The 72,089-nt window shown below is 39.6% G+C and overlaps 3 protein-coding genes and 2 pseudogenes across 5 annotated transcripts in view; all 5 read left to right on the top strand.

Annotated features, from left to right (window-relative positions):
- LOC101844897 (UDP-glucuronosyltransferase 2B31-like) overlaps positions 1-14,394 on the top strand; it is a 23,424-nt gene extending 9,030 nt beyond the window's left edge. For 2 of the 3 annotated variants that reach the window (XM_040746590.1, XM_040746588.1), the window contains exons 3-6: positions 1,411-1,542; positions 3,924-4,011; positions 4,761-4,980; positions 6,917-7,372. In XM_040746590.1, the coding sequence (XP_040602524.1) occupies positions 1,411-1,542; positions 3,924-4,011; positions 4,761-4,980; positions 6,917-7,193 (717 nt within the window). In that variant the 3' untranslated portion in view covers positions 7,194-7,372. Of the gene's footprint in view, positions 1-1,410; positions 1,543-3,923; positions 4,012-4,760; positions 4,981-6,916; positions 7,373-14,350 lie in introns of those variants that run through there. The other variant, XM_040746589.1, reaches the window with a different exon arrangement.
- Positions 14,395-21,910: 7,516 nt separating this feature from the next.
- Positions 21,911-30,745, top strand: LOC121140862 (annotated as a pseudogene).
- Positions 30,746-36,720: 5,975 nt separating this feature from the next.
- LOC101844182 lies at positions 36,721-45,696 on the top strand (annotated as a pseudogene).
- A 3,298-nt stretch (positions 45,697-48,994) lies between these two features.
- On the top strand, positions 48,995-62,313 carry LOC101822554 (UDP-glucuronosyltransferase 2B31-like). The gene is made up of 6 exons (XM_005068188.4): positions 48,995-49,733; positions 51,462-51,610; positions 53,140-53,271; positions 54,812-54,899; positions 55,675-55,894; positions 57,777-62,313. The coding sequence occupies exons 1-6, from the start codon at positions 49,010-49,012 to the stop codon at positions 58,051-58,053; spliced, it is 1,590 nt and encodes a 529-aa protein (XP_005068245.2). The 5' UTR covers positions 48,995-49,009; the 3' UTR covers positions 58,054-62,313.
- Positions 60,221-71,545, top strand: LOC101844449 (UDP-glucuronosyltransferase 2B31-like). The gene is given in 5 exon segments (XM_013111965.1): positions 60,221-60,235; positions 64,912-65,043; positions 67,024-67,111; positions 67,884-68,103; positions 71,266-71,545. Coding segments are annotated over 5 exon segments (735 nt in total).
- Positions 71,546-72,089: the final 544 nt, after the last annotated feature.

The raw sequence follows: 72,089 nt of genomic DNA, 5'->3' as shown, positions 1-72,089 counted from the left end.
GAATGGCAATGTCAGCAGGAGTGGTAAGAGGGAGGTAGAGTAAGGACTTAAAGGGTGTGCTGACGCTGTGGTTAAATCTTTAAAAGCTAGAGTATAGAGACGTATTGTGTCACCTTTAATGACAGTACACAAAGTAAACTCAGTCATTGAACAAGACAGAAATGAAATAAGAAGAAAATGATATGCAAACTATAAGACTGGTCAAAGTTATGGAAACAGAAAACAGATGCATGGTAAACAAGGTACTGAGAAGGGAGAAAGAGGACTTTGAATTTAATAAAAACAAGTCTTGATTTTCAGCATGAAAATGTTCCAAAACTGTATGACTGTGAATACATGTAACACAGAGAACTGTAACTGTCCAGTTGGCTTATCTTATATGTAGATGTGCAGTTTTTGTTTTGTTTTGTTTTCCTTTTCTTCTTTTTAATTTATTTTTTAATTTAATTTAAACTAGAAACAAGTTTGTTTCACATGTCAATCCTAGCTCCCTCTCGCTCCCCTCCTCTCCTGCCCCTCTTCAACCCTCCCCCAACCCCTTCCCCAATCCCTACTCCACTCTCCAAGGAAGGTGAGGCCCTTGCTGGCAGATCTTGAAAGTCTGTCATGTGTGCAGGTGGAGACAGCATCCCTCCACATGGGGTGGGCTCCCAAAGCTCATCTGGATGACAGAGCTAAATGCTGATTTATTGCCCCAAAGGATGCCACGTTCAGGGGGTCTGAATCAGTCCTTTGCTGGCCTCTCAGCTATCAGACTGGGGTATATGAGCTCCCCCTTATTCAGGTCATCTGATTCTGTGGGTTTCACCAGCCAAGCATAAACCCTGTGCTCATCACTCCTCCCTCTCTGCAACTGTTTTAGGGGTTCAGTTCAGTGTTTAGCTGTGGGTGCCTGCTTCTGCTTCCTTCAGCCACTGGATGAAGAAGACTCTAGGATGGTACACAAGGAAGTCATCAATCACATTACAGGGAAGGGCATTTAAGGTAGCCTCCCCACTATTGGTTGGATTGCCAGTTGGTGTCATCCTTGTAGGCCTCTGGACATCTCACTAGTACCAGATCTCTCTTCAAACCTATAATGGCTCCTTCTATTATGGCATCTCTCATCCTTCTCTCATCTGTTCTTTCCCCTACTCAACTTTCCTGCTCCCCCATCTCCTCCTCTTCACCTTCTCTCTTTCTCCAAGATTCCTCCCACGAACACCCCACCCCCGCCATATTCCCAATCCCCTCAGAAGATTCTGTCCTGTTCCCCTTCTCTGGGTTACTAGGATGTGCATAGTTTTAAAGCACCCACACCTCTAACATTTCTAATGCTGCTCGGTGTCTTCCTGTGGAGGGTGGTATCAGTTTTTATGCAGGAGGTTTGGTGCTGCTGTTCTTTGTGATGGGCTGATATTTAATTACCAGGAAATAGAAGACTTTGTCCAGTCATCTGGAGAACACGGTGTTGTGGTGTTTTCCCTGGGGTCCATGGTGGGTAACCTAACAGAAGAAAGAGCCAATGTGATTGCAGCGGGCCTCTCCCAGATTCCACAGAAGGTGAGATACAGCCTCACTGTTTCATCCTCACTAAGATGGTCACATCCTGTTCAGATGTGACTGAAGAGAACACCTGTATATCTCCAAAGCAGTGGTGATACCTCTAGCTCATCTCTGAAGTTAAATGTGACACAGAAATACAGCAGAAAAATGCCAAATACTAGGTAGTGTTTTTCATTAGTAACTTTGTTATTAATGTTGTGTTCAGAAAGAAAAACACTTAACAAGTGCGTGTGCACTTGGTGTTAGGGAGGCATTATATGCACAGGAATGTGCCTTATTACTTCCTCCATTTTATTGTAGGATATTGGAGGACTCTGTGCACACTACAGTCTAATCCTACAGCTACATTTAAATGATATGCAATAAGTGCACTAGCCCCATAGCAATAAGGAAGCACTCCAAATTTTGCAGTTGTAGTACTGGAAAAGTACCTCATCCTTGAAGAGCATATGTTATTCACCCAGAGGACCTGAACTTACTTCTAAGAACCCATGTTTGTCAGCTCACAAATGCATCCCCATGGGATCCATTGCCCTCATCCAGCCTGTCATGATTCACACACACACGTTCCATACATATTGTATTTGCTAGGGTTTCTATTGCAGTGAAGAGACACTGTGACCATAGCAACTCTTCTAAGGGGAAACATTTAATTGGGGCTGGATTTCCATTTCAGAGGTTTAGTCCATTATCATCATAGGGAGTGGCATACCCATAGAATAGTTCTGCAGAAGGAACAGAATTCTACATATTTATCCATAGGTATCAGATGGAGACTTCGTGCCACACTGGGCATAGCTTGAGCACATGAGACCTCACAGCCTGTCCCCACAGTGACACACTTCCTCCAACAGGACCACATGTCCAAGTAGTATCACTCCCTATAGACCAAGTATTGAAATGAATGAGTTGTTCATGGAGGCCATACCTATTCAAATCACCATACATAGACACTCACACATGAAGAACACTTGCTTACACATAAATGAAAATAAATCCTTATTTTAAAAATGGAATTTGTGCTATTCTGGTTTATTTGTTTATCTTTTTATTATTCTTTATTTTGAAGCAATTTTTCTCATTTTAAATACTAATCTCAGTACCCACTCGCTCTCTTCCTCCTGCTCCCCTTAGCCTATATCCCATCCACTACTCACAGATGGGGGAATTAAGGAAGTCTGACATATTAATTTAAGGTGGGGCCAAACCTATTCCCGCCCCCTATATCTAGGCTGAGCAAGGTTTCCCTCCAAAGAAAATAGGCTCCAAAAAGCCAGCTCAAGCAATAGTCCCAGTGCTAGAGAACTCATTTATTCATCTTTTATCTTAGTTTATTTTATATTATTTATATGTCCTTTGTTTTCTGTGAATGAGAGAAAGGTTGTGGATTTGGGTGGAAGTAGAGAGAATGAAAAAATATAATCATAAAATACTGCATGAAAAAATCTCTTTTGCATAAAAAAGAAAAATTAGAAAATGTAAATTTTTAAATGGGGTTTCCATTATAGTGTAATGTTCCTTTGTAATTTTGGTTAAATGTGAATACCTACATATTAAAAGAAGCTTAGACATGTCTGTGTTTCGTTGCTATTCAAAGAAATAGGTAGGATAGAACTTACCAACTCCAAGTCCACCAGATAGACTGAGTCTCTGGATGCTGAAATAGGAGGTAACATGGAGACTTTCTGTTGAAATAACAGTGTGCTTAGACAGTGGCCATATGTTTAGACAGTGTCATGCTAATCTAATAAAATTCCTATGATAAAAGTGATGATAAGTGAACTAACTCAAATATCATTAACAAAGATTCATAATGAATTTGGAATGTAAAACTACTATAAATATATATTGGAAAAATTAAGGCTATATTACTAACATTGGTGAAGTTTTGAACAGGAATTACAATCACACATTTCTTTGTAAATATGCACTGGTGTTTGGAATGCATGTATGATGCTGTGAGGGTGTCAGATCCCCTGGACCTGGAGTTATAGAAAGGCAATCATGAGCTGCCAGGTAGATGCTGGAAATTGAACCTGGATCCTCAGGAAGAGTAGTTGGTGCATTTAATCACTGAGCCATCTGTCCAGTACTCACACATTTCTTACCTGCTGATTGACATTATTGGACCTAACTTTGCCTAAGTTGCTGTTGACTAAATGTGAATGTGGCATGCTGAAACTTGGACAAGAATAAGAAGAAATGCAGGAGAGTGAAGGGCACTTGTATCCTGGCTGTAGAATCCCATCATCCATCCACACTGCCTGGCTCTTAGACACTGGGCATTTATCTCCATTGTTACTTAATCTATCCAGAATTCTAGTAGGAGTAACTTGATATTTAACCATAGTAATAAGAAGTTAGCTTCACATTAACAGGTTCTTTGGCGATTTGAAGGCAAGAAGCCAGACACCTTGGGCTCCAACACTCGGCTGTACAAATGGATCCCGCAGAATGACCTTCTCGGTAAGCATCAGAGACTCCTGATACATGAGGAATGGCTGCTCAGGAAGGTGAATGTCAATGTTAATGCATTTATGACAACTGTGATCTAGTCCTGGAGAAAATGGATGAAGAAATTAAGTTAATATGCTGTACAGTGACATGTGAGATGAGCAATCCATTTCTATCTCTGCTGTAATTATCTTTCAGATACACTTAAGCCTCTTATCCATGTTTACATTCACACCATGTTTGGATTCTACACCTTTATATCTACATTTCCCTAGGGTAGCCCAATACCAGATGCCAGAGAGAATGGCATTCTCTCATGAATGACTCTTCATTTTCTAATTCTCCCAAAACTTCGCATCATAAAGCAGTCCTATTATTAATGAAGTATTGCTTGTCCTAAGTCTCAATTCCTTCAGTACGAGCAACCAAACCTCTACTAGTGGAGGCAGCCTATCACTAGCAGAGGCTCACAGTTCCTTTAGTAGAGCACATTCTCCAGAACCACTGCCTGTGCTTGCACATGCTGTTTGCTCCACTTCAAAAGAGCTCTTCCCTTTGTGTTCACTGTCCAAAATCATTCTACTTCCCCACTCAACATCCCTATGCGGCCTTCAAGTATCCTCATGGACTTGTGGTACTCCTTCCTCTAAGACATAAGAGGAATTCAGTGCACTCCAATGACTACTACATTGTTATCTAGACATTATTTGCCCTTTCTATGACTTTTCCCCTGCCTCTCATTTTCTTTCTCCCTTTGCTAGGTCATCCTAAAACCAGAGCTTTTATAACTCATGGTGGCACCAATGGCCTGTATGAGGCAATCTACCATGGGGTCCCTGTGGTTGGCATTCCTTTGTTTGGAGACCAGTTTGATAATGTTGTTCACATGAAGACCAAAGGAGCGGGTGTTAGACTGGACTTTCTCACAATGTCCAGTACAGATTTGCTCAATGCAGTGAAGACAGTCACTACTGACCCTTCGTGAGTATGGTGATTTTGTTGATGTTGTTACTAGTCCAGAAAGGTTCTCTCCAAGGGAAAATAGAACACATTTGATCTTTAGTCTAAATTTGAAAACAGCAACATCAATACAAAACCCATTTAATCACTGTGGAAGGAGCTTTTCCTGTCGAACAAGACTGCAAACTAACCCTGTAGACTGATTGTATAAGAAGTTACTTTAGAATAATTTAATGGAGGGAAACATTTTCTATTCGTAAATGATAGGACACAATTCGCACAAATATTATCAAATCAACAAACATGGTAATGAAGCTAAAAACTATAAAATATTTCAAGCTAATGACTTGAATTTCTAAAACTTGTATTCTTTCTTTATATAAGTCTCACTTACTACCCAAGTAAAATAATTCAGGATACATATACATGTGTATATAGATACAAAACTATAATACTTAATGACCAAACAAGAACACTTACCATTTCCATCTTCTTGTGCATTTGCCATTTCATGCTCATAACCCCCTCTTCATTACTTAATCAAACTGTAACTTGTAATTCACAGTCATTGATGCACTGTAGAGCACTATCCTGCTGTCAGTGGCATGCTGTTCATGTTAGCTCACCTTTATCTGTCCCCACTCACTCTCTCCATTCCAAACCCCCAGTTCCCACAGTTCTACACTCTACTTCTATAAAATCAGTTCTGATTCCAACAATGGTAAGAACTTGCAGTGTTTTTCTTTAGGTCTGTAATTCTCAACCTGTAGGTCCTAAGACACTTCTCAGTAGCAAAATTATAGTTGAAGTACCAGAAAAAAAAACAGCTTTATCATTGGGAATTCCTAAGACCAGCAGAAATATGTGTTTTCTAACAGTCATGACCCACAGATTGGGAACCAATTGGGAACAAGCTATCAATGAGCTTTAGGGTCAGTTTATATTGCTTAGTATGATAGCTTCTAATTTTATCCTCGTTATTGTAAAAATAAGATCTCCCTCTTTATAATGGCTGATAATATTCACCTATTTTTCATACCACAATTCTGTTATTCATCATCCCACATTGAGCACCTCAGTCAATTCCACTTCTTAACTATCACAACCACTGCCATGCAAACCATAGACATTAAGCTATGGTTTGATATGTTGTTTACTATTAAATAGATTCCTAATAGTAAGACAGCTGAAACCCAAGGTAATTATTGGGAAAATCCATGTTCCTTATGTAGTTACTGTGCTGAATTAAATCCAGCATTCACTTATAGTAGTAATACCTGCATACCCTGCAGTCACTGATCACTTGTGATTTTGACATCAGTTCCCAGAAGCTACAGTGTAAATGGAAACAAATGACTCCCACAAGTTTCCCTCTGACCTCCATACATGCTGCATGGCCCCCATAAGCACCATACACAGACACAATTAGAATTCCACTTCCTCTACATCCTTGTCATTACTGTGCTTCTTTCTCTGTGAATAGAACTGTGGGCTGAATTCAGATCCTTGAGCATTCTACACAAGCTATCAATGAGCTACGTCCCAACTTTTAGGTCATCTTGTACAAAGTATGTCCCTTTCTCACCAGTTGCCATTTTTAATTACTAATACTATTTTATTAAGTTTTCAAAGAATTTCCACACAATTTCTTCCCAAGAGCATCAATGTCATCATCAAACTGTAAGAAGCACCTCACCACAGTGCTAGAAAGGGCTTATGAACATTGCCTCTGCTGCATAGATTTCCTTCCCCAAATGTTTCTCATTTCAGTGTTGGAAAGAATTTCTCAGCAGTTGCCAGCTTACAGGCAAACCTTCAAACATGTCCCAATGAAAACCACACTGTACCTAGTGTTCCTCTGTAGCATTCATTGATTCTAACAATGCTTTCCCAGAACCTTTCTTAGGCTTCTATCACGTCAGCAAATTAACTGGTTTTTGATGTCAATGTCTTTAAGCTATAAAGAGAATGCCATGCGGCTATCAAGAATTCATCACGATCAGCCAGTGAAGCCCCTGGACAGAGCCGTCTTCTGGGTTGAGTACGTCATGCGCAACAAAGGAGCCAAGCACCTTCGTGTGGCAGCTCACGACCTCACGTGGTTCCAGTACCACTCTCTGGACGTGATTGGATTCCTGCTTGCCTGTGTGGTGACTGTGATCCTCATCATCACAAAGTGCTGTCTCTTTTGTTGTCAGAAGATTGCTAGCGCTGGAAAAAAGAAAAGGGAGTAACTGAAGAGGGGAGGACAGACTCATGGACCTCCTCCAGTGCATCACAGCAAGGGAACTTTCTGTGTTTTCCTTTATCACAACTGGCTTGCACATTAGCAATCTATTTCAACCTTTTGAAGTAGACCTGAGCTGTCAAAAGTTCCTTTTCCTCTCACTTATAAAGTACATATGCAAGACAACACCACAATTATTTAAGTCCCAAAATCACTGACCTCATATTATATTCCAAAACTTTTTTTTTCTTCAGGGTTTTTTCATATATTTTTTATTTAACTTTTTACGCATGTCACTTTCAGTTCCCTCTCCTTCCCCTCCTCCCCCACCCCCAATCCTCTCAACCCATTACCCCCACTCCGCCCCCTCTACTCCTCAGGGAGAGCAAGGGCCTCCATGAGGGATTGTCAGGGTCTGTCACATCATCCCGGGAATGGCCCAGGTTCTTCCTCATGTCTCCAGGCTGAGAGAATATCCCTCCACATGGTATGGGTTCCCAGAGTCTTTCTGTATGCCAGGAATAAATACTGCTCCACTCTCCCAGGTCCCACAGATTGCCAAGGCCTCCTCTCTATCACCCAGGTTCGGTGGGAGGGTGTATGGCTCAGTCCCATGCTGGCCCCTCAGTCATCAGTCTTGATTCTTTTGATCATCATTCTTCTTTGCAACTGGGTTCCAGGAGTTCAATTCGGTTCACAGCTGTGGATGTCTGCCTCTGCCTCCATCAGCCATTGGATGAGAGTTCTAGGATGGCGTATAAGGTAGTCATCATTCTCATTATCAAGGGAGGGTATTTAAGGCAGCCTTAATGCCAGTTGGTGTCATTCTTGTAGATCTGTGAAGATCTCACTAGTGCCAGATCTCTCCTCCAACTTATACTGGCTCCCTCTTTTCTGGTATCTCCCATCCTTTTCTCCTCTATTCTTATCCTGGCTCAACCTTCCTGCTCATATTCCCCCACAGACTCTTAATTTGTTTGCTTATTTTCTTTATCATTCAGAATGTCGTACCTTGATTCAGTGAAATATTACATTCCATCATGATCACATTCCTACTTCCCACTGGGTCTCACCCAATATGTCCCAATTCCAAATTCCTATTCCCTTATTTTATTTCTACCAACCTAGTAAGTCCAATTGGTGCTGTCTATGGATGAATGCATGCATTCATGAGGGGGGCCATTGAAATATCAAGTGCAATTTACCAGTGTCTCCCCAGTCACCAAAATAATGATTCATCCTTTCCTGAATCTAAGACTGCCACTTGCTCTTTATTTATGGTGGGAGCATTAGGAGCTCCTCCCAATTTTTTATGGAATTTTCACTTCCTGCCTTATGCAGTCCTGTGCAGCTGAGAGATCCTTGGAATTTATGGATGCAATGCCAAAGCATGTCAAGAATAAATTGTTTCATAGCACTTAACTCTTCCACCATTCTTCAGTAGTATTCGCTGAGCTTTGACATGGGCCTGATCACTCTCACCCTTTGAGAAGTTGCAAATCTCTCCACTGATTGGTACCCACTACAACAAATGCTTCCCTGACAAAGACTGAGAACAATCCATATCTGTGCCTATTAAAATAAACATTTAGAAGGTAATTTTCCAACATGACTATTTAGCAAAATAGTGATAGTAGGTTCCAAGCTAGGAGTTCCATGACCTTTTTTTTTTTTTACTTTTTTTTTCATTTTTTATTTTAATTTTAAATAGCTTGTTTTACATGTCAATCCCAGTTCCCTCTCCCTCCCCTCTTCCCGCACTCCCCTTCCCCCCCTCCCTCCCACCCTATTGCCAAATCCTTCCACATAGGGGTTATCTAGAGTCTGTCATTTTACTCTTGGTAGGGTCAAGGCACTCCCCTAAGAGTCCAGGCTGAGAGAGCATCTCTCTTTGTGCTATAGGCACATGAAGACAGTTTGTATACCAGGGATAGACACTGATCCACAGCTCAGGGCCCCATAGGTTGCCCAGGCCTTCTCGCTGACACTCACATTTGGGGGGTCCAGATCAGTCCCATGCTGGCCTCCCCACTGTTGGTCTGGGGTCCAAGAGCACTCCCCTGTTCAGATCAGCTGTCTCTGCTGGTTTTGCCAGCCCATTCTTTGCCAATTTGCTCATCACTCCTCTCTGTCACTGGGTTCCTTGGGTTCAGTTCAGTGATTAGTTGTGTGTTTGCCTCTGCTTCCATCAGTCACAGGATGAAGGCTCCCGGATGGTTATAGACATCAAGTTCATTATCAGGAATGGGCATTCGAGGTGGTCCCTCCACTATTGCTTAGCTTGCCAATTGATGTTATACCTTTAGCTCACTCGAGGTCACTCTGGTGCCTGATCTGTCTTCGATCCTATGATTCCCTCTTCCCCCTATTCTACCCCCACCCCCTCAACTTCCTGTTCCCCCATGACCAACTCCCTTCCTCTTTACCCCCTCTATTCTTCCCAGGTCCCACTCCCCCCCTCCCCTCGCTGTGTTCCCCATCCATTCAGAGGATCTTGTCTCCATCCTCTTCTCTTGGGTACTATGCATATATGCATATCTTTTAGGTTCTTTCCTGTTTCCCAGACTCTCTATCTGTGGAAGTGCAGACTGGCACTATCCTGATCCATGTCTAAAATCCATATATAAGTGAGTACATACCATGTTTGTCTTTTTGCGACTGGGTTACCTCACTCAGGATGGTTTCTTCCAGTGCTATCCATTTCCCTGCAAATTTCAAGATTCCATTGTTTTTTTCTGCCAAGTAATACTCCATTGTGTAAATGTACCACATTTTCTCTATCCACTCTTCAGTTGAGGGGCATCTAGGATGCTTCCAGGATCTGGCTATTACAAACAATGCTGCTATGAACATAGTGGAGCAGATGCCCTTGTTGTATGAACCTGCCTCATTTGGATAAATGCCTAAGAGTGGAATTGCTGGGTCTAGTGGTAGATTAATTCCCATTTTCCTGAGGAATCTCCATACTGATTTCCAAAGAGGCTGTATGAGTCGGCACTCCCACCAGCAGTGGAGGAGTGCCCCTCTCTCTCCACATCCTCTCCAGCATAAATTGTCTTCGGTGTTTTTGATTCTAGCCATTCTGACAGGAGTAAGATGGTATCTCAGAGTTGTTTTGATTTGCTTTTCCCTGATGGCTAAGGATGTTGAGCACTTTCTTAAGTGTCTCTTGGCCATTTTAGCCTCCTCTACTGAGAATTCTCTATTTAGCTCTGTACCCCACCTTTCAAGTGGATCCTTTGGTGTTTTGGAGACTTGTTTCTTGAGTTCTTTGTAAATTTTGGAGATTAGCCCTCTGTCAGATGTAGGGTTAGTGAATATCTTTTCCCATTCTGTGGCCTGCCTTTTTGTCTTTTTGACTGTGTCCTTGCCTTACAGAAGCTTTTTAGTTTCAAAAGTTCCCATTTGTTAATTGTCGATCTCAGTGCCTGTGCCACTGGTGTTATGTTTAGGAAGTGGTCTCCTGTACCAACTCGTTGAAGAGTATCTCCCACTTTCTCTTCTAAAAGTTTCAGTGTGGCTGGATGTATGTTGAGATCTTTGATCCATTTGGACTTAAGTTTTGTACAAGGCAATAAACATGGATCTATCTGCAGTCTTCTGCATACCAGTACCCAGTTATCCCAGCACCATTTGTTGAAGATGCTTTCTTTTTTCCACTGTACAGTTTTAGCTTCTTTGTCAAAAATCAGGTGTTCATAGGTGTGTGGGTTAAAATTAGGGCTTTCGATTCGGTTCCATTGGTCTACCTGCCTATTTTTGTGCCAATACCAAGCTGTTTTCAGGACTATAGCTCTATAATAGAGCTTGAAGTCAGGTATGGTGATGCCTCCTGAAGTTCCTCTATTGTATAGGGATGTTTTGGCTATCCTGGGCCTTTTGTTTTTCCATATAAAGTTGATTAATGTTCTTTCCAGGTCCTTGAAGAATTGTGATGGAATTTTGATAGGGATTGCATTGAATCTGTAGACTGCTTTTGGCAAGATTGCCATTTTTATTATGTTGATCCTACCAATCCAAGAGCATGGGAGATCTTTCCATTTTCTGGTATCTTCTTTGATTTCTTTCTTCAAAGACACAAAGTTCTTGATATACAGGTCCTTCACTTCCTTGGTTAACATTATCCCCAGATATTTGATGCTGTTTTTGGCTATTGTAAAAGGTGATGTTTCTCTGATTTCTTTCTCAGTCACTTCATCTTCTGTATATATTAGTATAGTGAGTTCCATGACCTTTAACCAGGCTATAATGTCAGATTGCTCCCAGTAGATTGGGGCTCAAGTCCAACTAGAAAATATGTAGTTACCTATATATAGTCAGCTTTAATTGCTAACTTATCAAGCCTAGAGTCATCTGTGAGGTAAGTCTGACCTACTGGTAAGTCTGTGGGAATGTATTTGATTCTTGATTGATGTAGGAGTGTTCAACCTTTGGTCCATAATATGGTCCTGTCCACAGCATGCTCACTTAAAGATAATCCCTGGTATCCTGTCCTCAGTATACTCTCTGACCTGATACAGAAGGGACCATTCAGGTGTCCTGTCCACAGCACATCGAGCCCTTCTATATCATGATTGCCCTGCATAGAATAAGAAAGGAGGGCCTAGATTGAATAAGAAAGCAAATTAAAGATGAATATAGGGATTACACAATTCCAACTTTATATCATATCAGTTACTGCTCTGATATAGCCATGTGCTGTCATAGCAACATCAGATTTTATTTCTAATGCAATTACTAAAAATCCAGGAATCCTAAACATCAGGAATGAAACAGGAAATGGCACTCAGGTCACAGCATTGTAAAAGTTTGCATCACTCATATGTACTTTCAGAATAGTTTACACCCATCCTATACGAGTTTCATCCTGGACAGACACAGATTCTTCTTCAAATATCCCCACTTCAGAAAACAATGTGATACTCAGTGAATGTTTTTTCAATGAATCTAACAACCTATAATAACACCAATGACAGTCTATGCTGGAAAGGATGTGGAGGAAGAGGAACACGCCTCCATGGCTGATGGGAGTGAAAACTTGTATGACAACTCTGCAAATCAGTATGGAGGTTTCTCAGGAAAATGGGAATGAGTCTACCTCAAGATCCAGCAATTTCACTGGGCATTGGTGGTACATGCCTTTAATCCCAGCACTCAGGAGGCAGATCTCTGTGAATTCAAGGCCAGCCTGGTCTACCAAGCGAGTCCTAGGACAGGCTCCAAAACAATACAGAGAAACCCTGTCTCAAAAAAACAACAAAAAAAAAGATCCAGTAATTCCTCTCCTCGGCATATACTCAAAGAATACACATTCATACAACAAGAACATATGTTCAACTATATTCATAGCAGCATTATTTGTAATAGCCAGAACCTGAAAGCAACCTAGATGTTCTTCAGCTGAAGAATGGATAGAGAAAATGTGGGAAAAATGGAATCTTGAAATTCGAAGGCAAATGGATGGAATTAGAAGATACCATCCTGAGTGAGGTATCCCAGTCACAAAAAGACAAACATATACCCTGATTGAGTACCAACTGTGATGCACAACTTTTCTTGGAGAGATGTATAATGATGATAGTCAATGCAATAGGGAATACAATATATTTATTTGCCAGAGATAGAATCACACAAGCTGGGAATCAGAAGAGTGGCCAGCTTCCAAAAGAGGAGGTCTTTTATCCTTTTGTTTCCTTTTATCTCTACCTGTGCTAATTTACTTGTCCCCACCATCATGGGCGCATAAGTTTGTGGGGTTCACTCCTACAGATGTGGTATTTTGAATGAGAATGACCCCCCATAGGCACATATATTAAATAGTTGGTCTCCAGTTGGTGGAACTGTTTGGGAGGGTTTAGGAGGTGTGGCTTTGTTGGAGAGAGTGTGTCACTGGCAGTGAGCTTTGATGTTCCAAAAGTTTATACCATTCCTAGTTAGCTCTCTCTAATTCCTGGTTGTGTCTAAACTACTGCTCCAGTGTCATGCCATGACTACCTGCCTGTTGCCATGCTTTCTGCCATGGTGTTCACAGACTCTAGCCCTCTAAAACTATGAACCCCAAATTAAATGCTTTCTTTCATAAGTTGCCTTCCTTGATCGCAGTGTCTTATAATAATAATAGAAAAGTAACTAAGAAAAGAGATTTGAACAAATGTTTGTGCACTCTAGTTAGAGCACTGATGGCATGCCAAGAAACAATCCCATCCACATATAGTTTGGTGAAATGAACCTCTTCTTCCCCAAGGTGCTATGCTCATGGTGTTTATTGCCACAAAAGAAATCAAAGCAGAACATGTACATTCCTAAAAAGAAAGCCCTGTACATCACGATAAATTGTAGCAGTTAAAATAAACCCCCTTTTTCTTTTTAAGTTGCTTTTTCTAAAATATGATGGTCACAGATACAAGAGAAGTAATTAGCAAAACTTTTAAGGCCATAGCAAAAACAAATAGCAATATGGGAATCAAACATAGACACAGGCTAATTATAAGTGATTTCACAAATGATAAAGATAGTGTTTTCAATTATCAGGATAAGGAATCAAGAATTCAATATTTTTAACTATACATGGCTAACTATTTTAGAAGAAAATTCAATTATATTCCTGCTGAACTCTGTAAGACTGACATGAAATAAGGAGATTAACATTTTCAGATAAAGTGTGAAGATTCCCCTTCTTACTGTTCTTTGTACCAATTATTGGGTATTCTTTGACTTCTGCCTTACAAACTGTTTCATGGACAGCAGACTTGCTTGCTCCATAAAATTTCCTCTATGATCCTAAGTGATCAGTGGGAAAGCCCTGCCTCTTGGCTCTGGTTCATGAGGTCATCAGTGCACTGACCCTTTAATCAGGTCTGTGTGAGGTCAGCCCCTCAGACTGCAATGTGCACTTGAAATTCGTTCTCTTTCCTTGTTATGCTTCCTCAAGTATACAATAAAATTTAAAATGTGATCTTGGTTCAAAGAAAAAAAGACAAACATTGTATGTACTCATGCATATATGGTTTTTAGGCATAGAGAAAAAGATTACCAGCCTACAATCCACACCACCAGAAGAGTCAGAAAACAAGGAGGTCCCAAAGAGTAAAACTCATGTTCCCCGAAGAAGGGAAGGGGGACAAGAACCCCTGAGTAAATTGGGAGTACAAGGGGAGAGAGGAGGGAGATGGAAAGAGGAAAAGGGGAAAAGGGAGGAGGAGAACTGAGACAGGGGAGGAATAGAAGATGGCAATAAAAGAGATGCCTTGATAAAGGGAGTCAGTACAGGTTTGGAGAGAGGTCTGGCACAGAGAAAATGGTAGGGGTGGGTTGGGGGTCGGTGGGAAGCATGGGAGGATGGGAAGGTGAGGGAATGGGGGCATGGATATGTAAATAAGAGAGTTTCTAAAAAATAAAAATTTTTAAAAAGAATCTATAATCCTGGCATATACTATAAGTTTCTCATGAGTAGGGAAAAATTCTAAATGTAAAAACAAGGCTATCCTAATCTGATATGACTTGCTAGTGGTATTCTAGCAATGGAAAGAATCCATCAAGGCATAGTGTGACTTCTGTGTGCAAATGACACACGTTTATTAAGATAAACCAGGGTACTCTATCTCGTGACCCTGATCCCAAGGAAAGATTACCTTTATGATGTAAAAGAGATCCTATAAGTAGTTCTTCAACTTTTAATAGCAAAGAGTGAAAATAATAGTTATCACTTTATAAAGAAGACAGCAGAGTTAAATATAAGAAACCAAGTCTCCAGATGACAGCAAGACAAAAGAAAAACTGTGTCTAGCAAATGATGTGTCTGCATATATTGTAGGAAAAAATTCTTTGTGCATTTCACATTCACAAAAACATACTGAGAAGGATTCCTGTAGTGTGAGCATTAAATTCCAGAATAGACAAGAAAACTTCTGTTCAAGTGTAAGGTGAACATTACTAGAGTGCCACATAAAATAACAAAAATGTATCAATAAGAAGGTAATACTGTATGAGAAGCACATGCACTGACATTAGAAACAATCTCACTTCCAACACAGAGCTGAGCCCTTCAACCACAAACACTTCAAAGCCTCAGATTTCGAAAACAGCACAACACTTAATTAGTGAAAATGAAGTGAACCCTCTGACAATCTTCCTGTCACACTCATAGACTGACCCCCAAAAGGTTAGGAGTTACTTATGATCACATTACCCAGGAAAACATCAGTAGTGGACATGAACAGGAAAAGAAGAATTAATATACCCAGTACAGAAGATCCTAAAAAAGAGATATGAAAAATCTGCTCCACCAAGTGCCCTAACTCCTTCCAAACTGGGACAATGTGAACAAAATGATATTAGGATGAAATGAAATAAGGAAGACAGATGAAGCTGGCCAAAGAGTTCTGTGGTTTGGAAAAAGATTATGCCAAAGTGCTTAAGTTACAGGTCTACATATAAAGACAACAGTGGACAAAAGAAAACATGCTCACAAGGGTTAAAAGAACACTGATTTTTGAAAGGGAGAAAAACATAGGGTAACAGAAATAGACTCTGAATCCTGTCAATACTTAGATTCAACACAGAACTGAGCAGAAACCAAAGCTCACCTTAGCTAAGATCAAGTGGGTTCTGGTTGGTATTTCCCTTCCAAGGTTCGCTTTACACACCCTCCTTCTTCCTTAGTTAGCACAAAACTCCAGTTTCTGCATATTGAGAATTTCAAGGCATACTGCCTCACTAATTCCATACTGGAGTTTTATTTAATATAAATATTTCTATAGGGAATTCTAATCCCTCTGCAAGTCAACTTGCTTAGAATTGCAACTTAGGACCCTATTTTTAAATCTTATTCATCTATATATGCTATATAACTTTTTTCAATATGCACATTTGTGTGCCTCACACATGCTTGGTGCATTCAGAAGCTAGGAAATTGCATAGGAAACCCTGTGAGTTACAGATGATTGTGACCCTTGTAGGTGATGAAACCTAGTTGAGTCCTCTTGAAAAGCAACCAGTGCTTTAGTTGCTGAGCCAATGCTCCAACACCAGGATCTGAAGTGAAATTTGGTTTTTTTGCCATTTTTTATTTTTTATTATCACTTTTTTATTTTAATTTTAAATAGCTTGTTTTACATGTCAATCCCAGTTCCCTCTCCCTCCACTCCTCCCGCACTCCCCATCCCCCCCAGCCTCCCACCCTATTGCCAATTCCTTCCATATAGGGGATATCTAGAGTCTGACATTTCCCTCAGGGTAGGGTCCAGGCACTCCCCCTAAGAGTTCAGGCTGAGAGAGCATCCCTCTTTGTGCTATGGGCACACGATGACTGTTTGTATTCCAGAGATAGACACTGATCCACTGCTCAGGGCCCCATAGGTTGCCCAGGCCTTCTCGCTGACACTCACATTCGGGGTTCCAGATCAGTCCCATGCTGGCCTCCCTGCTATCAGTCTGGGGACCAAGAGCTCTCCCCTGTTCAGATCAGCTGTCTCTGCTGGTTTTGCCAGCCCATTCTTTGCCAATTTGCTCATCACTTCTCTTCTCTCTGTCACTGGGTTTCTTGGGTTCAGTTCAGTGCTTAATTGTGCGTGTTTGCCTCTGCTTCCATCAGTCACTGGATGAAGGCTCCCGGATGGTTATAGATATCAAGTTCATTATCAGGAATGGGCATTCGAGGTGGTCTTTCCACTATTGCTTAGCTTGCCAATTGGTGTTATCCCTTTAGATCACTAGCGGTCACTCTGGTGCCTGATCTGTCTTCTAACCTATGATTCCCTCTTCCCCCTATTCTACCCCCACCCACTCAGACTTCCTGTTCCATGACCTACTCTCTCTTCCTCTTCTCCCCCTCTCTTCTTCCCAGCTCCCACTACCCCCACCCCTCGTTCCCCATCCATTCAGAGGATCTTGTCTCCATCCTCTTCTCTTGGGTACTATGCATATATGCATATCTTTTAGGTTCTTTCCTGTTTCCCAGACTCTCTATCTGTGGAAGTGCAGACTGGCACTATCCTGATCCATGTCTAAAATCCATATATGAGTGAGTAATACCATGTTTGTCTTTTTGCGACTGGGTTACCTCACTCAGGATGGTTTCTTCCAGTGCTATCCATTTACCTGCAAATTTCAAGATTCCATTGTTTTTTTCCTGCTGAGTAATACTCCATTGTGTAAATGTACCACATTTTCTCTATCCACTGTTCAGTTGAGGGGCAACTAGGTTGCTTCCAGGTTCTGGCTATTACAAATAATGCTGCTATGAACATAGTGGAGCAGATGCCTTTGTTGTATGAATTTGCCTCCTTTGGATATATGCCTAAGAGTGGAATTGCTGGGTCTTATGGTAGATTAATTCCCATTTTCCTGAGGAATCTCCATACTGATTTCCAAAGAGGCTGTACGAGTTGACACTCCCACCAGCAGTGGAGGAATGTTCCCCTCTCTCCACATCCTCTCCAGCATAAATTGTCTTCGGTGTTTTTTGATTTTAGCCATTCTGACAGGAGTAAGATGGTATCTCAAAGTTGTTTTGATTTGCATTTCCCTGAAGGCTAAGGATGTTGAGTGCTTTCCTAAGTGTCTCTTGGCCATTAGAAAACTATAGACCAATTTCCCTCATGAACATCGACACAAAAATACTCAATAAAATACTCGCAAACCGGATTCAAGAACACATCAGAAAAATCATCCACCATGATCAAGTAAGCTTCATCCCAGGAATGCAGGGATGGTTCAACATTAGAAAATGTATCAATGTAATGCACCACATAGACAAACTGCGAAAGCAAAACCACATGATCATCTCACTAGATGCTGAAAAAGCCTTTGACAAAATCCAGCACCCCTTCATGATAAAGGTCCTAGAGAGATCAGGGATAACAGGAACATACCTGAATATAATAAAAGCAATATACAGTAAACCAACAGCTAACATCAAACTAAATGGAGAGAAACTCAAAGCAATTCCTCTAAAATCAGAAACTTGTTTTTTATAAGTTTCTTTTTTGGCCTTCCAGTGCCCTGCTCAGAGCCTCCTGGGGTATGGGAACAGCACACTGGGGAACCCATCCCATCAGTCCAGTCCACGCAGAGTTTGCAAATGCCCCGGTACTAGTCCAGCATTCACTCACAGGAAGAGAAGAACCATCAAAGTATTGGACCTGCTTGAACCCACAGAAGGGAACTTTGCACCCATACACACCAGAAGAGGAAGAGACTATTCCTGTACCCATTTTAAGAAGTGATGGGAAGCCAGGCAGTGGTGGCCCACGCCTTTAATCCCAGCACTCAGGAGGCAGAGGCAGGCGGATCTCTGTGAGTTCGAGGCCAGGCTGGACCTACAGCCTCCAAAACAGTAGAGAAACCCTTTCTCGTAAAACAAAAAAACAAAACAAAACAAAAAAGAATGTAAAAGTGAGACCACCAGTCTAAGGACTCTACACCAGCAATACCTGAACATCCCAACACAGATGAATCAGAAGAGAACAAATTTAAAAACAACTTCAGGAAAATGATAGATGCCCTCAAAATGGATATGAGAAAATCCCTTAAAGAAATGGAAGAAAGGTGTTAGGAGCACTGGCTGCTCTTCCAGAGGTCCTGAGTTCAATCTCCAGAAACCACATGGTATCCACTTCTGGTGCATAGCCATGCACAAAACTTAAGTCCTAATGGAGCAAAGACCTCAACATAAATCCAGCCACACTGAAACTCTTAGAGGAGAAAGTGGGAGGAACCCATGAACAAATTGGTACAGGAGACCACTTCCTGAACATAACACCAGTAGCACAAACACTGAGATCTACAATTAATAAATGGGACCTTCTGAAACTGAGAAGTTTCTGTAAGGCAAAGGACACAGTCAACAAGACAAAAAGGCAGCCCACAGAATGGGAAAAGATATTCACTAACCCCACATCTGACAGAGGGCTGATCTCCAAAATTTACAAGGAACTCAAGAAGCAAGTCTCCAAAACACCAAAGGATCCAATTAAAAAGTGGGGCACAGACCTAAATAGAGAATTCTTAATAGAGAAGTTTAAAAAGTCTGAAAGACACTTGAGAAAATGCTCAACATTCTTAGTCATCAGGGAAATGCAAATCAAAATAACTATGAGATACCATCTTACTCCTGTCAGAATGGCTAAAATGAAAAAACACCAGTGACAATTTATGCTGTAGAGGAAGTGGAGACAGGGGAGCACTCCTCCACTGCTGGTGGGAATGCTGACTCATACAGCCACTTTGGAAATCAGTATGGAGATTCCTCAAAAAAAATGGGAGTCAGTCTACCACAAGATCCAACAATTCCACACTTAGGCGTATACCCAAAAGATGTGCATTCATACTGAGGACATCCATTCAACTATGTTCATAGCAGAATTATTTGCAATAGCTCAAACATGGAAGCAACCAAGATGCCCATCAACTGAAGAGTAGATAGAGAAAATGTGGCACATTCACACAGTGGAATACTATTCAGTAACAAAAAACAATGGAATCTTGAAATTTGCTGGCAAATGGATGACGAAACCATCCTGAGTGATGTAACCCAGTCACAAAAAGACAAGCATAGAATGTACTCACTCATATATGGATTTTAGGCCTGAAACAGGAGAGTACCAGCCTGCACTCTCCATTTAGAAAGTTTGGGAAACAGGGAGGAACCAAAAGAGAGATATGCATGGTAACCCAGAGAAGGGGAACAGGACAGAATCTTCTGAGGTGATTCGGGGCTGGGAGTGAGGTGAGGAAGCTGAGAGAAAAAGAGTGGGTGAAGAGGAGGGGATAGGAAGACATGGGGGACGAATAGAGGAGAGAAGGATGACAGATGCCATAATAGAAGGAGCCACTATAGGTTTGAAGAGGCATCTGGTACTAGTGAGATGTCCAAAGGCCTAAAATGATGACACAAGCTGGCAATCCAACCAATAGTGGAGAGGCTACCTTAAATACCCTTCCCCTATAATGAGATTGATAGCTTCCTTGTATGCCACCCTAGAGCCTTCATCCAGTGGCTGAAGGAAGCAGAGGCAGACACCCACAGCTAAACACTGAACTGAAGTCCTGGAACCCAGTTGCAGAGAGGGAGGAGTGATGAGCAAAGGGGTTGTGACTTGGCAGGGGAAACCCAGAGAAAAAACTGACCTGAATGAGGGGGAGCTAATAGACCCCAGACTGACAGCTGAGAGGCCAGCAAGGGACTGATCCAAACCCCCTGAAGGGAGGTGCCTTTGGGACCTCAGGCAATATGTCAGCATTTAGCCCTGTCATCCAGATGGACTTTGGGAGCCTGTTCCACATGGAGGGATGCAGTCCTAACCTGGACACATGGAGCAGGGCAGATCATGAGACAGACTTTCAAGATCCCAATGAAGGGCCTCACCCACCTTGGATAGTGGAGTGGGGATTGGAGGAGGGGTTGGGGGAGGGTTGAAGGGGGTGGGAGATGGAGCTAGGTTTGACATGTAAAGCAAACTTGTTTCTAATTTAAATTAAATAAAAATAAATTTAAAAAGAGAAGCAAAGGCAAAGATTATAAATATAATATGTTGATAAGGGTGTGAAAATACATTAGTTAATAAACTTGAAATCTTTGTCTCTGTTTATGCTCAAATGCAGAAGCAGGTAAGCTGAATTTCATTAACCAGATTCATAAAATGAAGATTTCTCTGCATCAAAAACCATCTCTGAACGTACTGAAATGACAAGTCACAAACCTTAAGAATACATTTGAAAGTCATACACACAAATACACACACACACACACACACACACAGCCAATCAACGGAGACAAATTAATTGTGAAATGAAGAAAAAAATGACAGATTCATTCATTGCAATCACTTTAGGAAGAGAACCAGAGAGAATAAGTCATCCAAACCCAACTCCATCTTTGGGATTCTGAAAAGTCATGTGCATAGCTAAGCAGTCCTGCCATGGTGTGGTCCCTCGCCACCATTATGTTAGCTCCTAGGCTCTTCAGAAAGCATTGTCTAACCTAGCTTGTAAATAGACCTAGTATAGACAAACTCTTCTTGGGTGTCCTCAAGGCAACAGACATTTCTTCTCCCATGAAAGGGTCACAGGGAAACTTCTAATTTATTGGGATCCATCCTTTCAGTAGTCTGATAGTCAAGGAGGAAATGGAAACAGAACTGTCTCATTAGAATATATTCACTCCTATAGGCTGACTAGTTCAAGAAAGCAGTGTCCTGGTTGAGCAGAGATGGAACCAATGGAAAGGCTACAAGAGCAGGACTTCAGTCTAGGATAAAATAACTCTAAATTGGATTGCAGTGTTTAGAATTCTGAGATTATGCTGTGAACCCATGACTCATATATCTAAAATCATTTAACAGTATGGTAAATGATCTCTGTTGCCAACATTCATATGAAGACACACTGAACTGTGATGTTTTAAAAATGTGAATAAATAGGGATGTCTACATTTCAAGTTCTCTTTCAAGGAAGCTACATTAGAGGAAGAGGAGGAGAGAGAAAGAGATCTTACTTCCTACTGTTCTCTCATTACATTATACATTCAAGGTAACTGAGAATCAGCAATAATTTCACAGGTTCACATCTGCCTTCTGGATTTTGCACTTAGCACCAAGGCTGTGACTATCCCATGTGTGTTTGCTTTTGTGGGTACAAGTTACACTTTAACTAATTATTACACTTTGTATACCTGCAAGAGCAGAGGAATCATCATTTGAAAGGCAGTTCTGAACTTAAACCAAGATGTCTATGAAAGTGACAGCAGCCCTGCTCCTACTACAGCTGAGTGGCTTATTTGGATCAGGGAGTACTGGCATGGTGCTGGTGTGGCCAATGGAGTACAGCCACTGGCTCAACTTAAAGACAATCCTGGATGAGCTCGTGAAGAAGGGTCATGAGGTGACTGTTATGATACCCTCAGCTTCTCTTTCTTATGAAGTTGAGGATACATCTGCCATTGAATTTGAAACATACCCTTCTTCCTTTCCATGGATGATTTGGAGGAACTTTACGTGGAATCAATGAAAAAATATATTTATGAGCTGCCAAATCAATCATATTGGAGATACTTTTTAATGTTGCAAGAATTGGTTTGGGTAGGTTCAGATTATACTGAAAGTCTCTGCAGAGATGTCGTTTTCAACAAAGAACTCATGGCAAAACTACACAATTCAAGCTTTGATGTCATCCTGGCAGATCCATTCATGCCTTGTGGTGACCTGCTGGCCGAGATTCTCCAGATACCACTTGTGTTCAGTCTCCGCTTCTTTCATGGTTCCACGTATGAAAAGTACAGTGGAGGACTCCCCCTACCTCCTTCCTACGTGCCACCTGCTCTATCAGAACTGAGTGACCGGATGACATTCATGGAGAGGGTACAAAATGTAATCTATGTGCTTTGTTTTGACTTTTGGTTCCAAACATTTAATGAGAAGAAGTGGAATCAGCTTTACAGTGAAGTATTAGGTAAGTGATTGTTCAGTTGGGATTGTTGCATTCTCAATTTGCTGTGTCGTTGGAGGATAACTTGAAAGAACAGGATTGGCAGCAGCAGGCTTTATCTCTCCCAAGCAAAATGGTGAAAAGTCTGTCAAATTATCTGCGAAATTTAAAGCATTGTAAAAAAAATCTTGTGTCCCATGGTCAACTGCAGAGCCTTGACTATGAATTTCACAGCAAACTTCAGAAAGGCACACCCACACACAACAAAGCTTTGAGAATTTCCCTAAGAAATAACATATCTACAACCCATGTTACCTCATGTTTTAAAACAGTATTTTCACCTGTGTGATGGCATCATTATCATCACCATCTTCTACTTCATCATCATCATTATATTGTTCTTATTACTATTATTATCATGAGTATGCACATGCACACTTGTGTTTTGGGTGGTCATTTTATGCTGTGTGAATCCTATGTGGATGTCAAATTAGAGATTATTGAGTTTCTATTTCACCTCTCTTTGGATTGTCAAGATACATACAGGTGTTTAGGCATTTTGAGACTGAAACCAAGTCATTAAGATTTCATGGCAAACACTTTTACCACCTAGTCCCTAAAATAATAGCTTCAAACAAACTCAGTAGCATCATGATTTGTACATATAGACTGAGGACTAATAAGTATTTCTACATAGCTATCTACATAGCATTGAAAACTTTTCCCTTTATATAAATTATTTTTTATTTTTAATTTGAACGAATTTCCCATTTCACCTACTAAATTTCTGCACAACTGTGAATACAGTGTCTATGTACCAAGCACAGTAAACATATAAATTCAGGATTTTGAAGAATCTATATGAACTTATTAGGAGGGTTGAAATTGTGTTTAAAATGTGTAATATTGAAGTGTAGATATCGATTAATAGTTACACTGTTTTAAAATATATCTAATGACCAAACATCTCTCACTCCATATTTTATGTTATCCTTAGTATCTGCAAACAAACTTACTCAGGCTTAATGATTACACTGTCAATCATGAATCAAGAGCAGTATGAGGACAAGAACCCAGAAGTAAATGAAAATTCTTTTTGAGCTTAGCTATGTCTGTATAGTGAGACCCTATCTCAAAATGAAGTGCTGAAGCAGTCTACAATCCCCAAAACGTCACATGGGGCACAGCAGCACACACCTGCAATCCCAGAAGTTGAGATATAGAGATAAGCTGGAGTTCAAAGTCAATTTTGGCTACATAGTGACATAGGGGATACCTTGGGTTCTCTCAAATAATCTCAAAACAAAACAAAACAATATTTTCAGTTCCCTTAGAGGAACACATATCAAGTTTCTAACAGCTAAACTGGATTAACTAGATGGAGAGTTTCAATGAAGGAGTTTCCCAAACTATCACAACCATGCTTAATATCTAATGGCATTGATTATACTTAAATGGCATATCTAAATATTTGGTAATCATAAATTTCCAAGATGTGTTACACGTGTAATATTTTCTCCCATGTCACTTGCACAGTAAATTTATGTACTCTAAGCATAAATATGATAAACATATATTATTACCATGTATCAAACATTTCACACACAGATATAGACAGACAGACAGACACACACACACACACACACACACACACACACACACAAACATGATTCATATCCAAGCCACACATATGTGAACAACTCTGGCTACATTATCAAAAGTGCTTTCAGAAGACTGACTACCTTGTATATTCAAATTCACCTGATGTTTTTTCATCTGTTGTACCTTCACTGTTCTGATTTCTCTTCAGGACGACCCACGACACTCGTGGAGATGATGGGGAAGGCAGATATATGGCTCATTCGAACCTACTGGGATTTGGAATTTCCTCACCCATTCTTACCAAATTTTGATTTTGTTGGAGGACTCCACTGCAGACCTGCCAAGGCTCTGCCTAAGGTAAATAGTGTTACCTTCGTTTGCTTCTGTTTTCCTTGCATTAAGTTAGGAATGGTTTTACTATATTCCTTCAGAATGTGTATCAAAATCAAGAGAGCCACAGCAATTTAGAAAAAGAAAGCATCCAGTAGAAACATGTATCTATTCCATCATAACAGTGTGAATTTCATTTGATTAAATTAATTCAACAAGATTCTATTTTTAAAAACGTATTCTTGTATTTGAGTGTAAAAAGAACACACATATACTAAGTGCAGAGATTGGTCCAAACCCTGTCTTATACAAAGTGATTTGAGAGAAAATGGACTGTGAATAAAGAAAAACATATTTTCAAAAGTCAAAAAGGCTCTATATATTTTCTTAAGTAATGTTTCTGTAATGAATGACTCTGTATTTGGTGCATAGATATATAGAACCGAGACTTCAACTTGATGAATCATTCCTGAGACTAATATGAAATACCTTCTTCATCTCTTTTGATTAATTTTAGTTTGAAATCTAATATGTTACATATTAGGATAGCTACCCAGCTTGTTTCTTGGGTCCGTTTGATTAGAAAATCTTTTCCCAACTCTTTACTCTGAATTAATCTCTGCCATTGAGGTTGAGGTGTGTCTATTTATTTTTTTGATCAAACACACAAGTGAAAACACACTCCTGTACAAACATACATACACCCGTATATCTGTAGTAACAGACAGAGTAACATTAATTGTCAGCAAAGAGAAGTTTCTTTCCAATGAAACTAGTATTGGTTACAAAAACACAATTTAAAAGAGAATGGACATTGCTAACAAAATTAGACATAGATTTATGGTCCATGAATTCCACTTCTGAGAATGTATGTAAAGGAACTGAATGAAGGACCTCTATGAGATAGAAATGCAAGGATGATCACAGGAGCACTATTCCTGAAGGGAAGAGTGCATGGTGTTTTGAATAAGAGTAGCCTATACAGGCTCATGTACTTGAATGTTTGGTTACCAGATGGTGTCCTGTTTAGGAAGGATTAGGAAGTACGGCTTTGTTTGGGCATAATGTGTCACAGGAGGTAGACTATGAGGTTTCAAATACTCCAAACATTCCTGGTCTCTTCTGCTCAGTATGCATCTTTGGTTCAGGCTGAGTACATGGTCACTATTCCATTGCCATGCCATGCCTGCCTGCCTGCCTTGGTAATCCCTATCATAGACCATGTGACACTTCAAACAAGTTCCCAATTAAACGCTTTCTTTTACAACTCTCCTTAATCATGATGTCTCCTCACAACATTAGAACAGTAACCTAAGAGTGGAAAATCAACCTAGAATAACAACAATTGTTGATCAGAATTATATACTTTGCAAATATAAAAATATCAATAACACATAAAAAACTGTTGTATAGAGATGCATGGTATGACCTTAATGACGATACAATAAGTAAACTAGCCAAAGACCAAGACAGAAATAAAAAAATATCTTTTATAATCTACCTCAGTGGACAAAATAATCCAAACAGAAAGCAGATGTATGGAGGTCAAGGTACTAGGCAAGGGGGAGGAGAACTTTGAATTTAATATAAACAAATCTTGATCTTCAGCATGAAAATATTTCAAAACTGTATGACTGTGAATATGTGTAACACAGAGAACTCTAGCCATCCAGTTGGCTGCAGCTGTACATCTTATATGTGGATGTGAAAGTATTAAAGCACCCACTTCTCTAACATTTCTAATGATGCTCGGTGTCTTCCTGTGGAGGGTGGTGTCAGTTATTATGCAGGAGGTTTGGTGCTCCAGCTCTTTGTGATGGGGTGATATTTCATTACCAGGACATAGAAGACTTTGTCCAGTCATCTGGAGAACATGGTGTTGTGGTGTTTTCCCTGGGGTCCATGGTGGGAAACCTAACAGAAGAAAGGGCCAATGTGATTGCAGCAGGCCTTGCCCAGATTCCACAGAAGGTGAGATACAAACTCACTGTTTCATCCTCACTAAGATGGTCACATCTTGTTCAGGTGTGATTGAAGGAACACTTGTATATCACGGAAGCAGTAGTGATACATCTAGCTCATCTCTGAAGTTACATTTAACACACAAATACAGCAGAAAAATGCCAAATACTAGGTAGTGTTTTTCATTAGTAACTTTGTTGTTAATGTTGTGTTCAGAAAGAAAAACTCTTAACAAGTGCTTGTGCATTAGGCGTTAGGGAGATATTATATGCACAGTGTAGGGAAAGACCAGGTATCTGCAGGTACCTTCTGCGGTTTCTCCTCACTAGCTGTGCCTCTACCTTTCCCAGTGCCAAGACCGCACCCAGGACCGCCATGTCATGGAAGACTCGGTCAGGCAGACGCAAATCACGCCTTCGCCATCCCAAAAGCAGGTTTCGAAGGGATAGATATACTTAGAATAAGGTATAAACAGATTATGATTTGCTCAACATCTTGTATGTATATATGCTGCATATGTTTGAATTTTATATCAAGTCTAAATCTTTATTTACACTAAAAGGGGAATTGTAGGGAGAGACCAGATACCTGCAGCTGACCACCCTACTGTGATACATACCGTAATTTTAAATGTTACATTTTAATTCTTTGTCTATTCTCCATTCATTGAAAAGATGTTTTTCCATCCATAAAATATATTCTAAAAGAGAGTGAAGGGCACTTTAATCCTGATTGTAGAATTAATTCCTCATGGTTCCGATCACCCACCCATATGGCTTGGCTCAAAGGGTCTGAGTATTTATGGCCGTTGCTTCTTAATCTATCCAGATTTTCTACCAGAAGTAACATGACATTTAACCAAAGTAATGGACACTAGCTTCATTTTAACAGGTTCTTTGGCGATTTGAAGGCAAGAAGCCAGACACTTTGGGCTCCAACACTCAGCTGTACAAATGGATCCCCCAGAATGACCTTCTCGGTAAGCATCAGAGACACCTGTGGCATTAGGAATGGCTTCTCAGGAAGGTGAATGTCAATGTTAATGCATTTATGACAACTGTGATTCAGTTCTGGAGAAAATGGATGAAAAACTGAAATGAATATGGTGTACAATGACAGTGGAGATGGACAATCCATCTCTATCTCCACAGTAATTTCAGATACACTTAAGTCAGTCTTTCTTTGTTCCTCCTATTTCTGTAACTTACATCTACACTTTCCCCTACCATAGGGCAATTTTAAATACCAGCGGGAATGGTACTCTTTGATCAACCACTCTTTATTTACTGTGCTCCCCCATAGAGCCCACATCATCAGATGGTATTACACATGATAAAGTCAACTCAGTCTGATTCCATCAAAATTAAACCCAGCCCCTATTGTTTGGAGCCAACCTATCCAAAGCATTTTCACTGTTTCTGTAGGAGAGCATATTCTCTCCAACCACTTCCTGTGCTTGAATATGCTGTTTGCTCCACTTTGGAGGAGCCCTTCCCTTTGTGTTCATTTCCCAAAATCATTCTACTTCCCCACTCCACCTCCCTATGTGACCTTCAAGTATCCACACAGACTTGTGGTACTCCTTCCTCTAAGACATGAGAGGAGTACAGTGGACACCAATGGTTATGACAATGTTATCTTAAGAGTATTTGTCTTTTTTATTCCCTTTTCCTGCCTCTCATTTGCTTTCACAAACATAAGACTAATAGTTTCCTTAATCTCTCCCATTGCTAGGTCATCCTAAAACCAGAGCTTTTATAACTCATGGTGGCACCAATGGCCTCTATGAGGCGATCTACCATGGGGTCCCTGTGGTTGGCATTCCTTTGTTTGGAGACCAATTTGATAATGTTGTTCACATGAAGACCAAAGGAGCGGGTGTTAGACTGGACTTTCTCACGATGTCCAGTACAGATTTGCTCAATGCCGTGAAGACAGTCACTACTGACCTTTCGTAAGTACAGTGATTTTGTTCAGCTTAGTACTACTCCAGACAGATTCGCAGAATACATTCCATGTTAGTGTAAGTTTGAAAACAACAACAATAAAAACCCCATTTAACCACTGTGCAATGAGTTTTTCCTGCCAATCAATACTAGAAACTATCCATGTGGACTTAATATGTAAGAAGTTAGATTAGAAAAATTTAATTATGGGAAATATTTTATCTTCCTCAATTATAAGACACAATTCACATAAATAGGATCAAATCAACAAACAGAATAATGAAGCTAAAAACTATAACATATTTCAAGTTAATGACCTGAATTTCTGAAAACTCTTATTCTTGTTGAAATAATTCTCCCTAAATTCCCAAAGTAGAAAAATCAGGAATACATACTGACATGTATATAATTATATATGTAATACATTATGACCATATATGAACACTTCCATTTCTATATCCTTGTTCATCTAGAATTTCATGCTCAAAATCCACTCCTCATTACTTAATCAGTTCTGTAATTCATAAATCCCAGTCATTGACGCACTGTAGAGCACTATCCTGCTATCAGTGAAAGCAGTTCAGGTTAGCTCACCTTTCTGAGTCCTCACTCACTCTCTCCATTCCGAACTGGCACTTCCCACAGTTCTACACTCGCTTTTTATGAAATAAGCTCTCGTAGTTTCCACACAAAGGTGAGAACTTGCAGTGTTTTTCTTTAAGGAGGTAATTCTCAACATCTGGATCTTAGGAACTAAGACAGTTCTCAGTGTAAATATGAAGTAGCAGAAAAAAATTTATCATTTAGGATTCCTAAGACAATCAGAATGATGTGTTTTCTGATGGAAGTGACCCACAGATTGAGAACCAGTAATTTAGGGCCTAGTTCATTTAGCTTACTATGATAGCCTCTAATTTTATCCTTATTATTGTAAAAGCAAGATTTCCTTCTTTATAATGGCTGATAATATTCAACTATTTTTCATATGATAGCCTCTAATTTTATCCTTATTATTGTAAAAGCAAGATTTCCTTCTTTATAATGGCTGATAATATTCAACTATTTTTCATACCACAATTCTGTTATCCATCATCCCACATTTGAAGCACCTCAGTCAATTCCACTTATTAAATATCACGACCACTGACACTCAAACCATGAAGCTATTGTTTTGGTATGTTGTCTACTATTTCATTGAATATATTCCTAATAGTAAGAAAGCTGAAAACCAGGGCAATTATTGTGAAAATCCATGCTCTTTCTGCAGTTACTGTGTTGTGCTGAATTACACTGCAGCACCCACTAATGGTAAGAATACCTCCACGTCCTGCAGTCACTGATCAGTCTGTGATTTTGACATCAGCTCCCAGAAGCTGCAGTGTAAAAGAAGACAATTGACTCACACAAGTTTTCCTCTGAGCTCCATACATGCTGCATGGCCCTCCTAAGCGCCACAAACAAACACAATTAGAATAGGTTAAAAAAAATAACAGCAAATTCCAATTCCTATGCATCCTAGTCATTACTGTGCTTCTGTCTCTGTGGATAGAACAAGGGGTTGAATTCAGGTCCTCAAGCATTTTACACAAGCTATCAATGAGATACATACCAGCCCTTAGGTCACCTTGTGCAAAGTATATCCCTTTCTCACCAGTTGCCATTTTTCAATTGCTAATACTGCTTTTATTGAGTTTTCATAAATTTCCACACAATTTTTTCCCAAGAGCATCAATGTCATCATCAAACTGTAAGAAGCACCTGACCCATAGTGCTATAAGGGCATGGGCTCTGTTGCCCTTCCCTTCCCATTTCAGTGTTAGAAAGAATTTGCCAGTTTACAGGCAAACCTTCAAATATGTCCCATTGAAAACCACACTGTGCCTAGCTCTCCTCTATGGAATTTGTTGACTCTCACCATACTTTCCCAGAACCATTCCTAGGCTTCAATCACTTCAGTAAATTAATTGGTTTTTGATATCAATGTCTTTAAGCTATAAGGAGAATGTCATGTGGCTATCAAGAATTCATCACGATCAGCCAGTGAAGCCCCTTGACAGAGCTGTCTTATGGGTTGAATATGCCATGCGCAACAAAGGAGCCAAGCACCTTCGTGTGGCAGCTCATGACCTCACCTGGTTCCAGTACCACTCTCTGGACGTGATTGGCTTCCTGCTTGCCTGTGTGGTGACTGTGATCTTCATCATCACAAAGTGCTGTCTTTTTTGTTGTCAGAAGTTTGCTAAAGATGGAAGGAAGAAGAAAAGGGAGTAACTAAAGTGGAGTGGACAGACACATGGACCTCCTCCAGTGCATTATAAAGCAAGGGAGGCTTTACATATTTTCCTTTATCATAACTGACCTGGACATTATCACTCTATTTCAGCACTTTGAAGTAGACTTGAGCTATTAAGGTTAATTTTTCCTCTCACTTATGAAGTACCTGGCACCAGATCTCACTAGAGATGGCTGTGAAACAACATGTGGTAGGTGGGAATTGAACTCAGGACCTTTGGGAGAACAGCCATGGCTCTTAAGCTCTGAGCCATCTCTCCAGCCATAAAAATCTAGCTCTATAATCCTGTAATATACTATAAGATTCTCATAGGAATGGTAAAATTCGATTTCTAAAAACAAGACTATACTATGCTAGTATCATAGCTGATTCAGATATGATTTGGTAGTGGTATTCTAGCAATGGGAAGAATTCTTCAAGGCACACTGTGATTTCTGTGTGCAGATGGCATGATTTATTAAGAAAAATAGGGTTATTCTATATCGTGACCCTGACCACAGGGCAAAGGTTACCTTTATGATAAAAAAGAGTTCCTAAAATTAATGCTTCAAGTCTTAACAGCAAATAGTGGAAATAATAGTTATCACTTTATAAAGAAGACAGCAGAGTTAGCTGCAAGATGCCAAGTCTCCAGGTGAGAGCAAGACAAAGAAAAAACTGTATCTAGCAAATGATGTGGCTGCATATATTATAGATATAAATTCTTTGTAGAGTAAAGATTCACAAAAACATCTACCCCATTGCCACTCTAATTCCTACAATAAAATATTCACACATCCTCAAAAGGACTTCTGTAGTGAGCATTGATTCCCAGAACAGACAAGAAAACTTCTAATGTTAGCTGAATATTATTAGAGTACCAGGTGAAATAACGAGATTTTTACCAACAACAAGGAAATCCTGTATGAGAAGCACATGCATTAAAAACAGGAACAACCTTATTTTAACACAGAGCTTAGCCCTTCAGCCATAAATACTTCAAAGCTTCAGAGTTCAAAAAGAGCATAACACTTAATTAGAGAAAATGAAGTGAGCCCTGTGACAATATTCCTGTCACACTAGTAGACTGACCCCCAAAAGTTTGGGAGTTAATTATGGTCACATTACCCAGGAAAGCATCAGTAGTGGGCAAGGACAGAAAAAAAAGTGTAACTACAACCTGTACAGAGGAGCCTACAAAAAGAGAGATGAAAACTTGACTTCTCCATCAAGAGCCCTTGCTCCTTCCAAACCAGAACAATAGAAACAAAATGAAACTAGAAATAAATGAAATAATGAAGAGAGATGACTCTGACAAAAAGAGTTCTATTGACTTGAAACAGATTATGCCAAAGTGCCCAAGTTACTGGTCAGGCTATAAAGGCAACATTGCCCAAAAGAAAACTTCGCGAGCAAGTGTTAGAAGGACACCGATTGATCAAAGGGAGAAAAATATAGGATAACAGAAGCAGACTCCGGCTCCTGCCATTATTTGGATTCAACACAGACCTGAGCAGAAACCATACTTCACCTTAGCTGAGATCAAGTGGATTCAGGATGGTGTGTCCCTTCCAAGGTTCACTTTAAATACCGTCCTTCTGACTTGGTTAGCACATAAGTCCAGTTTCTTCATATTGAGAATTTCAAGGCATATTGCCTCATTAATTCTCACACTGCAGTTTTTATGTTATAGAAATGTCTCTATAGGGGATCCCAATCCTTCTCCAAGCCGACTTGCTTAGAATTGCATCTTAGCGCCCTATTTTTAAATTTTATTCATTTATATGTACTATATTACTGTTTTTTCAGTATGTATGTGTGTGTACCTTATGTATGTTTGGTGCATTCAGAAGCTATAAAATGGCATAGGAAACCCTGTGACCTGAGTTACAGACGACTGTGAGCCTTGTGGGTGCTGGGATTCTAACTGGGTCCTCTTGCAAAGCAACTAGTACTTTAGGTGCTAAGCTAATACTTCAACACCAGGGTTTGAAGTGATAATTGTTTCTTTATAAGTTTCTTTTTATCTCTTTCTATTATTTTATTTCATCTGTTCCCTTTTGTGATTGTTTACCTGTATACTTGAGACAGAATCTCAGTATGCAGCTCTGGGTGTCCTCAAACCCTCTTGGTAGACAAGGACAGCATTGAACTCACAGAGATCTACATGTAGCTTCCTCCTGAGTGCTGGTATTCAAGGTGTGTGCAATCTTTCCTGACTAACTTAAGCTTCTTCTTTTTTGTTTCTAATAAAAATTACTTTTGTAAACAGGCAGTGCTGGCACACTCCTTTAGTCCCTGAATGTTGGAGGCAGATGCAAGAAGATCTCTGTGAGTTCAAGACCAGCTTGTTCTACAGAGTGAGTTCCATGACAGCCAAGTCTACAGAATGAAACCCTGTTGCCACAAATAAAAAGACAAAAAATATTTCATGTAAAAAATTATAAATGAAAAAAGACAGTATCCAGGTATGGTAGCACATGCCTTTAACCTTAGCAGTCCAAGAGCAGAAGGAGGTAGATCTGAGTTTCAGACCAGTTTGGCCTACAAAGAGAGTTCAAGGATAGCAGGGCTACATGAGCCAGCCTCTGTCTGAAAAAGTAAAAAAGAACAATAAATAAATTTTAGGTAGGGTGTGTGTGTGTGTGTGTGTGTGTGTGTGTGTGTGTGTGTTTAGGATTCCAATTCATTTCCATTGTCATAATATTTAGAAATAAACATTTCATATTTGTTTGTTGAGCTTGGTTTGGTTTTCTTCATTTAAACACAACTGTTGCCTAAATATACTATGATCTTTGGCAGACGTAATGTCAAAAGTTTTTATGGACACACAATCATAATAAATTATATATTAGCATTAAATGATTCTTAATGTTTGACAGTGGATTTTATTATTTTTATGCTTTATGATATCTTCTGTGAGAGTGCTAAAGTTTAGAGAATATAAAAAATACAATTTGATGATATTTAACAAGCATCAAAAACTATCCATAGAAAAGTTACAGGGTTTGTTGCTTCTTTGTTTTTGCTTTTTCATTTTTCTGTTTTTAATCAAGGGCTGCTAAAAAAACTACTAGCAAAACTCTTACCATTTACAAATGATCTTTTAAAGATGTTCTAAGAAGTAAAGGGTAAAGGTAAGAATTATAAATATAAGATGTTGATAAAGGTGTGAAAATATATTTATTAATGAATTTGAAATCTGTTTTTTCTGTTTACCTTCAAAACCAGAAGCAGCAAAGCTGAACTTCATTGATTGGAGTCATATAAATGAAACGTTCTCTGCATCAATAACCATCACTGAGAGTATTGAAAAGACAAACCACAAGCCTGCAGAATATATTTGAAAGTCATACACACATACACAGAGAGAGAGAGAGAGAGAGAGAGAGAGAGAAAGAGACAGAGACAGAGACAGAGACACAGAGAGAGAGAGACTTAAGTACTTTATAACGAAAGGTCATAATGTGGAAGAGAAAAAACATGAGATGACATATGAAATAAGGACAGATGTGGCTGAATAGACATTTCCGTTGAAGAGTTACATGTGTCCAATATTCATATGGAAGTATTTCCACCATCATTACACTTGAGGTCATCCGTGCTCAGTTCAAAACAACTGAAAACCAGAGTGAGGTAGGGCTTCCTCCTCTTAACTGATTATAATCTAGAGAGAAACATTAGGGAGCAAGGGGAGACCTCAGATACTGCTGTATTGTGTTGTGGATGGCAGCATCAGAAGCTCCTTGGAAACAGTCTGCCACTTGTCCAGACTTTAAAGATCCTGATCATTAGGCTCATGGAGTTACACATCAGAGAGAAGTAAGAACGGATGCACATGAACTCCTTACAGGGAACTGGGATGGGGACATAGCAGCAGACAGGTAGGATCCAGGTTTCCACAGGTGCCCATCCCGATCCCATTAAATCCCAGCACTCGGGAGACAGAGGCAGGCGGATCTCTGTGAGTTCGAGACCGGTCTGGACCGACAGCCTCCGAAACAATACAGAGAAACCCTGTCTCGTAAAACCAGAAAAAAAAAACTTGTAAGGTCCTACAAGAAGTCTTAGTCCACGCTTCCTGTCTTCACATCTCCCAAGCTGCCAACTGCACCCCACTTTCATGCGCACCCCCAGAACAGGCTATGAGTTGCACAGGTGTCCTTACCCTCACTGCAGACTCAAGGGCAATGCTGTCATCTCACTCATAAGGATTCTTACTTCCTAGCTACCAGAGAACCTACATCAGAGTTGAAAGACCCCAATAGGGATACTTTCACGGAAGGGAGACCCGAACCCAAGGAACAACGAGACCACGAGCTTGGATGCAACAGCAAGAGGCTTTATTGGTGACATACGGGTACCCGGGCGTCTCAGTCTCGGGGGAACTGAGTGCCCCGAGCTGGGGACTCAGGGGTTCTTTTATAGCAAAAAAGCGCAGTACAGAAGCGAGAAGCCTAGTAACAGGACCCTGATTGGGCAATTTAAATGAGGCTAGGGCTCAGAGCGCGGGCAATTGAGGTTTTTCTTGGAACTCAAGTCTTGGCCTTGGCCCTATCTGAGGAACAATTAGTCTCTGTGTTTGCTCAATCCTGCTGAGCTGGCCGTCTGGTCGCCCGCAGATATCTCTGTGTTTGTTTAACCTTGCTGAGCTGGCCATCCGGCCACCTGCAGATACCCGACAGCCTGTGTCCTTGAGCTGAGCTCCCTTCTAATAGGCAATGACTATGCAGCTGTGGGGGAACGGAATTCTCCATAAGCCTCAGCTGCCTGTTTAAACTGGGCCAGGGTCTTTCAGAGTAAATTCTTGGTTCTGCCCAAGAGCATCATGGTATTTCCACCCGATTTCCCAGTTTGCCCTCCCAGCTTGCACAGTCCTCTTACCTTGTGGAACCCACATAGGAATTCATGGTTTGCTTGGTGCTGTGTATAGGACATCACAGGAGCTTAAGCATGGAGGCACCCTGGTCTTATTCTAATGATATTTTGCCTCAATGAAAATTCCTTATTATATTCTTGGTGATGTCTGCAGAAGATACATGGACATAGGAAAGGGTTTAGACCAAAAAGTAGACCAGGACAAGCATATGGCACATGAATATTAATAGAAAACAATAGTGGTCAAAAATTAGGAAAGAGATAATGTCAGTCAAATTAGAAATGATAAAGTGTGAACTTTCTGTTACAAAATAGATTTAACATAGAACAAACTTGGCTACCTCATATACATGGCAGTACTTTCAAACCTTATAAACATCAAAGCCAGTCACAAAACCCCATTAATTTCCTACCAGATATACAAAAACACCAGAATAAGGAAACAGGGATGTTTCGTTACTATGGGGTCACACAGTCTGTGTGAGTCCCAAAAGGTCACCGGGAAACTTCTAATTTCATGGAGTCAATTCTTTCAATAGTCTGATAGTCAAGGAGGGAAGCAGGAGTGTTTCATTAGAATATATTTACTCCTGCATGCTGACTAGCTACAAGACAGCAGAGTCCTGGTTGGGCATAAATGGACCCAATTGAAAGGCTAAAAGAATGGGGCTTCTATCTAGGATAAAGTAGACTCTAAATTTAGTAGCAGGGTATAGAATTCTGAGGTTTTACTGTGAAATGAAGAGTCAAATAGCTAAAATCATGAAATAGTATGTTAAATGATCTCTATTGCCAACATTTATATGAAGACACACTGAACTGTGATATTTTAAAACTGTGACTCAACAGTTATGTCTTTCAAGTTCTTTTTCAAGGGAGCTGCATTAGGAGGTAGGAGAGAAAGAGATCTTGCTTTCCACTGTTCTCCCAGTACATTATACATTCAAGGTCACTGAGAATCAGAAGTCATTTTACATCTGCCTTCTGGGTTTTGCACTTGGCACAAAGAGGCTGTGACTATGCCTTGTGTGTTTGCTTTTGTGGATACAAGTTACATTTTAACTAGTTATAGCTCTGTCTATATCGGCAGGGGCAAAACAATCACCATTTGAAATACAGCTATGAATTTAAACCAAGTGTCTGTGAAAATGACAGCAGCCCTGCCCTGCTATACCTGAGTGGTTTCTTTGGATCAGGGAATGGTGGGAAGGTGCTGGTATGGACAATGCAATACAGCCATTAGCTCAACTTAAAGAAAATCCTAGATAAGATTGTAAAGAAGGGTCATGAAGTGACTGTTCTGATACCCTCAGATTCTCTTTCTTATGAAGTTGAGGACACATCTGCCCTTGAATTTGAAATGTACCCTTCTTCCTTTTCCATAGATGATTTGGAGGAACTTTACATGGAATCTATGAAAAAGTACATTTATGAGCTGCCAAAGCAATCATATTGGAGATACTTTTTCATGTATCAAGAATTAATTTGGTTAGATTCACATTATTTTGAAAGTCTCTGCAAAGATGTTGTTTTCAACAATGAAATTATGACAAAATTACAAAATCCAAGCTTTGATATCATCCTGGCAGATCCCTTCATACCCTGTGGTGACCTGCTGGCAGAGACTCTCCAGATACCACTTGTGTTCAGTCTCCGCTTCTTTCCTGGCTCCACGTATGAAAAGTACAGTGGAGGACTCCCCCTACCTCCTTCCTACGTGCCACCTGCTCTGTCAGAACTGAGTGACCGGATGACATTCATGGAGAGGGTACAAAATGTAATCTATGTACTTTGTTTTGACTTTTGGTTCCAAACATTTAATGAGAAGAAGTGGAATCAGCTTTACAGTGAAGTATTAGGTAAGTGCCTGTTCAGTTGGGATTTTTGCATTCACAATGTGTTATGTCACTGATGGAGAACTTGAAAGAACAGGATTGGCAACATAAGGATTTATCTCTCCTAAGTACAATGGTGAAAAGTTTGTGAGACTATCTGCCACATTCAAAGCATTACAGAAAAGCTTATTTATTTCCCAAGGTCAAATGCAAACCCTTGGCTCTGACTTGTACTGGACACTTCAGAAATGCACACCCCCACAAAACAAAGCTTTGAGAATTTCTCTAAGAAATAACATATCCACAAAACATTTAACCTTATGTTTTAAAACAGTAGTTTTACCTGTGTAGTGGCATCATTATCATCATCATCTTCATCATCATCATCCTTATATTGCTGTTATTACTATTACTATCATGAGTATGCACATGCACACTAATGTCATGTTGGGTAGCTTTTGCTCTGTGTTACATATGTAGACATCAATTTTGTTGAGGTTTTACTTCCATTAATTTTTGGATTGTCAAGATCCATTCAGGTGTTCAAATATTGATGGGACTGAACCCAAATCATAAGTGCACTCCAGGAAATAATGAGGAATGCAGATATGTGGTACATCCCAACCTACTGGGATTTCGAATTCCCTCACCCTGTCTTCCCAAATTTTGATTTTGTTGGAGGACTGCACTGCAGACCTGCCAAGCCTCTGCCTATGGTAAATCGTGTCCCCTTTGTTTGCTTCTGTTTTCCTTGCATTTTGGCAGGAATGGCTCTATTTTATTCCTTCAGAATGTGAGTTAAACTCAGAGAGCCACAGCAATTTAGAAAAGCAAAGCAGCCAATAGAAACACCAGTGTCTATTCTTTCACAAGAGTGTGAATTTTGAACTCATGGACCCCAGACTGATGTCTGGGAGACCACCATGGGACTGATCCAGACCCCCTGAATGTGGGTGTCAGTGAGGAGGCCTCAGCATTCTTTGGGGCCTCAGGCACTAAATCAGTATTTATCCCTGGCATCCAAATGGACTTTGGGAGCCCATTCCATATGGAGGGATGCTCTCTCAGCCTGGACACATCAGGGAGGGCCTAGATCCTACCCCGGATGATATGACAGTCTTTGGAGATACCCTATGAAGGGCCTCACCCTCCCTGGAGAGTGTGGTGGGGGATTAGAGAGTTGGTGGGAGGCAGGGGAGGAGGCGAGGGAGTGGGAGCTGGGATTGACATGTGAAGCAAGCTTGTTTCTAATTTAAATAAAAATAATAAAACAAAAAAGAATGTAAATTTCATTGTGATTGAATTAATTCATCAAGATTCTATTTTAAAAAACTTTTTCTTATATTTGAGTGTAAAAGAAAACAGAAATACTAAATGCAGAGGTGGGTCCAAAAGCCCAGTACTATTCAGGTAATTTGAGAGAAAATAGATGAAGTGTGAACAAAGAATATACATTTTCACAAGTCAAAATAACTCCATTTACTTTCCTTAGTAATGTTTCTCTAATGAATGTACCTTTGTATTGGAACATAGATGTTCACAACTGAGACTTCATCTTGATGGATTTTTTCTGAGACTAATTTGAAATGCCCTTCTTCATCTCTTTGGATTAATTTTAGCTTGAAGTCTATTTGTTAGATATTAGGATAGCAAGAAACACCAGCTTGTTTCTTGGGTCCATTTGATTGGAAAATCTTTCCCAATCCTTTACTCTGAGGTAACATCTGTCTTTGAAGTTGATGTGTATTTATTTACTTTCTTTATCAATGGCAAAAGTGAAAACACACTCCTGCACTGTAATGTGTAGTCTTCCTGCCAGCCACCTGGGTCCTGAGCTGTCTCAGCCCCCAAATAACACATGAAACACTGTATTTAATTATAATGCTGTTGGCCATTTGCATGGTTTCTTATCAGCTAGCTCTGACTTAATTATTAACCCATAACTGCTAGTCTGAGTTTTTCCACTGGTGTTCTCTTACTGGAGAAAGGCTCCAGACCTCTTCTCTCATGTCCTACATTGTGACTGACTGTGCCTCAGTTTCCCAGAATCCTCCTCAACTCCTAGTCCCACCTATCTTGATTCCCTATTGGCCAACAGTGCTTTAATCAACCAATAAGACAACATAAATACAAAAGGAATTCATCATCTCCTCTTTTCTGTCTAAATAAAAAGAAAGGTTTTAACTTTAACATAGTCAAATTATATATAACAGAACAGTTATCAAGTGAAAACTATAGTTACAATATTTAGTTCATTAACATTTAGTAAGATTTAAATAAAGCATTTTATCATCTATCCTATCAGTGTGAGCTTAAGTCTTATATGTAGCTTATCTTTTAACATAACTAAGGAAAACTATAATTATAACTGTCTTCAACTCCATCAAAGACCACAGAAGGGTAATATATAAACTCTAGAATGACAGTCAGGGAAGTTCCTCTGCAACATTGGGGCATCCATCTTCAGTCCATAGGCCACAGTGTGTCTGGCAGACTTCTCAGCAAAGCGGGAAATTTTAAACTGTCCATCTGCATTGGTCAGTCATTTTCTGTGTCCTGCAGAATGTCTGGCAGACTCTTCTATGAAGCAGGAACTGTGTAGGGCTGTCCCATCAAGCTCAATAGTCACTTTCATGTGGGTCCTGCATGTCCAGACTATATAGCAACAGTCAAATGGTCCAGGCAAGAGTAGTCTCTTGCCCAAATAGCTAGTCTTGCTATATCAAAGGCAAACTCCATAATGAGTTTCTTCAATGCCCATCTTCCTCTCAGACATAATTGGTGTGCCAGGAACAGTTATGTCTGTCATAAAACCCTAAATCATTTTAAATGCCATTTTCTGAAGGTCTTTGAAAGGTTTGAATACTATCTATCTATCTCAAATATATCTCTGTATATCTAGAAAACCTAACTTACCTAACTATAAGTGTATAAATTCTATTATAGGTAATTATATATAATCTGCACTTAATTATACATTACATTTTTAAATGAGTTATACAAACACAATACCTAAACAAGAGGAGAAATTATATATATATATGTGTGTGTGTGTGTGTGTATCACAAAATGGATCTTAAATTTGTATCAATAAATGAAAATCCATACCAATACAAAGTATTCATTTCTATACGGTAATCTCCCTTTTACCTTTAAAAAGAGATTGGTTGTAATCATTAACCATTTATAACCAAGCCCATTTAAATTAAAACAAAATTTATAAACAATATTTGGAAAATTGGGCACTGTTCATTCCAAACTGCTTCCTGCTGGTTGGGGGCACTGTTCATATCATGGGGATCATGACAAAACACAGAAACCTGGCCAAGTCCTTGTTTTTTGTAGTCTGTAAGGCTGCATCATCTCAGCTGTTTTAGATGCTGGATCACCTGGGCCACTGCTTCCAGGGGCCTTGGTTCATTAAACCACATAAATCTGAAAGGAATCCACAGCTTTCCACTTTCTGTGGAGACACAATTAAAATCTCTTTTTCAAAGTAACATATCCTTATACTTAAATTTTGAAGTCAAAGCATTTTTAAAATATATAAATTGGATTAATTTTGCAACATTTATAACCAATTGTTTTTTAGCAAATGTTTCTTCTTTAACAATTGAACAACTGAAAAATACAATAGCGTACAGTATCCAGAATCTCTGTGTATTTTCCGTCTCTATGTGGCTTTTTTATTACTTTATATTTTTTATTTTATATTTTACTTTATCGAGACAGAGTTTCTCTGTGTACTGTGGCTGCCCTTGAACTCCCTCTGTACACCAGGCTGGCCATGAAATCACAGAGATATGTTTGTTTGCCTCTGCTGCCCAAGGGCTTGATTAAAGGCATGTGCCCCCACACCCAGTTACTCTCTTAGTTTATGTTTTTCTTTCACTATCCTGTTTCTTCTTCTCTTCCAAGCCTACGTATATTTTTAAGCACACTATAAACTTTTAGAGGTTTTACTTCATCTCAATATGACTTTACTGTAAATCTTTATGTTTTTCTGGCCATGTGTCTATTATCTGCTAAACAGCATTGCTAAAGTTAAAGCAGAAACAGCCACTGGCTCCCCAACACGGCAGGTATAAGTTTGCTGCCAGCAAGAGGAGCTGTGTTCACTACCTTAGTCTATGCTGGCTTGGATATGTGGTCACTGCCATGGCCAGCTGCTTGTGCACACCATTCAATTGTTGGCAGGGCCTCTTAACAGAGCCTTGGAGGTTTTTGGCCCTTATACCAAGTCAGGAGACTCCCTTAAGGCAGCCATGTGAATCTGCTTGTCTGTAGCAAAAGAGAGCCCATCTGAGAAAAACACTGCTGTCAAGAAGGCATGCTTTCCTCTGTTCTTTGGTTTCTAAAATCCCTTTAAGGCCTTTGTCATTCTATGTGGAAATCCATGATCTCACTCCTGACACCAGGTGTAGTCTTCCCACCAGCCACCTGGGTCCTGAACTATCTCAGCCCCCAAATAACACACAAGACATTATATTAATTATGAAGCAGCTGACTGTTTGCTTGGTTTCTTATTGGCTAGATCTGACTTAATTATTAACCCATAACTGCTAATCTGAGTATTTCCACGTAGTCTTCTCTTACCAGAGAAAGGATCCGGACCTATACTCAAGTGTCCTACATAATGACTGACTGTGCTTCTATTTCCCAGAGTCCTCCTAGACTCGTAGTCCCACCTATCTTGCTTCCCTATTGGCCAACAGTGCTTTAATCAACCAATAAAACAACATATACACAAAAGGACTTTCCCTATCACTGCACAGACATATATACACCCATATATCTGTAGTAGCACACACAGTAACATAAATTGTCAGCAAACAAGTTTCTTTCCAAGGAAACTAATATTGGTTATGAAAACACAAATTAAAAGAGATAGGACATTGTTAACAAAATTAGAAATAGATTCATAGTCCATGTATGTATGTAAAGGAAATGAAAAAAGGACCTGTATGAGATAGTAATGCAAGGATGATCATAGCAAATATTCCTGAAAGGAAGAGTGCATGGCGGTTTGAATAAGAATTACCTGCACAGGCTCATGTATTTGAATGTTTGGTTACTATTTGCTGTCCTGTTTAGGAAGAATTAGGAGGTATGGCTTTGTTGAAGAAAATGTGTCACAGGAGGTAGATGAGGTTTCAAACACCCAAAACATCCCTGATCTCTTTCTCTCTGTCTGCAATGTATGGATCAGGTTGAGTATTGGATGACAATAACAATGCCATGCCTGCCTGCCTGCCTGCCATACTGATCCGCACCAAGATGCTCATAGACTCACCCTGTGAAACATTAAGCAGGCCTCCAATTAAATGCTTTTTTTATAATTTGCCTTAATCATAGGGACTCCTCACAATATTAGGACAGTAACTAAAAGTAGGAAAAGCAACCTAGATATCACTAGAATTGTTGATAAAAATTATATACTCTGCAAATATAAAAAAATATCAATAATACTTAATAATACTTAAAAAAAACCTAGGGTATAGAGACACATGCTATGACCTTAAGGACAGTACGTTAAGTAAACCAGCCGAAGAACATGACAGAAATAAAGTAAAAATGCATTTTGGTTTTTTTGGTTTTTTTTTTTTGGTGACATAATAACTTAATGGACTTCCCCTGACCAAACCAGGGACTGTTTACACATCAACATAAATGAATTACAATAGTTTATAGTATAGATCAGTGAAATAGGAGACAACCAGTTCTCAAATTAAAAAGCGCTTCAAGGAAGCTACCAATACAATACTTTTGTTGTTTTGAGACAGGGTTTCTCGGTGTAGCCCTGGCTGTCCTGGAACCTGCCCTGTAGACCAGGTTGACCTCTGCCTCCAGAGTGCTGGGATTAAAGATATTTGCCACCACACCCGGCTTTACAATACTTATTATTTTTTTTTCATTTTTTTATTTTAATTTTAAGTAGCTTGTTTTACATGTCAATCCCAGTTCCCTCTCCCTCCCCTCTTCCCGCACCCCCTTCCCCCTCCCTCCCACCCTATTGCCAAATCCTTCCACATAGGGGATATCTAGAGTCTGTCATTTTACTCTTGGTAGGGTCAAGGCACTCCCCTAAGAGTCCAGGCTGAGAGAGCATCTCTCTTTGTGCTATAGGCACATGAAGACAGTTTGTATACCAGGGATAGACACTGATCCACAGCTCAGGGCCCCATAGGTTGCCCAGGCCTTCTCGCTGACACTCACATTTGGGGGGTCCAGATCAGTCCCATGCTGGCCTCCCCACTGTCGGTCTGGGGTCCAAGACCACTCCCCTGTTCAGATCAGCTGTCTCTGCTTGTTTTGCCAGCCCATTCTTTGCCAATTTGCTCATCACTCCTCTCTGTCACTGGGTTCCTTGGGTTCAGTTCAGTGATTAGTTGTGTGTTTTCCTCTGCTTCCATCAGTCACAGGATGAAGGCTCCCGGATGGTTATAGACATCAAGATCATTATCAGGAATGGGCATTTGAGGTGGTCCCTCCACTATTGCTTAGCTTGCCAATTGATGTTATACCTTTAGATCACTCGAGGTCACTCTGGTGCCTGATCTGTCTTCGATCCTATGATTCCCTCTTCCCCCTATTCTACCCCCACCCCTCAACTTCCTGTTCCCCCATGACCAACTCCCTTCCTCTTTACCCCCTCTATTCTTCCCAGGTCCCACTCCCCCTCCCTCGCCGTGTTCCCCATCCATTCAGAGGATCTTGTCTCCATCCTCTTCTCTTGGGTACTATGCATATATGCATATCTTTTAGGTTCTTTCCTGTTTCCCAGACTCTCTATCTGTGGAAGTGCAGACTGGCACTATCCTGATCCATGTCTAAAATCCATATATGAGTGAGTACATACCATGTTTGTCTTTTTGCGACTGGGTTACTTCACTCAGGATGGTTTCTTCCAGTGCTATCCATTTCCCTGCGAATTTCAAGATTCCATTGTTTTTTTCTACCGAGTAATACTCCATTGTGTAAATGTACCACATTTTCTCTATCCACTCTTCAGTTGAGGGGCATCTAGGTTGCTTCCAGGTTCTGGCTATTACAAACAATGCTGCTATGAACATAGTGGAGCAGATGCCCTTGTTGTATGAACCTGCCTCATTTGGATAAATGCCTAAGAGTGGAATTGCTGGGTCTAGTGGTAGATTAATTCCCATTTTCCTGAGGAATCTCCATACTGATTTCCAAAGAGGCTGTATGAGTCGGCATTCCCACCAGCAGTGGAGGAGTGTTCCTCTCTCTCCACATCCTCTCCAGCATAAATTGTCTTCGGTGTTTTTGATTCTAGCCATTCTGACAGGAGTAAGATGGTATCTCAGAGTTGTTTTGATTTGCATTTCCCTGATGGCTAAGGATGTTGAGCACTTTCTTAAGTGTCTCTTGGCCATTTTAGCCTCCTCTACTGAGAATTCTCTATTTAGCTCTGTACCCCACCTTTCAAGTGGATCCTTTGGTGTTTTGGAGACTTGTTTCTTGAGTTCTTTGTAAATTTTGGAGATTAGCCCTCTGTCAGATGTAGGGTTAGTGAATATCTTTTCCCATTCTGTGGCCTGCCTTTTTGTCTTTTTGACTGTGTCCTTTGCCTTACAGAAGCTTTTTAGTTTCAAAAGTTCCCATTTGTTAATTGTCGATCTCAGTGCCTGTGCCACTGGTGTTATGTTTAGGAAGTGGTCTCCTGTACCAACTCATTGAAGAGTATCTCCCACTTTCTGTAATCTACCAAAATGTCCAGGATAATAAAAGTAGAAAGCAGATGTTTAGCCATCAAGGTACTGGAAAGGGAGAAAGAGAACTTTGAATTTAATGTAAACAAATCTTGATTTTCAGCATAAAAATGTTCCAGAACTATTTGTATGGCTGTGAATACATGTAGCAGAGAATTGTAACTGTTCAGTAGGCTACAACTGTGCATCTTATATGTGGATGTGCACAGTTTTAAAGCACCCACTCCTCTAATATTTCTAATGCTGCTGGGTGTCTTCCTGTGGAGGATGCTATCAGTTTTTATGCAGGAGGTTTGGTGCTGCTGTTCTTTGTGATGGGCTGATATTTCATTACCAGGACATAGAAGACTTTCTCCAGTCATCCGGAGAACATGGTGTTGTGGTGTTTTCCCTGGGCTCCATGGTGGGAATCCTAACACAAGAAAGGGCCAATGTGATTGCAGCAGGCCTCGCCCAGATTCCACAGAAGGTGAGATACAAACTCACTGTTTCATCCTCACTAAGATTGCCACATCCTGGTCAGGTGTGACTGCAGAGACCACCTGTGTGACACTGAAGCTGTCATGAAAACTCTAGATCATCTCTGAAGTCACCTGTGACACAGAAATATAGGGACAGGTGCCAAATACTGGGTGGTGTTTTTGATTAATAACTGAATATCATTGTGTTCAGAACAGTTAACAAGTGCTTGTGCCCTTAGTGTTAGGAAGGTGTTATATGCACAGAAATGTGCCTTGTTACTTCCTCCATTTTCTTGCAGATACTACAGTGTAATGAGACTGCTATTAAATTGTAAAGAAGCAGACACTCACTATTGTCAGTTGTGGGACCTGAGAAGTGACCTATATTTTAGAGGATTTTCTGCTCACACAGAGGACCTGAGCTTAGTTCTGAGGCCCCATGTGTGGCAGATTACAGCTGCTATTCATGCATCACATAGAATCCAAAGCAGTCTTAAAACCTCATAACACACACACACACACACACACACACACACTTAACATACATATGAAGACAGAGATAAAAGAGAGAGTACAGAGATTAGTTTACACCTAAATAAAAATATTTCCTTATCTTAAAATGGAATTTGTGCACTCTGATTTGTTTATTTTATTTTTTTATTGTGTAGATGCCCATCTGATTTGTAAGGAAAGAGAAGAAAAGTTATGAATTTCAATGAGAGGGTTGGGGAGGAATGTTTAGGAAGTGTAGGAGGGGAATCCAAAATTAGAATATATTTTATGGATGAGAAAAATCTTTTTTTCAATAAATTTAAAATAGACAAAGAATTAAATTGTGAAAAGTAAGAATGGGGGGTGTATCATAGTGTTACATTCCTGTTTAACTTTGCCCAGTGTTCTCTCCTACATTTAAAGTGGGCCTTTTCTGGTATGTTCCCCTGGAATTCAAAACATAGCTAGGACAGGATTTTCCAATCTCCAACTCCACCTTTGGGACTGAGCCTGTCAACCCTGAAATGGGAGATAGACAATTAAGAAAGTGCTCAACATCCTTAGCCATCAGGGAAATGCAAATCAAAACAACTGTGAGATGCCATCTTACTCCTCTCAGGATAGCTAAAATCAAAAACGCTAAGGACGGTTTATGCTGGAGAGAATGTAGAAAATAGGAGACACTCCTGCACTGCTGCTGGGAGTGCCAACTCATACAGCCACTTTGGAAATCAGTATGGAGATTCCTCAGGAAAATGGAAATCAGACTACCACAAGATCCAGCAATTCGACTCTTAGACATGTACCCAAAAGATACACATTCATACAAGGATGTCTATGTCACTATGTTCATAGAAACGTTATTTGTAATAGCCAGAACCTGGAAGCAAACTAGATGCCACTCAACGGAAGAGTGGATAGAAAAAAAATGTGGTACATTTACACAATGGAGTACTACTCAAAAACAATGGAATTTTGAAATTTGCAGGCAAATGGATGGCACTAGAAGAAACCATCCTAAGTGAGTTAACCCAGTCAGAAAAAGACAAATATGGTATATACTCACTCATATGTGGATTGTAGACATGGATCATGAGAGTGCCAGCCTACAATCCCACTGCCAGATAGTCTGGGAAACAGGATCAAAACTATCCTTGGAAAAGTTTAAGGGTTTGTTGTTTGTCTGTTTTGTTTTTGTTTTTGTTTTCATTTTTATTGATTTATTGATGGCTTCTAAGAAACCGATTGGCATGAATTGTTAAAAAATGAACCCCTAACTCTCACCACTTACAAGTATCATTTAAAATGTTCTAAGAAGTAAAGGAAGACATTATAAATATAAGATGTTGGTAAGAGTGTGTGTTGCAGGATTCCCTCCTGAGTCCCATTATTTCTTTATCCCCATAATGACACACAAGACACTATATTAATTATGAAGCTGATGACAATTTGACAGTTTCTTATCAGCTAGCTCTGACTTAATAACTGACCCATAATTACTAATATATGTTTTATAAGGACTTATCTTTATGAGAACACACTCCTGATGCATTCATTCCTCTCTGGGGATCACATGGCAATGACTCTCTCCACTACATTTCCAAGAATCCTCCTAGACTCCTAGACCCACCTGTCTTGCTTCCCTATTGGCCAACAGAGCTTTATATATACACAGAAGGACTTCCCCATAAGGTGTGAAAATACATTTGTTAATGAAATTAAAATCTGTTTCTCTGTTTATCTCCCAAAGCAGAAGCAGGTAAGCTACATATCATTAACCAGATTCATAAAAATGAAAACTTCTATGCATCAAAAACCAACACTGAAAGCACTGAAAAGACAAATCACAAATCTTAAGAATACATTTGAAACTCATACACACACACACACACACACACACACACACACACACACACACACAGCCAATCAAAGGAGCCAAATGAATTGTGAAATGAAGAAAAAAATGGCAGATTCATTCATTGCAATCACTTTAGGAAGAGAACCAGAGAGAGTCAGTCATCCAAACCCAACTCCGTCTTTGGGATTCTGAAAAGTCATGTGCATAGCTAAGCCGTCTTGCCATGGTGTGGTCCCTCACCACCATTATGTTAGCTCCTAGGCTCTTCAGAAAGCTTTGTCTAACCTAGCCTGTAAATAGACCTAGTATAGACAAACTCTTCTTGGGTGTCCTCAAGGCAACAGACATTTCTTCTCCCATCAAAAGGTCACAGGGAAACTTCTAATTTATTGGGGTCCATCCTTTCAATAGTCTGATAGTCAAGGAGGAAATGGAAACAGAACTGTCTCATTAGAATATATTCCTTCCTACAGGCTGACTAGTTCAAGAAAGCAGTGTCCTGGTTGAGCAGAGATGGAAGCAATGGAAAGGCTACAAGAGCAGGACTTTAGTCTAGGATAAAATAGACTCTAAATTGGATTGCGGGATATAGAACTCTGAGATTATGCTGTGAACCACTGACTCACTCATCTAAAATCATTTAACAGGATAGTAAATGATCTCTATTGACAACATTCACATAAGGACACATTGAAATGTTATATTTTTAAAAAATGTGAATAAACAGGGATGTCTATATTTCATGTTCTCTTTCAAAGAAGCTACTTTAGAGGAGGAGGAGGAGAGACAAAGAGATCTTACTTCCCACTGTTCTCCCAGTACATTATACATTCAAGGTCACTGAGAATCAGCAATAATTTCACAGGTTCACATCTGCCTTCTGGATTTTGCACTTAGCACCAAGGCTGTGACTATCCCATGTGTGTTTGCTTTTGTGGGTACAAGTTACACTTTAACTAATTATTACACTTTGTATACCTGCAAGAGCAGAGGAATCATCATTTGAAAGGCAGTTCTGAACTTAAACCAAGATGTCTGTGAAAGTGACAGCAGCCTTACTCCTACTACAGCTGAGTGGCTTATTTGGATCAGGGAGTACTGGCAAGGTGCTGGTGTGGCCAATGGAGTACAGCCACTGGCTCAACTTAAAGACAATCCTGGATGAGCTCGTGAAGAAGGGTCATGAGGTGACTGTTCTGATACCCTCAGCTTCTCTTTCTTATGAAGTTGAGGATACATCTGTCATTGAATTTGAAATATACCCTTCTTCCTTTTCCATGGATGATTTGGAGGAACTTTACATGGAATCAATGAAAAAATACATTTATGAGCTGCCAAAGCAATCATATTGGAGATACTTTTTCATGTATCAAGAATTAGTTTGGTTAGATTCAGATTATTTTGAAAGTCTCTGCAAAGATGTTGTTTTCAACAAAGAACTCATGGCAAAACTACACAATTCAAGCTTTGATGTCATCCTGGCAGATCCCTTCGTACCCTGTGGTGACCTGCTGGCAGAGATTCTCCAGATACCACTTGTGTTCAGTCTCCGCTTCTTTCCTGGCTCCACGTATGAAAAGTACAGTGGAGGACTCCCCCTACCTCCTTCCTACGTGCCAACTGCTCTGTCAGAACTGAGTGACCGGATGACATTCATGGAGAGGGTACAAAATGTAATCTATGTGCTTTGTTTTGACTTTTGGTTCCAAACATTTAATGAGAAGAAGTGGAATCAGCTTTACAGTGAAGTATTAGGTAAGTGCCTGTTCAGTTGGGATTGCTGCATTCTCAATTTGCTGTGTCATTGGAGGAGAACTTGAAAGAACAGGACTGGCAGCAGCAGGATTTATCTCTCCTAAGTACAATGGTGAAAAGTCTATGAAACTTTCTGTCAAATTCAAAGCATTGCAGAAAACCTTGTGTCCCAAGGACAACTGCAGAGCCTTGGCTACTAATTTCACAGGAAACTTCAGAAAGGCACACTCCTACATAAGAAAACTTTGAGAATTTCTCTAAGAAATAACATATCCATAACCCATTTTACCTCATGTTTTAAAACAGTAGTTTTACCTGTGTGGTATCATTATCATCATCATCTTCTATTTCATCATCATCAACATCATATTGCTCACTTGTCTTTCAGGTGGGAAGTCTGTGCTCTGTGAATTGTATGTGGAGGTGAAATTCAAATTTTGTTGAGTTTCTATTTCACCTCTCTTTGGATTGTCAAGATACATACAGGTGTTCAGGCATTTTGGAGCCTGAACCCAAGTCATTAAGCCTTCATGGCAAACACTTTTGCCACCTAGACCCTAAAATAGTAGCTTCAAACAAACTCAGTATCATCACAATTTATACATATAGACTGAGGACTAATAAGTATTGCTACATAGCTATCTACATAGTGTTGAGAACTTTTCTTTTTATATACATTATTTTTCTTATTTATAATTTGAACTAATTTATCACTTTACCTACTAAAGTTCTGCACAGCTGTGAATACACTGTCTATGTACCAATCACAGACAACATATGAATTCAGGATTTTAGAGAATCTAATTTACTTATTAGGAGGGTTGAAATTGTGTTTAAATGTATAATATTGAAATGTAGATACCGATTACTAGTTACAGTCTTTTAAAATGCACCTAATGACCAAACAACTCTCTCTCCACATTTTATGTTGTCCTTATTGTCTGCAAACAAACTTACACAGGTCTAATTATTACACTGTCAATAATGAATCAAATAGTATGAGGACAAGAACCCAGGGATAAATGAAAATTCTTTTTGAGCTTTTCTATGTCTGTATAGTGAGACCCTTTCTCAAAATGAAGTGCTGAAGCAGTCTACAATCCCCCAAAATGTCGCATTAGGCACAGCAGCACACACCTGTAATCCCAGAAATTGAGATACAGAAGATAATCTGGAGTTCAAGGTCATCATTGGCTACATAGTGACATAGGGGACATCCTGGCTCTACCAGATAATCTCAAAACAAGACAAGACAAAACAAAAAAAACACAAAATTCTCAGTTCCCTTAGGGGAACACACATCAAGTTTCCAACAGTTAAACAGGGTAAACCAGATGGAAAGTTCCAGGAAAGGAGTTTCCCTAACTATGACAAACAAGAATCATATCTAATGACATTAATTATATTTAAATGGTAAATCTAAATATTTGGTCATCATAAATTTCCAAGATGTGTTACATGCACTATGTTTTCTGCCATGCCACTTGCACAGTGAATTTACATACTGGAAGCATAAGTATGAGAAACATATTGCTACTACATATCAAGCATTATACACACAGATCAGACAGACAGACAGACAGATACATGATTCATATCTAAGTCACACACACATGTGAGCAACTCTGGCTGCATTGTCAAAAGTGCTTTCAGAAGACTACCTAGTATACTCATCGTCACCTGATGTTTGTCACCTGTTGTACCTTCACTGTTCTGATTTCTCTTCAGGAAGGCCCATGACACTCGTGGAGATGATGGGGAAGGCAGATATATGGCTCATCCGAACCTACTGGGATTTGGAATTTCCTCACCCATTCGTACCAAATTTTGATTTTGTTGGAGGACTGCACTGCAGACCTGCCAAGCCTCTGCCTAAGGTAAATGGTGCCCCCTTTGTTTGCTTCTGTTTTACTTGCATTTCAGCAGGAATGGTTATATTTTATTACTTCAGAATGTGTGTCAAATTCAAGAAAGCCACAGGAATTTAGAAAAAAAAGTATCCAGTAGAAAGTATGTGAATTTCACTTGATTAAATTAAGACAATAAGATTCTATTTTTAAAAAACGTTTTCTTATATTTGAGTGTAAAAAGAACACATATACAAAATGCAGAGATTAGTTCAAACTCCACCTTATACAAAGTTATTTTAGGGAAAATGGAGTGTGAACAGAGAAAAACACATTTTCAAAAGTCAAAATGGTTCTATATACTTTCTTGAGCAATCACAAGAGTGGAAACACACTCCTGTACAAACATACATACACCCATACATCTGTAGTAACAGACACAGTAACAAATTGTCAGCAAAGAGAAGTTTCTTTACAATGAAACTAGTATCAGTTACAAAAACACAAATTAAAAGAGAATGGACATTGTTAACAAAATTAGACATAGATTTATGGTCCATGAATTCCACTCCTGATAATGTATAAAGGAACTGAATGAAGGACCTCTATGAGAGAGCAATACAAGGATGATCACAGGAGCACTATTCCTGAAGGGAAGAAGGGAAGAAGAAGGGTTTGAATAAGAGTGGCCCCCACAGGCTCATGTACTTGAATATTTGGTTACCAGTTGGTGGCTTGTTTAGGAAGAATTAGGAGGTATGGATTTGGTTGGGCATAATGTGTCACAGGAGGTAGACTATGAGATTTCAAACACCCCAAACATTCCTGGTCTCTTTTGCTCAGTAAGCACGTTTCATTCAGGCTGAGTACTTGGTCACTATTCCAGTGCCATGCCATGCCATGCCTGCCTGCCTGCCATGGTGATGCCCACCATGATGCTCATAGGCTCACCCTGTGAAACTTTAAGCAAGCCCACAATTAAATGCTTTCTTTTATAATGTGCCTTAATCATGGTGTCTCCTCACAATATTAGAACCGTAACGAAGAGTGGAAAAAACAACCTAGAATTGTTGACAAGAATTATATACTCTGAAAATAGAAAAATATCAATAACATGTAAAAACCTGGTGTATAGAGATTCATGGTATGACCTTAATGACAGTTCGCTAAGTAAACTAGCCAAAGACAGAAATAAAAAATGCCTTTTATAATCTACCTCAGTGGACAAAATAATCCAAACAGAAAGCAGATGTTTAGCCATCAAGGTACTAGGAAGGGACAATAAGAATTTTGAATTTAATACAAACAAATCTTGATTTTCAGCATGAAAATGTTCCAGAATTGTTTGTATGACTGTAAATATGTGTAACACAGAAAACTCTAGCTATCCAGTTGGCTGCAACTCTACATCTTATATGTGGATGTGCACAGTTTTAAAGCACCCACTTCTCTAACATTTCTAATGCTGCTCAGTGTCTTCCTGTGGAGGGTGGTGTCAGTTTTTATGCAGGAGATTTGGTGCTGCTGCACTTTGTGATGGGGTGATATTTCATTACCAGGACATAGAAGACTTCGTCCAGTCATCTGGAGAACATGGTGTTGTGGTGTTTTCCCTGGGCTCCATGGTGGGAAACCTAACAGAAGAAAGGGCCAATGTGATTGCAGCAGGCCTCGCCCAGATTCCACAGAAGGTGAGATACAAACTCACTGTTTCATCCTCACTAAGATGGCCACATCCTGGTCAGGTGTGACTGCAGAGACCACCTGTGTGACACTGAAGCTGTCATGAAAACTCTAGATCATCTCTGAAGTCACCTGTGACACAGAAATATAGGGACAGGTGCCAAATACTGGGTGGTGTTTTTGATTAATAACTGAATATCATTGTGTTCAGAACAGTTAACAAGTGTTTGTGCACTTAGTGTTAGGAAGGTGTTATATGCACAGAAATGTGCCTTGTTACTTCCTCCATATTCTTGCAGAATATTTGAGGACTTTGCACACACTACAGTGTAATGAGACTGCTATTAAATTGTAAAGAAGCAGACATTCACTATTGTCAGTTGTGGGACCTGAGAGGTGACCTATCTTTTAGAGGATTTTCTGCTCACCCAGAGGACCTGAATTTAGTTCTGAGGCCCCATGTGTGGCAGATTACAGCTGCCTATACCTGTATCCCAAGGGATGCAAAGCACTCTCATGACCTCAGATCACACACAAGAGAGAGAGAGAGAGAGAGAGAGAGAGAGAGAGAGAGAGAGAGAGAGAGCAGAGAGAGAAAGAGAGACAAGGATATATTAACTTACACTTAAGTAGAAAAATTCCTTATGTTAAAAATGGAATTTGTGCCATATCAGTTAGTTTTTTGTTTATTTTATTTTGTAATTGCCTATTTGTTTTCTAAGGAAAGAGATGAAAAGGTGTGGATTTCAATAGGAGGGTTGAGGAGGAACCTCTAAGAGGGATTGGAGGGCAATACAAAATTAGAATATATTTTATGGATGGAAAAAAATCTCTCTTCAATTAATGGAAACTAGACAAAAGAATTAAAATGTAACATTTAAAACTGGGCTTTAAGTCATAGTGTTACAATCTTGTGTAATCTTGGCCAAATGCAATAACCTACTATTAAAGATAGCTTACACTGGTATGTTTCTCCTGGTAATTCAAAACACAGGTAAGACAGGATTTTCCAACCTCCAAATCCACCTTTGGGACTGAGCCTCTTACCACTGAAAAAGGGGGCAACTCAAGGGGACCTGCTCTCTGAGTGACCATGTACTTAGACAGTCACATTCAAGGGAGTAATCTAATAAAATAAGTATAATAAAAGGATTATAAGTGAACTAAATCAAATACAATGGACAAATATTTGTATTACAATGAAAAAGCAGGTTTATAATAGTAACTTTGGTGTGTTTTTGATCTAGAATTACATTCACTCATTTAACTCCTGATTGACACTTTTGGACATAACTCTGCGTAAGTTCCTGTTAACTAAATGTGAAGGTTGCATGCTGGAACTTAGATAAGCCTGAGAACAAATGCAGGAGAGTGAAGGGCACTTGCATTCTGATTGGAGAATTCTTCATGGTTCCCATCATCCATCCATATGGCTTGGCTTGAAGGGTCTGAGTATTTATGACTGTTGTTTCTTAATCTATCCAGATTTTCTAGCAGAAGTAACATGACATTTAACCAATGTAATAGACATTAGCTTCATCTTAACAGGTTCTTTGGAGATTTGAAGGTAAGAAGCCAGACACCTTGGGCTCCAACACTCGGCTGTACAAATGGATCCCCCAGAATGACCTTCTCGGTAAGCATCAGAGACACCTGAGTCATGAGGAATGGCTGCTCAGGAAGGTGAATGACAATGTTAATGCATTTATGACAACTATGATCTAGTCCTGGAGAAAATGGATGAAGAACTGGTAAGAATATGCTGTACAGTGACAGTGGAGATGGACAATCCATCTCTATCTCTGCTATAATTATCATTCAGATACACTTAAGCCTATTCTCCATGTTTGTGTTCACAACCTCTTCCACATATTTATGTCTACATTTCCCTACGGTAGCTCAATAGCAGATGCCAAAGAGAATGGCATTCTCTCATGAATGACTCTTCATTTTATAGTTCTCCCAAAAGTCCACATAATAAGGCAGTCCTATTATTGATGAAGTATTGCTTGTCCTAAGTCTCATCCATCAATATGAGCAACCAACAACCTACTACGTGGAAGCAACATACCATGAGCAGTGGCTTCACAGTTCCTTTAGGAGAGCACACTATCCCGAACTACTGCCTGCGATTGAACACACTGTTTGCTCCACTTTGGAGGAGCTCTTCCCTTTGTGTTCATTTCTCAAAATCATTCTACTTCTCCACTCTACCTCCTTATGTGGTCTTCAAGTATCCTCACAGACTTGTGGTACTCCTTCCTCTAAGACATGAGAGGAGTCCAGTGCACTCCAATGGTTATGACAATGTTATCATGAGAGTATTTGTCCTTTCTATGACCTTTCTCCTGCCTCTCATTTACTTTCACAGACATAAGACTAATAGTTTCCTTAATTTCTCCCCTTGCTAGGTCATCCTAAAACCAGAGCTTTTATAACTCATGGTGGAACCAATGGCCTCTATGAGGCGATCTACCACGGGATTCCTATAGTTGGCATTCCTTTGTTTGGAGACCAATTTGATAATGTTGTTCACATGAAGACCAAAGGAGCGGGTATTAGACTGGACTTTCTCACAATGTCCAGTACAGATTTGCTCAATGCCGTGAAGACAGTCACTACTGACCCTTCGTGAGTACAGTGATTTTGTTCCATTTAGTACTACTACAGATAGTTTCTCTCCAAAATAAAAGCAGAATACTTTTTAGTCTAAGTTTGAAAACAACAACAACAATAATATAAAACTCATTGAACCACTATGGAAAGAGTTTTTCCTGTCAATCAAGACTGGAAACTATCCCTGTGCACTTACTGTATAAGAAGTTAGATTAGAATAACTTAATGGTGGGAAATATTTTCTCTTCCTCAATTATAAGACACAATTTATACAAATAAGATCAAATAAACAAACAGAATAATGAAGCTAAAAGCTATAACATATTTCAAGTTAATGTCCTGAATTTCTGAAAACTCTTATTCTTTTTGAAATAATTCTCCCTAAATTCCCAAAGTAGAAAAATCAAGAATACATATTGACATGTATATAATTATATATGTGTAATACATTATGACCATATATGAACACTTCCATTTCTGTCTCCTTGTGCATTTGGAATTTCATGCTCAAAATCCACTCTTCATTACTTAATCAGTCCTGTAATTGGTAAATCACAGTCATTGGCGCACTATAGAGCACTATCCTGCTATCAGTGCAAGCAGTTCAGGTTAGCTCACCTTTCTGTGTCCCCACTCACTCTCTCCATTCCGAACTGTCAGTTCCCACAGTTCTACACTCTTTTTTATGAAATAAGCTCTGGTAGTTTCCACACAAACATGAGAACTTGCAGTGTTTTTCTTTAAGGTGGTAATTCTCAACGTCTGGATCTTAGGAACTAAGACAGTTCTCAGTGCAAAATAACAGTTATGAAGTAGCAGAAAAAATTATCATTTAGGATTCCTAAGACAATCAGAATGATGTGTTTTCTGATGGAAGTGACCCACAGATTGAGAACCAGTAATTTAGGGCCTAGTTCATTTAGCTTACTATGATAGCCTCTAATTTTATCCTTGTTATGTAAAAACAAGATTTCCTTCTTTATAATGGCTGATAATATTTAACTATTTCTCATACCACAATTCTGTTACCCATCATCCCACATTGAGCACCTCAGTCAATTCCACTTATTAAATATCATGACCACTGACACTCAAACCATGAAGCTATTGTTTTAGTATGTTGTCTACTATTTCATTGAATAGATTCCTAATAGTAAGAAAGCTGAAACCCAGGGCAATTATTGTGAAAATTCATGCTCTTTCTGTAGTTACTCTGCTGAATTACACTGCAGCACCCACTAATGTTAAGAATACCTCCACATTCTGCAGTCACTGATCAGTCTGTGGTTTTGACATCAACTCCCAGAAGCTGCAGTGTAAAAGAAGACAATTGACTCACACAAGTTTTCCTCTGAGCTCCATACATGCTGCATGGCCCTCCTAAGCGCCACAGACACAATTAGAATAGGTTAAAAAGAAACAAAATAATAGCATCTGTCTCTGTGGATAGAACGAGGGGTTGAATTCATGTCCTCAAGCATTTTACACAGGCTATCAATGAGATACATCCCAGCCCATAGGTCACCTTGTGCAAAGTATATCCCTTTCTCACCAGTTGCCATTTTTAATTGCTAATACTATCTTATTGAGTTTTCAAAGAATTTCCACACAATTTCTTCCCAAGAGCATCAATGTCATCGTCAAACTGTAAGAAGCAACTCACCACAGTGCTATAAAGGGCTTATGAACATTGGCTCTGCTGCATAGATATCCTTCCCATTTCAGTGTTGGAAAGAGTTTCTGAGAAGTTGCCAGTTCACAGGCAAACCTTCAAACATATTCCATTGAACACTGTACCTAACACTCCTCTATGGAATTTGTTGACTCTCACTATATTTTCCCAGAAAGTGTAGTGAGAATCAGTAAATTAATTGGTTTTTGATGTCGATGTCTTTAGCTATAAGGAGAATGTCATGCGACTATCAAGAATTCACCATGATCAGCCAGTGAAGCCCCTGGACAGAGCCGTCTTCTGGGTTGAGTACGTCATACGCAATAAAGGAGCCAAGCACCTACGTGTGGCAGCACACGACCTCACCTGGCTCCAGTACCACTCTCTGGACGTGATTGGATTCCTGCTTGCCTGTGTGGTAACTGTGATCTTCATCACCACAAAGTGCTGTCTCTTTTCTTGTCAGAAGTTTGCTAGCGCTGGAAAAAAGAAAAGGGAGTAACTGAGGTGGGGAGAACAGACACATGGACCTCCTCCAGTGCATCACAGCAAGGGAGACTTTCCAGGATTTCCTTCATCACAACTGACTTGGACATTATCACACTTACTTCAGCTTTTTGAGTACACTTGAGGGGAAAAGTGAGGTTCCTTTTCCCCTCACTTATAAAGTACACATGCAAGACAACACCACAAATTATTTCAGTCCCAAAAGCACTGACCTCATATTGTATGCCAATTCTGAAATGTCCCCACAACTCACAATTTGTTTTCTTGATTTTCTTTAATTTATTTATTCAGAATTTCTTACCTTGATTCAGTGAAATATTACATTCCTCCCTCATGACCACATTCCTACTTCCCACTGGATCTCACCCAATATGTCCCAATTGCAACTTCCCATACTCTTATTTTGTTTTTAACAACCTAGTAAGTCCAATTTGTGTTGTCTATAGATGAATGCATGTATTCCTAGAAGGGAGGGCATTGATGTATCATACGCAATTTACGAGTCCCACCAATCTGCATAATAATCATTCATCCTTTCCTGAAATTGCTCTTTATTTATTGGTGGAGTGTTAGGAGCTCTTCCCATTGTTTGTGGAATTTTGGCTTCTGATCTTATATAAGTCTTGTGCAGCTGAGAGGTCCTTTGATTTTATGAGTGCAATGACAACCTCGTGTCCAGAAAAAGTATTCCATACCACTTGTTCTCTTGGTAGAATTCATATGTTCTTTCACATTCTTCTGTAGTATCCCCTGAGCTTTGTCATGGGACAGATCACTCTTACCTTTTGAGAAGATGTAAGTCTCTACATTGATTGGTACCCACTACAACAAATGCTTCCCTGACAAAGGCTGAGAAAATTCCAGATCTGTGCCTATTAGCATAAACACTTAGAAGGTAATTTGCCAACATGACCATTCAGTAAAATAGCAATAGTGGGTCCAACAAGGACTTTAACCAGGTTTATGGTGCCAGATTCCTTACAATGGAGTTGGGTTCAAATCCATTGGAAAATACTTAGCTATCCATCGATTTAGCTTCAGTTACTAACTTAACAAAGCCTAGAACAAAGTCTAACCTACTGGTAAGTCTGGGAATGTATTCTGATTATTGACTGATGTAGGAATGCTCAAACTTCAGTCAATAATATGGTCCTGCCCACAGCATGGTCACTGACCTGACACAGAAGTGACCATTCCTACAGTCCTGTCCACAGCAGGGTGAGCCCTTCTATATCATGAAGACCCTGTAATGAATAAGAAAGGAGGTCCTGGTTGAATAAAAAAGCTAGTTAAGAATGAACCTGGGAGTTACACAACTCCAACTTTATCTTGAGGTCATCTCAGTTACTGCTCTAACACAGCCATGTGCCATCATACAAACATCAGATTTTATGTTTATTACAGTTAGTAAAAATCCAGTCATCCTAAACAACAGGAATAAACAGCAAATGGCACTCAGGACATAGCACTGTAAAAGGTTGCATCACTCATTTGCACTTTGAGGACAGCTTACACCTACCTTTTATTAGGTTCATCATGTACAGAAACAAAGTCTTCTTCATATAGTCCCTCTTCGGAGAACAATATGATATTCAGCAAATGGTGTTTCAATAAATCTAAGAATCTAGTCCTTTTTTCAAAAATGTATTTATTATTTATGCATACAATGTTCCGCTCACAAGTATCCTTGTAGGCCAGAAGAGGGCACCAGATCTCACTACAGATTATTGTGAAACAACATGTGGTTAGTGGGAATTGAACTCAGGACCTTGAAGAACTGTTACTGTTCTTAACCTCATAGTTGTAACTCTGAATCTAGCTCTATAATCCTGGAATATGCTATAAGATTCTAATGGGAAGGACAAAATTCGATTTCTAAAACAAGGCTTTCCTATTCTGATATCATAGCTGATTCAGATATAATTTGGTACTGGTATTCTAGGAATGGGAAAAATTCTTCAAGGCACAGTGTGATTTCTGTGTGCAGGTGGCATGATTTATTAAGAAAATTCAAGGTATTCTAGCTCATGACACTGATCACAGGATAAATGTTACCTTTATGATGTAAAAGAGTTCCTAAAATTAGTTCTTCAAGTTTTAACAGCAAATAGTGGAAATAATAGTTATCACTTTATAAAGAAGACAGCAGAGTTAGCTGCAAGATGCCAAGTCTCCAGGTGAGAGCAAGACAAAGAAAAACTGTATCTAGCAAATGATGTGGCTGCATATATTATAGATATAAATTCTTTGTAGAGTACAGATTCACAAAAAAAAATCTACCCCACTGCTACCTTAATCCCTACAATAAAATATTCACACATTTTGAAAAGGACTCCTGTAGTGTGAGCATTGAATTCCAGAACAGACAAGAAAACTTCTGTTCTAATGTTAGCTGAATATTACTAGAGTACCAGGTGAAATAACAAGATTTTTACCAACAACAAGGAAATCCTGTATGAGAAGCACATGCATTGAAAACAGGAACAATCTCACTTTTAACACAGAGCTTAGGCCTTCAGCCATAAATACTTCAAAGCTTCAGAGTTCAAAAACAGCACAACACTTAATTAGAGAAAATGAAGTGAACCCTGTGACAATCTTCCTGTCACACTAGAAGACTGACCCCCAAAAGTTGGGGAGTTAATTATGGTCACATTACCCAGGAAAGCATCAGTAGTGGGCAAGGACAGAAAAAAAGTTTAACTACAACCTGTACAGAGGAGCCTACAAAAAGAGAGATGAAAACTCGACTCCTCCATCAAGAGCCCTTGCTCCTTCCAAACCAGAACAATAGAAACAAAATGAAACTAGAAATAAATGAAATAATGAAGAGAGATGACTCTGACAAAAGAGTTCTAATGACTTGAAACAGATTATGCCAAAGTGCCCAAGTTACAGGTCAGGCTATAAAGGCAACACTGCCCAAAAGAAAACTTCGCGAGCAAGTGTTAGAAGGACACCGATTGATCAAAGGGAGAAAAATACAGGATAACAGAAGCAGACTCCGGCTCCTGCCATTACTTGGATTCAACACAGACCTGAGCAGAAACCATACTTCACCTTAGCTGAGATCAAGTGGATTCAGGATGGTGTGTCCCTTCCAAGGTTCACTTTAAACACCGTCCTTCTGACTTGGTTAGCACACAAGTCCAGTTTCTGCATATTGAGAATTTCAAGGCATAGTGCCTCATTAATTCTCACACTGCAGTTTTTATTTTATAGAAATGTTTCTATAGGGGATCCCAATCCTCCAAGCTGACTTGCTTAGAATTGCATCTTAGCGCCCTATTTTATTCGTTTATATGTACTATATTACTGTTTTTTCAGTATGTATGTGTGTGTACCTCATGTATGTTTGGTGCATTCAGAAGCTATAAAATGGCATAGGAAACCCTGTGACTTGAGTTACAGATGACTGTGAGCCTTGTGGGTGCTGGGATTCTAACTGGGTCCTCTTGCAAAGCAACTAGTACTTTAGGTGCTAAGCTAATACTTCAACACCAGGGTTTGAAGTGATAATTGTTTCTTTATAAGTTTCTTTTTATCTCTTTCTATTATCTTATTTCATCTGTTCCCTTTTGTGATTGTTTACCTGTATACTTGAGACAGAATCTCAGTATGCAGCTCTGAGTGTCCTCAAACCCTCTTGGTAGACAAGGATAGCATTGAATTCAGAGATCTACATGTAACTTTCTCCTGGGTGCTGGTATTCAAGGTGTGTGCAATCTTTCCTGACTAACTTAAGCTTCTTCCTTTTTGTTTCTAATAAAAATTATTTTTGTAGACATGCAGTGCTGGCACACTCCTTTAGTTCCTGCAAGTTGGAGGCAGACGCAAGAAGATCTCTGTTTGTTCAAGACCAGCTTGTTCTACAGAGTGAGTTCCATGACAGCCAAGTCTACAAAATGAAACCCTGTATCCACATATGAAAAGACAAAAATTATTTCATGTAAAAAATTATAAATGAAAAAAAAAACAGTAGCCAGATATGGTAGCACATGCCTTTAACCTTAGCACTCCAGGGACAAAAACAGGTAGATCTTTGAGTTTCAGACCAGTTTGGCCTACAAAGACAGTTCAAAGATAGCAAGGGCTACATGAGTCACCCTCTATCAAAAAATAAACAATAAACAATAAATAAATAAGTTTTAGGTAGGATTGGGTATTTGTATGTGTGTGGGGTGTGTGTGTTTAGGATTTCTTCCATCCTATTGTCATAATGTTTGGAAATAAACATTTCATATTTGTTCATTGAGCTTGGTTTGACTTTTGTCTTTATTTAAACACAACTGTTGCAAATATGTATTATGTTCTTTGACACAGGCAATGCGTAGTTTTTAGGTACACATAATCGTAACAAATCACGTATTGGCATTACATTATTCTTCATGTTTTATAGTGTATTTTATTATTTCTATGTTTTATTATATCTTGTGTGAGAGTGATGAAATTATAGAGAATATAAAAAAATACAATTTGGTGATATTTGACAAGAATCAAAACTACCCATTGAGAAAAGTTGAAGGGTTTGTTGTTTGCTTTATCGTTTTTCTTCTTTTATCAAGGGCTGCTAAGAAAATTATTGGCATGAAGTATTAAAAATGGATTTCTACCCCATACCATTTAAAAATTATCTCTTAAAATGTTCTAAGAACTAAGGCAAAAAATAAAATATATGATGTTTATAAAAGTGTGGAAATGTATTTGTTATTTAATTTGAAATCTGTGTTTCTGTTTACCCTCAAAAGCAGATGCAGCTAAGCTGAACTTCATTAAATGAATTCATATAAATGAAAATGTTTCTGCATCAGTAACCATCACTGAAAATGTTGAAAAGACAAATCACAAACCTGGAGAATGCATTTGAAAGTCATACACACAAATACACACACACACATACACACACACACACATACACACACACAAAGACTTTAGCATTGTATAAAGATAAGACATAACTACATAATGTTGGAAGGGAAAACACATGACATGACTTCACATGAAATATAGACTGGGGATCTCAATAGGAATTTCCATGAAAGAGTTATATGGGGGTCTTATGGAAGTATTTCCAGCCTCATTACAATGAGGTTATCCAACTGAAACAACTGAAAACCAGAGTGAGGCAGGCCTTCCTCCTCTTAACTGATTAAAATCTAGAGAGAAACAATAGAGAGCAAGGGGAGACCTCAGATACTGCTGTATTGTGTTGTGGATGGCAGCATCAGCAGCTCCTTGGAAGCAGTCTGCCACTTGTCCAGACTTTATATTACCTTATATGCCACCCTAGAGCCTTCATCCAATGGCTGATAGAAGCAGAAGCAGACACCCACAGCTAAACACTGAGCTGACTTCCTGGAATCCAGTTGCAGAGAAGGAGGAGTGATGAGTAAAGGTGTCAAGACTAGGATAGAGAAACCCCAAAAACAGCTGACCTGAACAAAGTGGGAGCTTATGGTCCCCAGACTGATTGCTGGGAAACCAGCATAGTACCGACCCAGACCCCTTGATTGTGGTTAGGAGGCCTGACAAACCTATGGGGCCACTGGCAGTGGATCAGTATTTATCCCTAGGATATGAATGGACTTTGGGTGCCCATTCAACACAGGGATACTCACTGAGCCTAGAGACACGGGAAAGGGCCTAGGCCCAGCTCCAAAGGATATGGCAGACTTTGAACATCCCCCAGTGAAGGCCTCACCCTCCCTGGGGAGCACACAGGGAATGGGATAGGGAGTTGATTGGGCGCAAGGAAGGAGGGCATGAAGAGGGAACGGGGATTGACATGTAAAACAAACTTGTTTCTAACTTAAATTAAAAAAAGAAAAAAAAGAAATAGATTTATGGTTCATGAATTCCACTCTTGAGAATGTATCTAAAAGAACTGAATGAAGGATGTCTATGAGATAGTAATGCAAGGATGATCATAGCAGAACTATTCCTGAAGGGTGGTTTGAATAAAAATAGCCCCCACAGGCTCATGTATTTGAATGTTTGGTTACCAGTTGGTGGCCTGATTAGGAAGAACTAGGAGGTATGGCTTTGGTTGCAGATAATGTGTCACAGTAGATAGACTATAAGGTTTCAAAAGCCCAAAAGTATTGGGTCACTATTCCAGTGCCATGCCTGCCTGGATGCCCGGATGCCTGGCTGCCTGGATGCCTGGATGCCTGGCTGCCATGGTAATTCCCACCATGATGCTCCCCACCATGACGCTCATAGACTCACCCTGTGAAACTTCAAGCAAGTCCCCAATTAAATGTTTTCTTTTATAACTTGCCTTAATCATGGTGTCTCCTCACAATATTAGAACCGTAACTAAGAGTAGGGAAAGCAACCTAGATATCACTAGAATTGTTGACGAAAACATATTTTCTGCAAATACAAAGATATCAACAATACTTAAAAACCTAGGGTACAGAGATGCATAGTATGACCTTAATGACATTATGCTAAGTAAACTAGCCAAAGAACACGACAGAAATAAAGTAAAAATGAATTTTGTAATCTACCTAAATGGCCAGGATAATAAAAACAGAAAGCAGATGTTTGGCCATCAAGGTATTGGGAAGGGAGAAAGAGAACTTTAAATTTAATGTAAACAAACCTTGATTTTCAGCATGAAAATGTTCCAGAACTATTTGTATGGCTGTGAATACATGTAGCAGAGAACTGTAACTGTTCAGTAGGCTACAACTGTGCATCTTATATGTGGATGTGCACAGTTTTAAAGCATCCACTCCTCCAGCATTTCTAATGCTGCTCTGTGTCTTCCTGTGGAGGGTGGTGTCAGTTTTTATGCAGGAGATTTGGTGCTCCAGCTCTTTGTGATGGGCTGATATTTCATTACCAGGAAATAGAAGACTTTCTCCAGTCATCCGGAGAACACGGTGTTGTGGTGTTTTCCCTGGGGTCCATGGTGGGAAACCTAACAGAAGAAAGGGCCAATGTGATTGCAGCAGGCCTCGCCCAGATTCCACAGAAGGTGAGATACAAACTCACTGTTTCATCCTCACTAAGATGGTCACATCCTGGTCAGGTGTGATTGCAGAGACCACCTGTGTGACACTGAAGCTGTCATGAAAACTCTAGATCATCTCTGAAGTCACCTGTGACACAGAAATATAGGGACAGATGCCAAATACTGGGTGGTGTTTTTGATTAATAACTTTGAATTATCATTGTGTTCAGAAAGAAAAACAGTTAACAAGTGTTTGTGCCCTTAGTGTTAGGAAGGTGTTATATGCACAGGAATGTGCCTTGTTACTTCCTCTATTTTCTTGCAGAATATTTGAGGACTTTGCACACACTACAGTGTAATCACACTGCTATTAAATTGTAAAGAAGCAGACACTCACTATTGTCAGTTGTGGGACCTGAGAGGTGACCTATCTTTTAGAGGGTTTTCTGCTCACCCAGAGGACCTGAATTTAGTTCTGAGGACCCATGTGTGGTAGATTGCTATTGCCTATACCTACATCCCAAGGGATCTAAAGCCCTCTTATGACCTCAGATTACACATACCATACCACATACACATACACACACACACACACACACACACATGCACACGCACGCATGCACGCACACACACCTAACATACATAAGAACACAGAGAGAGAAAGAGAAAAAGAGACAGGGAAGAGATTAAGTTACACATAAATAAAAATATTTCCTTATTTAAAATGGAATTTGTGCTATGATAGTTTATTTTCTCTTATTTTATTTTTATTATGTAGATGCCTATTTGTTTACTAAAGAAAGAAAGAGAAGAAAAGGTGTAGATTTCAATGAGAGGGGTGGGGAGGAAAGTCTGAGAGGTTGGTGGGAAATCCATAATTGGAATATATTTTAGGGATGAAAAATATGTCCTCTCAATATGTGGAAAATAGACAAAAGAATTAAAATGTAACATTTAAAAATGGGGTCTGTACAAACCCTCTGAATGTGGGAACCAGTAAGGATGTCTGGGAAATCTATACATCCTCTAACAGGGGAACCAGTATGTATCCCTAGTGCACAAATAGACTTTGGGAGCCCATTCTCTATGGAATGATACTATTTCACCCCAGATTCACGGAGGAGGACCTAGGCCCTCCCCCAATGATGTGACAGACTTTGCTGATCCCACATGGAAGGCCTCACCATCCTTAGGGAGTGGATGGGGGGGGATTGTTGATAGGTAGGGAGCATGAGAGGGTATGAGGGAGAGGGAAGGAGGGGTTGATATGTAAAATGTTTGTAAATTATTAAATAAAAATAGATAAAATGGGATATGTGGCATGGTGTTACATTCCTGTGTAATCTTGACCAAATCAATCACCTACATTTACTGTGGGCCTATGCTGGCATGTTTCACCTGGTAATCCAAACCATATGTAGGACAGGATTTTCCAACATCCAAGTCCACCTTTGGAACTGAGCCTGTTAACACTGAAAAATAGGGTAACTCAGGGACTTGCTTTGTGAGTGACCGTGTACTTAGACATTGTCACAATTCAAGGGTCTAACCTAATAAAATAATAAAAGGATTATAAGTGAACTAACTCAGATACCATGGACAAATAGTTGTAGTGACTTTGGAAAATAAAAACTGCTATAAACATGTGTTGGAAAAACAAAACCCAGTAAATAGTAGTAACTTTGGTGGATTATTGAACTGGAATTACATGCACACATTTCTCAAATCCTGTTGACAATACTGAACCTAACTTTGCCTAAGTTCCTGTTGACTAAATGTGAAGGTGGCATGCTGAAACTTGGACAAAAATGAGAACAAATGCAAGAGAGTGAGGGTACTTACATCCTGACTGTAGAATTCTTCGTGGTTCCCATTATCCATCCACACTGCCTGGCTCTTAGAGACTGGGCATTTATCTCCACTGTTGCTTAATCTAGCCTGAATTTTAGCACAAGTAACTTAGCATGTGACAAAAGTAATAAAAAACTAGCTTCATTTTAACATGTTCTTTGGCGATTTGAAGGCAAGAAGCCAGACACCTTGGGCTCTAACACTCGGCTGTACAAATGGATGCCCCAGAATGACCTTCTCGGTAAGCATCAGAGACTCCTGAGACATGAGGAATGGCTGCTCAGGAAGGTGGATGTCAATGTTAACGCATTTATGACAACTGAGATCTAGTCCTGGAGAAAATGGATGAAGAACTGGTAAGAATATGCTGTACAGTGACAGTGGAGATGGACAATCCATCTCCATCTCCACTGTAATTATCTTTCAGATATACTTAAGCCTCTTCTTCATGCTTTTGCTCACCTCCTATTTCCATACCTTTATATCTACATTTCCCTAGGATAGCCCAATTTCTGATGCCAGTGAGAATTGCATTCTTTTATTAATGACTCGTGATTTTCTAGCTCCCCCAAAACACGACATCTCAGGGCAGTCCTATATCTGATGAAGTATTGTTTGTCTTAAGTCTCATCCTTCAATATGAGCAACCAACCACCTACTACGTGGAAGTAACCTATCATGAGCAGTGGCTTCGCTGTTTCTGTAGGAGAGCATACTCTCCCGAACCACAGCTTGCACATGCTGTTTGCCCCACTTTGGAGGATCTCTTCCCTTTGAGTCCATTTGAAAAAATAATTCTGCATTCCCACCCCATCTCCCCTATGTGGTCTTCAATCATCCTCCTAGACTTGTGGTACTCCTTCCTCCAAGACATGAGAGGAATTCAGTGCACTCCTCTGCTTATGATAATGTTATCTAGAGAATATTTGCCATTTCTATGACTTTTCCCCTGCCTCTCATTTTCTTTCTCCAACTTATGATTAACAGTTGCCCTTAATCTCTCCCCTTGCTAGGTCATCCTAAAATCAGAGCTTTTATAACTCATGGTGGCACCAATGGCCTCTATGAGGCGATCTACCATGGGGTCCCTGTGGTTGGCATTCCTTTGTTTGCAGACCAGTTTGATAATGTTGTTCACATGAAGACCAAAGGAGCGGGTGTTAGACTGGACATTCTCACAATGTCCAGTACAGATTTGCTCAATGCAGTGAAGACAGTCATTACTGACCCTTCGTGAGTATGGTGATTTTTTTTTAAGTTGGTATTAGTCCAGAAAGGTTCTCTCCAAAGTAAAAGCAGAATACATTCCACTCTAGTCTAAGTTTGAAAACAAAAACAATGATATAAAACCCATTTTACCACTGTAGAAGGAGCTCTTACTGTCAATCAAGAGTGCAAAGTATCCTTATGAACTTCCTGTATAAGAAGTTAGTTAGAATAATTTGATGCTGGAAAAGATTTTCTCTTCCTAAATGATAGGATACAATTTACACAATTAGGATCACATCAACAAAGAAGATAATGAAGCTAAAACCTATAAAATATTTCAAGTTAATGACTTACATTTCTGAAACTCTTAATATTTTAATTAATTCTCACTTAATGCACAAAGTAGAAAAATTAAGTATGTATATGCATAGATACATATGTGTAATATTTAATGACCAAATATGAACACTTACAATTTCCATCACCTTGTACATTTGTGATTTCATGCTCAAAATCCCCTCTTCATTATTTAATCAGACTTGTAACTTGTTATTGACTCACTGTAGAGCACGATCCTGCTATCAGTGGCAGGCTGTTCATATAAACTCCCCTCTCAATATCCCCACTCACTCTCTCCATTCTGAACCATCTGTTTCCACAGTTCTACACTCTGCTTCTATGAAATCAGCTCTGGTAGTTTCCACACAATGATGAAAACTTGCAGTGTCTTTCTGTGGGTCTTAAGGACTAAAACACATCTCAGTAGCAAAATTACAGTTATGAAGTAGCAGAAAAAAATTTTATCATTGGGGATTCCTAAGATCAGCAAAATTAGATGTTTTCTGATGGTCATGACTAACAGACTGAGAACCAATACTTTAGGGCCTAGTCTATAAGACTTAGTATGGCAGCTCCTAATTATATCTTCATTATTGTAAAAACAAGATTTCCTTCTTTGGGAGGTCACTAAGAGTTGATTTTTACATGAAGAGGGTTTGTGTGCACCTGTTTCATGTCAGTGTTATCTCCAGCCTTCTGCCTCTCTGTTTCCCATGGGCCAGTTGGGAATTTAAGAAATAGGGAGACTTAGTTCATCTCTCAGTGTGGCCATTCATAATCTGGGAAACCAAAAGCAGTCTGCTTCCTATGTGCACTTTTGCCTGCCTCTCTACATAGCAAAGATCAAATGAGCTAACATAGGTAGATGAGCACTCTCATCCCAGGTACTAACAGTCTGTTGTTGTTGAATGTCCTTGTCTCTTTTAGTTATTGTCTGATTTGAGTTTCTTGGCCCAGAACTTGCTGTATAGTCTAGGCCTGTCCAGAATTTGCCAACCTCTGGCTTTTGCACCAAAGTTCTGGAATTATAAGCACAAAATCCCATACCTAGATGAGGAGTCTCTTTATGAACATTCATTGACATATACTATGTGAAGATGACATTATGGGACACATAATTTCATGCAGAAACTAAAAAGAATTAATTAAAATATATTCAAAAACACATGAAATATCCTTTAAACGCTTACACATCCATGTGTTTTACCTCAATAGGACAATTTCAAGAATGTGAAAGTGAGGACTGATTTGAATTTATTTTAATTCAAGAGTGATACCATGAGATAAGAAGTGACCTACTTAGATAGTGGACCCAGGAGTGTGAGCAAATAGTGCAAAGGGAGCCAAGTGCTCCTGGTTAACATCCACAGCTGAAGATAAGTGGGTACCTCCTCTACTTGAATTCTAGCTTTGTAAGAGGAAACCATGTTTAAAAGAGAAGATGTAGGGAAATGTGAAAATGGAAATTTAAAATATCCATATTTTCAGCCTATACATATAAAAAGTAATATGTGACTTTTAAGTGTGATGTAAGTGTGTGTGTATGTATGCACATGTGTGTGCGTGCATGTGTGTGTGTGCGTGTGTTGCATGTGTGACTCCGCATACCCCCACAGGTTTAGTATAGTGGTATCTTGCTTCGCTAGTGAACTTGTGGTGGTAACTGCATTGTAGGGTCATGGCTTCAGTTGTGCAGATGTGACCCCTTATAAGGAAGAGGGAAGTGCTGGCTCCCTCTCTTGGGTTGTGGTCAGAGCACTGGAAGGGGAGAGACTACATCTTCAGGAGCAGTAAAACTGTGGCTGTTATTTACTATTAATTGTGTAAGTGCTTCCCTAATAAATATCTGTTAATCATTTTAAAAAATTTCCTTCTCTATAATGGCTGATAATATTCAACTATTTTTCATACCACAATTGCTTTATCCGTCATCCCACATTGAGCACCTCAGTCAATTCCACTTCTTAACTATCATAACTGCCATATAAACCATAGACATTAAGCCATGATTTTGATATGTTGTTTACTTTCTTCCTAGTAGGAAGAAAGCTGAAACCCAAGGTAGTTATTGGGGAAATCCATGCTCTTTCTGTAGTTACTGTGCTGAATTACATTCAGCATTCACTTATGATAGTAATACCGCCATAGTCACTGATCAGTCTGATTCTGACATCAATTCCCAGAAGCTACAGAGTAAAAGTAGACAATTGAATCCCACAAGTTTTCCTCTGACCTCTGTACATGCTGCATGACCCTCCTAAGTGCCACACACAGACACAATTAGAATAGGTTAAAAAACAAAAATATTGACAAATTCTACTTCTTCTACATCATAGTCATTACTATGTTTATGTCTCTGTGGATAGAATGAGGGGTTGAATTCAGATCATTGAGCATTCTACACAAGCTATCAATGAGTTACATCCCAGGCCTTAGGTCACCTTGTGCAAAGTATATCCCTTTCTCACAAGTTGACATTTTTAAATTACTAATAAGTGTTGTTTTTATTGAGTTTTCAAAGAATTTTGACATAATTTCTTCCAAAGAGCATCAGTGTGATCATCATCAAATTGTATAAACAACGTTACCCAGTGCTAGAAAGGGCTTATGAATATTGGCTCTGCTGCATAGATTTCCTTCCCCAAATGTTTCCCGATCCAATTGTGGAAAGAATTTCTCAGAAGTTGCCAGCCTACAGGCAAACGTTCAAACCTGTCCCGTTGAAAAACCACACCGTGCCTAGTGTTCCTCTACAGCATTTGTTGACTCTTACTATACTTTCCCAGAACCTTTCTTATGCTTCAATCACTTCAGTATTTAATTGTTTTTTGATGTCGATGTCTTTAGCTATAAGGAGAATGTCATGCAGCTATCAAGAATTCATCACGATCAGCCAGTAAAGCCCCTTGACAGAGCCATCTTCTGAGTTGAATATCCCATGCGCAACAAAGGAGCCAAGCACCTTAGTGTGGCAGTTCATGACCTCACCTGGTTCCAGTACCACTCTCTGGACGTGATTGGATGCCTGCTTGCCTGTGTGATAACTGTGATCTTCATTATCACAAAGTGCTGTCTCTTTTGCTGTCAGAAGTTTGCTAAAGCTGGAAGGAAGAAGAAAAGGGAGTAACTGAAGAGGGGAGAGAAGAAACATGGACCTCCTCCAGTGCATCACAGCAAGGGAGACTTTACAGGTTTTCCTTTAACACAACTGATTTGGACATTATCACACTTACTTCAGCCTTTTGAAGTAGACTTGAGGTGTCAAAGGTTCCTTTTATTCTCACTTATAAAGTACACATACAAGACAACACCGCAAATTATTTCAGTCCCAAAAGCACTGACCTCATATTATATGCCAATTCTGAAATGTCCCCACAACTCACAATTTTTTTGATTTTCTTTAATTTATTCATTCAGAATTTCTTACCCTGATTCAGTGAAATATTACATTCCTCCCTCATAACCACATTCCTACTTCCCACTAGATCTCACCCAATATGTCCCAATTGCAACTTCCCATACTCTTATCTTTAACAACCCAGTTAGTCCAATTAGTGCTGTCTATAGATGAATGCATGCATTCATGGCATGGGGGGGGGAGGGTTAGGATCATGTACAATTTACCAGTGTCCCTCCAATCCCCATAATAATTATTCATCATTTCCTGTAAT

The sequence above is a fragment of the Mesocricetus auratus genome, unplaced genomic scaffold (assembly GCF_017639785.1).
Source record: "Mesocricetus auratus isolate SY011 unplaced genomic scaffold, BCM_Maur_2.0 Super-Scaffold_100006, whole genome shotgun sequence".
NCBI classification, from domain to species: domain Eukaryota; kingdom Metazoa; phylum Chordata; class Mammalia; order Rodentia; family Cricetidae; genus Mesocricetus; species Mesocricetus auratus.
This window is presented reverse-complemented; position numbering and strand designations above follow the sequence as displayed.

Coding starts and splice junctions, on each gene's coding strand:
- LOC101822554 (XM_005068188.4), top strand. CDS start 49,010: ATGTCTGTGAAAGTGACAGCAGCCTTACTCCTACTACAGCTGAGTGGC. Junction 49,734..51,461: donor GCTTTACAGTGAAGTATTAG/GTAAGTGCCTGT, acceptor ATTTCTCTTCAG/GAAGGCCCATGACACTCGTG. Junction 53,272..54,811: donor TCGCCCAGATTCCACAGAAG/GTGAGATACAAA, acceptor TCATCTTAACAG/GTTCTTTGGAGATTTGAAGG.